Genomic DNA, 72,089 nt, shown 5'->3' on the forward strand with positions numbered 1-72,089 from the left:
TAAAATGACTCTGTATTTTGATTTTCTTTTCGGAATTTACAGTGTCAGGCCACAGGCCATGTACGCTGATTGTAGTAATTTGAGCCTTGGAAACAGAGATTGCTATGCCACCTCTGAATTTTAGACTGGGCAATGAACTTTATTTATATGCAATTTTCACTTCACCTATGTTAAGAAGACTTAGCCTATAATGCTACAATATAAGATGGTTAGAACTTATTTTTTGCATAGTGATTATAATTTCAGTTGTTTAAGGGTGGAAGAAAATATTACCTTCCAAGCAGGCTAGGACATTTTTATTCACACTTCTCTTCATGTCTGGGAAAGATCTGGATCAGAAACCTTATAAACCTCCCACCCCCAATTTAAATTTTGATTAGTCTCCTGGGGAAAGGAAATAGGCTAGCCCTAAATTTAAATTTTTTACAACCAGGTAGAAGTAGTGGCAGTATGTATTTATCACATCTCTTCTAACAATTCTAACGCCATAATATCAGTTTTTAATGGATCGTTTCCCTTATGCCTTTATGAACAGGAAAAGTGAAAGTGAAAGTCGCTCAGTAGTATCCAACCCTTTGCAACCCTATGGACTATACAGTCCATGGAATTCTCTAGGCCAGAATACTGGAGTGGGTAGCCTTTCCCTTCTCCAACCCAGGGATAGAACCCAGGTCTCCCTCATTGCAGGCGTATTCTTCACCAACTGAGCTATCAGGGAAGCCCCTTCTGCCTTTATATTATATTTAAAATTATACTTGAAAATGGTCTAATGTTAGTATACTTGTCCATGGATTCATACTGTTTTCTTTTGTACTCTACTGTTCTTTAAAGTTTTTTTTTTTCTTTTGAGAAGTCTATATAACACATGATGCAAATTTATCCCTTAGGGCCTCTTACATCAGTAAGTATGGTAAATAGCTTCATATATATGAGACTGTCTATAATGACTGATTAATACCTTGTGTGCTCAGTCAGTCAGTCATGTCTGACTCTTTGAGACCCCATGAACTGTAGCTAGCCAGGCTCCTCTGTCCATGTAATTTTCCAGGCAAGAATACTGGAGTAGGTTGCCACTTCCTTTTCCAGTGGGATTAATACTTTAACATATGTTTATTGTCGACTCTTTTTAAAGGATTTTCTCAGAAAGGTAAAAGGCACTCTCTTTTAGACTCCAGAAAGGCAGTGGAAAAATCACCTCCAAGTGGGGATAAGCAGAAAAATGACATATCACTGTTGTAGAAAACCTTTATCAATTGTGGAATCATCTTTGGATTTTCTCATTGTCATGGAATATGATAATTACCCCAGTGTGGTTTACTTTGATTAAGAGGATAGATACCACTTCCGTTAAGGGGACTTGATTGATTCTCAGAGTTGCATTTTATAGAACATTCCTGTCTTCTGTACAGATACAGTAAAATTGTCTAGAAAAGAAGGGTTCAGCTGCTACTGATCAGGAGGATACCTTCAGGAAGGGCACAGAGACCCATTTCAAGCAATTCTCTTAATTATTAAACAAGATCTACTTAGTAAGTTTGAGGGGAAAGACCACTGATTTGTGAGCCAGCCAACCAAGTGCTGGCTTTGCCTATGCTGCTAGTGCCCTCATAAAAGGAGGGGGGAAACCCCTCTTTCCTATAGACCTGCTTCTTTTCACAATAAATTGAAGCAGAGTATCAAAATGTCTCTAGAACCCTTTCCAATTTAACTATGTTCTAGTACACAAACGTCTTCTGGGAAGGCTGTGTACTTAGAGCTGTGGGAGATGTGATACTATATAAATGCTTTTCTAGCCTTTCAATAGCTAGCTCTCACTTCATCATTATGTGAAAATGATTGAGACAATTAAACTGAAATTTTGAGCCAATCCTATAATACTATGCAACTATGATATTATCTTCATGGTCTGCTTCTCGGGCATGCAGATTTCCAGATAAGAGTGAAATACCATTCACCACAGCAACCCAGGGTACTTCAACCTGATGCATATTCGATGCAGGTGACTTACCTAAATAATGTGTGGAAAGTTATGGACTAAGATTTTAACAATTAGAAGGAAGTCACAAGCTGATAAACTTTTAAAGAATTAAAAGGATGAACTCTAATCACTGCCTACAAAATGTTTGCCTAAATTCACAATGGAGAAGTTAAGCTACATTTTCTGTGATAAATTTGGGTCTCCCTGAAGGCAAGGGAACATTCTTATTCACGCTTTCAATAAGGTTAGACTATCAATGGACTCCCCTGGTGGCTCAGATGGTAAAAAACCTGTCTGCAATGCGGGAGACCTGGGTTTGATCCCTGGGTTGAAGATCTCCTGGAGGAGGGCGTGGTAACCCACTCCAGTATTCTTGCCTGGAGAATCCCATGGACAGAGAAGCCTGGCAGGTGACACTCCATGGGGTCACAAAGAGTCGGACATAACTGAGAGACTAAGCACAGAGTATCGATAAATATTTACTGAAGTGAATCTTATGAAATAGACGTTTTAGGAGGGTCAGTCAATAGTGCCTGTCCCAGCACATGCATGTAAACACACAATGAACAAATAGGCAAAATTCAATATACAAATTTAAGCACACTGCAATAAATTTCATGGGACATAGAGTCAGAATCAGAAGATTAAAAAGGACTTTGGAGATCAACCAATTGTTTTATGATAGTGAAATTTTGTTTTAATGAGAGAATATAACTAGGAATCACATTCTCATTCCATGGAAGCTGAGGATGAGAAATAATTTATATTTAACCTTTCTGAGGGAATTAATAAATTAAAATAAGTTTAAATTACAGAAGTATAAAAAGGGTAGTATCAGATCCTTCCCATCCCCACCCCTTTACACTTTAGGGCCATAGGAACTTCTTGTGTTCTATTGGGCTGTTTCAGTGTGGTTTGAGAGTATACGTAGGTGTGTGTTTTTTAGAAGAATTGATGGGATTTGGGGCTGGGAAATAGGAAGACTGAGAGTTAACATCTTTAATGAAAAAAGATATGATAATTACAACTCTTCATCTTCTATGGTTGTTAAGTACAAACTGAGCCTTATAAATTACTATCTTTAAAGGAAAGTCACACAAACAGAAATAGAATAAAATAAAAGTGATAATATCTAATGAGTATTGTACTTTAAAAATGTAATATTTTACACAAATTTAAAGCAACAAATTACCTTATTTTTATTTTCACAAAATTATACATTGAGAGAGAATTGATATATTTAAAAGACAGTAAAATTAACTTCCTTTTTTGTTATGATACCATATTTATGGCACACTAATTATTCTGCCAAGGCCTATGAGAAAGAAAAATGGATATCAGACATGGATTTTAAAATTGCTGTGAAAATAGTGCAAGATGGAAAATTTTACCAGAGAATTGGATCTTAAAAAATTGAGACAAAATTCACACATCTTAATATTCACTCTTCAAAGATATGATACAGTGGGTTTTTAGTATTTTCACAGATATGCACATCACTATTATATAATATTTTCATCGTTACTAAAAGAAATCCATTACCTATGGGCAATCACTTCCCAATTCTCTTAGCCTCAGCCTCTGACAACCACTAATCTATTTTCTCTCTCAATGGATTTGCCTATTCTGAGCATTTCATAAAAATGGAATCATGCTATATGTGGTCTTTTCTGTCTGCCTTCTTCCACTTAGCATAATGTTTTCAAGGTTCATCTGTACTGTAATATGTACTTCATTTTTTTCTATTGTTGAATGGCATTTCATTGTATATACCACATTTCACTGAAATATCACTGTTTAGCCATTCATCTGCTGATAAACATTCTTTTTTCAATTTTGGGCTATTATGTATAAGCTTTTCTGTAGATAGATGTTTTCATTTCTCTTGGGTATATACCTAGGAGTAAAATTGCTGGTTAATATGGCAACTTATATTTAACCATTTGAGAAACTGCCAAGTTGTTCTCCAAAGTGGCCATAACATTTTACATTCCCACCAGAAATGCATGAGAATATGTATTTCTCCAGATCCTCAACAACACTTGTTATTGTCTGCTTTTTGATTATTGCCATCCTTGTAGGTATGAAGTGGTATCACATTGTGGTTTTGATTCATATTTCCTTAATTACTAATGAGGCTGAGCATATTTTCATGTACTTATTAGCTTTTAATATATTTTCTTTGGAGAAATGCCTATTCAAATCCTTTGCTGATTTTTGAATGGGGTTATCTGTCCTTTTACTGAGTTGTAAAGGCTCTTTGTGTATTTTTCATATGAGTTCTTTGTATGTTTATGCAAATATTTTCTCTCATTCTGTAGTTAGTCTTTGTATTTTCTTGAAAGTGTCTTTTGGAGCAAAAAAAGTTTTTAATTTTATGATGTCTAGTTTATTTTTTTTCTTTTGTCATTTGTGCTTTTGGTGTCATGTCTAAGAAACTATTGTCTAATCCAAGCTCACTAAGTTTTATGCCTATGCTTTGGTGCAAAAGTTTTCCAGTCTAAACTCTTAAAAATGTAAGTTTTTGCTTAGTTTCTGAATTAATTTTTGTTTATTGGGAGCCAGGGTCCAGCTTAATTCTTCTGCATGTGGATATCCAGTTTGACCAATATTGAATTTCACTCGATGGTGAAATATTGCAAACTTTACAACACAGATAAGGATTAAGAATGCTCGTTACAGCCACTACTACTGAACATTGTATGAGATTTTTTTTGCTGGTGCAATAAATCAAGAAAGCAAAAGATAAAAAGATGAGAAACCAAGAAATAAACTCCCACTATTCATAGGTAACATGATACTTTACACAAAAAGCACAAAATAACCTAAATAAATTACTACAATTAACAAATGAATTTAGTAAGGTCACTAGTTACAAGGTCAGCTTACCAAAGTCGATTGCATTTCTATATACCAATAAAAGGAAAACTAGAAAATAAAAATGAAAAAATAGAAAATGAAACATTTAGAATGACAGTATATGCACTAGCACAGAAAATTAAATATAAACAAATGGATCTAGTAACACATATGAAAGAGCTCCTCACTGAAAACTACCAAGTATAATTGAGAGAAACTTTAAAAGGGCTAAAACCATAGGCCATACCATGACTGCAGACTGGAAATCTCAGTATTGCAAAAATGTCATTCCTTTTTAAAATCTATTCAAATAATCTATAGGCTCAATGCATGCCAAATAAAATCCTAGCAGAATTTGTTTTTTGTAGAAATGAACAAACTTATTGTAAAGTTTAAATGGGGTTGCAAAGAGTTGGACACTGTGGAGCAACCAAGCACATATAGAGAGAAAGAGCAATCTTTCCATAGTTTATGCTGCACACACTGGATGTTTTTATGCCACAAAAATAAATCTTGATTATCCTACCTCATATTATATCCATAAATCAATGCCAGATAGACTGTAGATTTAAATGTGGAAGATAAATCACAAAGAATTTACCTGAAGGACTAACAAATGAATTCTACTTCTTAAATTCCATTCATTGAAAGACACCATTAAGAGTAACAGGATAGGTCACATAATGGGAGAAATAATATACATATAGACATGCATACATGTATTTCTGGGAAAAACATTAATATTTATATGTCACTTTATTGATCGATCTATTTATCTGATTTGAACAGTCACTTCGCAAAATAAGACATGCATATGTTCAAAAGGTGAGAAGATGCTTAACTTTATTAGACATCAAGAAACAAAAGTAAGATACCATTTCATAATGACCAGTGTGACAAATAAAACTATTGACAGTACCATGGGCCTGCAGGAACTCAAAGTAACTCAGAGCCTCATATGTTGTTATTTGGAGTGTATATTTGTCCCACCACTTTGATAAACTGCTTGGTAGTACCTATTAGAGATGAATGTTTAGAATATACATATACAAGTTTAGAATATATGTTCCTAAACTGTCTTTAGGGTTCATGTATTAACAAACCAAAGGTCTTTTAACAGTAGAATGAATAATAAGTCATGACCTTTTCGTAAAATAGAAGAGGATACATCAAAGAGAATGGATGAATCTCACAAATATTATATTAAGCAAAAGAAACTAGATCAGAGTTTAGTTTCAGAAAAATTAAGCTTAAAAACAAGAAAAACTAATCAGCGGTGATGGAAGTCAAGATAGTGGTTACCTTTAAATACAGCTTTTGAGGTTGGGTATGAGGATTTCTTACTGGAGTTGGTAATCCATTTTTCGAAGTAGTTGGTTAAATGGCTAAGATCACTTTGGGAAAAATTCAGTGAGCTGTACATTAATGATTTGTGAAATTTTAGTATAAATGTAATAGTTTAAAAGTTTTGCTTCAGTTGAAACAAAAGACTTTGGTTAAGGCAGTAAGTTCTTATAAACACAAAAACTAATGTAAATTAAACTATAGCACAAAATAATAGAGCTTTTATTAATTTTTTCAAGTGGAATGTGATGCCTCAGGAAGCAGTGAGTTTGCTGTCACTGGATTTATACAAGGTAAAGACAGAAGCATTCCTATTTAAAAATCTTAAAAGGGCTTTTCAAAGGGTGGGCCTTGGATAAAATGATCTCCAAGGAGCTTTCCAATTCTAAGACAAAATAATGTCAACCTTCCAGTGAAGAAACACAACCTCCCAAGTGGGTAATACCAGACAATTTACCAAACAACTGTTTATCAGTGAGAAAATCATTTAATCAGTGAGAAAATCATTTAAACTATCAAGCTGACTTCACTTAAAAAATATATTTCTCACTTCCTTATAAGTTTAACAATATTTTGTTATATAATTTAATATATATGTATATATATATATATTATTAAGATACTGAGTTAAACCATAGATAATGCTTAGATTTATTTTTTTTTATGTTTTAAGAAAAACCTAAAATAATCCAGTGACAGTTGACTACTCTATTGGTAAAAGATGATTTGCCATGGGAAAATTTAGAATGATGTCAACTATATTCACTGTACCAAGAATGCCTGATGAAAAATTAAGCAAGTTCTATTTATTCCTCACCTAAATAGTCAGATGAGATACACATAATGTGTGTATGTTTTGATATAAACATCATCATGTATTTTTCATATTCCATAACAAAGAGATTTCTTATAAAGGATTTTGATTCAGTTTTGGATGAACTTCAGGTGTATGAGAAAGAGACTTTCAATTATTCTACTTCTAATTCACAGGACCAACTCCTCTTGGTTGTCAAATAATTATTCACAGGTATCAAAAATTCTTAAATTTTTTGGTTCAGGACTTGCAATAACAATTGTATATAGTCAACACAATAAAATTCAGACATGAATAAATTTAACATATAATTTTAGAGAATTTTCGGATCCTTTGCCTTCCACCTACCTATCCAGTAGTGTAACATGTATCACAGGTCCTGGCCTGGTTAAGTAAAATAATGTATAGTTGAGACAAATACTGGCAGTGTTGTTGGCTTTGTTACAATATTAAACAATAGTAGGTATCCTACTCTGCATGATACTTTCAGTTTGAGATTCTTTAAGTTGTTGAAGAAGCATTATTTATCATCACCCAAAATTGTGCCAAACATTGCATAAAGTATATACCTCTTTGAAACTTTGAGAGAAACCCATAGTTAATGCTGAATTTTCGCCTATAGTAACTCAAATGACATAAGACATAAAAAAGTAAGTCACATATATTACAACTGTACACTGTAAGTAGATTGGAAAAAACTGTAGTACCTGCATGCTTATTTATGTAGGATCTCATGGTAAAATCTCAGAAACTCTTAATTTTCCAAAACTGAATTTTATATCTTTCCATGTATTATGTTGTTTCATTCTATCTTAAACAATTTATTTAATTCTGTAACAATAAGGAAGGACTAGTATGAAGTGGAGGAGAAGGCAAAAGTCTTCTAGTGGTCTGAACCTATGGTGACTCAATGCAAAGAAAATATGTTTATGCCTCTAAAATAATGAAGTAGGAAGTGAATCTGAAACTAATACAATTCTTTCTTATGTTTTCCCAACAGCATGCATTGATCTTTACATTTTCTTTACTATGGAAAACATTTAGCCTGAACAAAGAATAGAGTATTCTGCTTAACAAATTATTTTGGCAGATGGAGAAGTGCCACATATTCCACATATGAATAATTACTTTTTAAAATAATTTAAAAGTTACTTCAGGATTTTACATTATACTTATTGACTTTACTATATTGCAGAAGTACAGAATTAGCAATAAAAAGGATATTTGAATTCCAGGAAGATGATGGCTTATGTCCAAGTCCTTCATTCTGCTTACCACTCATCCACCCATCCACCCATCTATCCATCTATCTATCCATCCATGCACACACCCATTTTGTATATGATGGGACATATGGAAATACAATGTTACACAAGATGAATAATTCTTCCTATGAAGAATTATTCTTTCATGAAGAAAATTGCACAGTGACTATACTAGATGATTGAATTTTAAAAAATTAGAGCAATATAATTGACATATAATATTGCCCCAGTTTGGGGCTTCCCAGGTGCCTCAGTGGTAAAGAATTCACCTTCAAATGCAGGAGACTCAGGAGATGTGGTTTGACCCCTGGGTTGGGAAGATCCCCTGGAGAAGGAAATGGTAAGCCCCGCCAGTATTCTTGCCTGAGATATTCCATGTACAGAGGAGCCTGGCGGGCTGCAGTCCACGGGATCACAAATAGTCGGACCCAATGGAGTGACTGCACGCACCCTTAAGATTATTAGATAATTGTTCCAGTTTAAAGTGTACAACATGTTGAGTTCATAAATTTATATTTTGAAATATGATTACCACCAAAGTGTTAGCTAACGCTTCTATCATGTCACATAATTTGGTGGTGGTGGTTTAGTCACTAAGTCCTGTCCAACTCTTGTGATCCCATGGACCATAGCCCACCAGGCTCCTCTGTCCATAGGATTTTCCAGGCAAGAATACTGGAGTAGGTTGCCATTTCCTCTCCAGGGGATCTTTCTGACCCAGGGGTCGAACCCAGGTATCCTGCACTGCAGGAGCTACCGACTGAGCTACCAGGGAAGCCCCTGTTACCTAATTTAGATGACGAAATTTCAAGTGATCTTTTTCCTTGTGAATTTTAAAATCACCATAATTGTTTTTATTTCTTCATAAGCTTTCCATTTATTAACTCATTTGATCCTTGTAACAATCTTGGAGGTAGGAACTACTAGTATTGCTATTGTACAGCTGCAGAAATAAAAGCACAGAAAGGCTAAGTAATTACCTAAGGCCCCTCAGCTAATAAATAGAAGCAGGCTGTAAGCATATATAGTGTGTCTCTAGACACTGTTCTCAAATCCCACAGTTGTATTATCTGTCAAATAGAGGTATGTTAATATGATCAACAATACTGCAATATTATCATCACCAAGAATAACAATTATAATATATATCATTTTTATTCTTTATATAGACTTGCCACTAGGCTTCCCAGGTGGTGGTAGTGTTGAAGAACCCATCTGCCAATGCAGGAGACATAAGAGATGCAGATTTGATTCCCGGGTCAGAAAGATCCCCCGGAGGAGGGCATGGCTTAATCCTTAAAGTATGTTTGAAGTAGGACCCTTTAACAGTCCTTTAAAATAATAAATACCCATATTAGCTCTAAAGAGATTATATAATTCATTTTTATAACAGAGACCAGTAATTCCCAAATAGGAGTATAACAAAGTCTGAGGGAGAGAAATAAAACAGTGTAAGTTATTATATTTACCAAAGGAACATGGGTTAAAAAAGGTTGAGAGACTGTCACAAAGAAAAATTATTTGGACATCTTGGGAGATCTTTCATCAAATGGAAAAAGGAAAGTTCACAAAAGTTAATTGATTAAAAAAGTAAACTAAGTCTAGAACAAATGAATTTTAATGACTATCTTTCAAAGAATGATCAATTTGTTAATTATGCATTATAAAACTAAAAGTTGGTGTATGGATGGTATGCTATGGAGAATACTGCACTGAAAGCAGAGACATCTGAGTTTAAGTCCCAGCACTGTTACCAAATGTTGGGGTCCTTCATTGTTCTTGATTTCAGTTTTCTTATGTGAAAATGAAGGGATAGCCCAGAAGACTGTTAAGTGCCTTAGCGTCCTGCTTCTCTATAACTCACCTAAACTTTTGCCATTTTTTGTAAAAGTATTTTGTAGCCTCCGCATAAGAAAAAAAAAAAAAAAGATGTGATAATTGCGGGATGATAGCTACAACTCTTAGCAGCAGCAGCAGCTACAACTGTAACTAGAACCTAAGTCCTTGACCCTAAGGCCAACAAACTGGTAGATTATTCATTATAACCATTCTGCAAACCAGAACCACTTGTGGGGCACCAGCAACCTGGAAGCTATTATTCAGTAGATCTGACAGTGCACCTGAGCCTATGTAGTTTGAGCATCTCACTCAGTGATTTTTGCTATTTATCAATCCGCTTCCCTTGTGGCTCAGCTGGTAAAGAATCCGCCTGCAATAGAGGAGACCTGGGTTTGGTCCCTGGGTTGGGAAGATCCCCTGGAGAAGGGAAGTGCTATCCACTCCAGTATTCTGGCCTGGAGAATTCCATGGACTATATAGTCCATGGGGTCGCAAAGAGTCAGAAACAACTGTGTGACCTTTACTTTCACTCACTTTCACTTGTGAATAATCATTGTTCCAGATTCTCTGACAAAATGTTACTTAAGTTTAAGTTGCAGACAAAGACTTATGCTAACAAGGGAAACAAATGCAACATTATAATTAATCTCAAAAAAGACTATTTCTTTTTTAGTCATCTGTGGATAAGATCAGTATTTCTTATGTGACTTGCACTGTATCAGAGCCTACAGATATTAGATACTTGAACTTATTTTTTGCTGTGATAATAGAAGATCAAATAATAGAAACTCAGTTGGCATTGAGATGGAATATTCAGAAAATATACACACACACACATATGCTTAAACATAGTGCATAAGCTCATAAAGATAAGTAAATACAAAACTTTTAATCTCCATTATCTTTTGTTTGCTCTTCCAAATTCATGCACCACTTTTTTTCACCCTTTTCCATCCTGCTCTGTGCTCTGGGAGACTGACCTGAATGAACTGTAATAGTACCCACAGCCTTTGGCCAACGGGTAACCGGTAGGATACTGTATGAAAGGATAAAAGTGAATTCAGTGTGTTTTTGCCCATGGATCACTCCTGCTCATCTTCAGCTGACTGTGTCCCTTGACTAAAGGTCACTGATCCCCTTCAGCCTGGTGAATAGTTTATGGCACTCTGTGCTTTAAAGTTTTGATACTTGGCTCCTTTCCTCATTCCTTGAAAAACTGTAGCAGTTCTGATTCAATTGGCCCCAGTTTAGTGCACAAACTCTTGTGGATTTTCTGCATTTACACTTTTAAATAGATGCTTGTAAATAAGCCCTCCTGGAATTATCAAATTTTGTGCATGACATCTATATTTCCTATTTATAGGGGTCCTGATTGAAACAGTCTTTTATGTTAAAGGTACCTATGAATATCTCAGTTAAGACAAAAGAAGTAAGATGTATGGAAACTTGAACTGTAATTTGATTAAATAAATAAATAGTCATAGCTGATAAAAGCAGTATACTTAAGAAATTGAGGAAAAATATAAAATTCACATTATTAAAATTGAGGTAGCAGTGAATATAAGAAAATGAGATGTTGGCCTGATATGGAAAAAAAGTAAGGAGATGTGAATTTTAACTGATACAAACACCAAATCATAAGGCTGAAACTGATAGAGCTTTCTCTATGCCCCAGAGACACTTGATCTGTGCTACTACATTCATCTAGGGGCAGCTCATTACCAGAATAATATAGGCAAGCTGGAAGGATTCATAGAAGAGTAACAAAATGATAAAAAGCGCTGGGGATTGACCTATAAGAAGAGATTAAAAAGAGGAAATCACTTCGCTTTATCTAAGCAGTGACTAAGGGGAACAGGTCAACCATCTATAATTATGTGAAGGTTATAAACTCCAAAAGATAGGCAGCAATTACTACAAATCTAGGGTGTAGTGCTCTGTGGAAAGAGAAGTTAAGAAAAGGAGATTTTAACTCAAAAAACAGGACCATTTCCTAATGTATACCTATTTTATGTTCTAAAGCTAAGTGTTCTATAAGATAGCCTTTGAAAAAGACAAAAATAAAACAAATTACAAACCATTACTTATTATATATGTAGATTCTTTGCAATCTATCTATTTCTATCTATCCTATCCACCTAACTAGCTGATTTAACTATTGGTGTATCTCAGAAATCAACCTTTCACAAACATATATAGCTATTTATTTAGCAATATATTAAATAAATATTTATTTAGTAAGCATCTCATTTAATTGTTAACATTACATTTTAGCAATCAGAGAAACTTAGGGTAAGAAAATTTAAGCAATGTTCTGAAGGTTACCCAGCTAGTAAGTATCACAGTCAGAGTACAAACCCAGGGGTTTTATCTCCATGTCTCTGCTTATCATCCCTGAATAATTAAACTACTTCAGTACATTATTATATCATTTCCACAATTCTCCATTCTTGAACAATCCATGTGGTCATCACCCATTCTAGCTATGTGATAAAGCCTAAAGTAGTTTTCATTTCCTTATCCTAGACAACACTTATTTTTAATCTTGCAAAATAATTCCTTAATTCCCTACTGTACACAATTCAAGTTATTCAGCAAGTCATAATTATTTATAAAGTTTAAATTTAAGAAAGTATGTTATTGAGTTCTCTTAAAAAATAATCACCTCTCACAAATTATTTGAGTTGAAAATACGTTGAAAGAAAACCTTGGTCATGGCTAATATTTCAAATAGTACAGACACCATAAAGTGAAATGAATGAGTCCTTTTCACTTAAAACCTTTAACCTCTGTGGTTAGAGATAACTGCTACTAGTAGTTTCTTTTGTGTCTTTCCAGGAATTTTCTATGTACATATTTGTGCACACTTTCTTTTCTTCACTTAGAAGTTATTTTGGTTGTTTTTCCACATCAACACATAAATTGGTACTTTATCCTTTTTAACAACTGTAAAATATTCTATTGAATGGGTGTAACATTATTTGTCAATTTCCCTGTTGATGGATATTTATATAGCCTCTAAAATAATCAGTCCTATTATGAACATACATTTACATTCATCTTTGCAGACTTATCCCTTACTGATAGAGCAAATTTGTAGCTGGAGCATTTTCTAGGTCAAAGCATATGTATGTTTACATTTTTATAGGTTTATCTACAAAATAGATTTTACAGTAATACAAAAATATGAGAGTCTAAACAGGCTGCTCACACTCTAAAATTCACATAGAATCCCAAAATATCATGGTATTAACTTCTGCTTTGTGAGCATAAATGGTATTTTTCCAAACATTTTATTTTACATAAATATTTTATTCCTGGACCAGGTTTATCATTGCCTACTTATATTTCAAGTCATTAATATATTACTTGTTTATATTTTTCCGTGACTTAATTAAAAGAAACTTGCTAATGTTTAAAATAACAGATTTGACTAATTATTTGTCTTATACCTTCACTTACACTATTTCTTCCATCTGGAAAATCTACCTCATCTAACCCTACATGTCTATGTCCTACCTACCCTTCATGATTTCTTTCAAATGATACCTTCTCCATCTAAATCTTGTTTCTTTCCTCAGAACTCCCAGCATCTTATTTAACCATTTAGAGTTCACATTATATATAAGTCCACAATCAATGGTGGCTATCATTATTATTAAACACTGGATCTTTCCAGTTCTATAAATGTTCTTATTCTCTCCTGCCTTCCTTTGCCTTCTTCAGTGGATGGATCGAACTCAAACTACATATTTAGTATTGTGATAATATTCTTATTCTCTTTTAAAATAAATGGTTCAATTTTTAACTTTTAATATCAACAGGTTAAAGTAATATTTTTATTCTAAAGTTTCAGATTTTCAAACACAGCAGAAAATGATTTAAGATGTCTCTTTAGAACTCATAAACACACGCAATTTTAAAAATTAAGAGTTAAATCTGAAACATGCTGCTGAGAGTTAATGTGGATGCTATCATATTAAAGGCCTTTGGAGGCAAGCAAGCATAGTTTACACGCCATCGGACCTATTTATAGAGCTGACTCCTTTTTGCAATGTCAACTGTAACCTTATACTTATTTTAAGCCTCAGTGTCTCAAATATCAGCCTCTACTAGTTGTACAGTTCTCCCTTATTTGATATCAGAGAGCCCAATGGAGCCTTCTGAAGAACCTAGTCAGATTAGCAAAGATAACTTTTTAGAAGTTCCTAGTTTATCTGATTCTCTTTCTGAAGATGAAGAAGTTAAAGCTACCTTCAGACCTGGCTTCTCCCCACAACCTAGCAGACGAGGTTCTGATTCATCTGAAGACATTTACCTGGACTCTCCACCATCAGGTGCAAGAAGAGTTTCATTTGCTGACACCTTTGGATTCAATCTTGTGTCTGTTAAAGAGTTTGATTCCTGGGAATTACCGAGTGGTTCAATTGATTTTGACTTAAGGAAGGACGTTTTCCACACAGAAGAATATGTTTTATCTCCACAATTTGTCTTGCCTTCTTCAAAAGAAGAGCTTATGCAACAACTTCAAGTACAGAAAGCGATACTGGAATCAACCGAGTATCCTCCTGGATCTACAAGTATGAAGGGCATTATTCGAGTTTTGAATATTTCTTTTGAGAAGTTAGTATATGTGAGAATGTCCTTAGATGACTGGCAGACATATTATGATATATTAGCAGAATATATTCCAAATTCATGTGATGGTGAAACTGACCAGTTCTCCTTTAAGATATCATTGGTTCCTCCTTATCAAAAAGATGGCAGTAAAGTTGAGTTTTGTATACGTTATGAAACTTCTGTTGGTACATTTTGGTCAAATAATAATGGCACAAATTATGTATTGGTTTGTCAAAAGAAAGAACAAGAGCCGGAGCCTGAAAAACTACAGGAAGACGTTCCTAATAGACAAATAAAAGGCTGCTTAAAGGTAAAATCAAGGTGAGGATATATCTTACATCATTACTTTTCATAATTTTAAAGTTTTTAAAAGTCATTCTTTATTTCACTACTAAGAAATAGCCATGCTGTTTAAAAATATAGTCTTGTTATGTATAAAGCAATGGTGTTAGGCTTTAACAAGGTCAGTGATATTTGAATAATAGCACTGTGTCATCTCTCCTCCAGATGTAAGGAAAATATGGGTATAATGTAACTGATAGCAGGGGGAGTGAAATATGTATATTTCCTACCTAATGAGCTATAAATTGCTAAAATTTAAACCATGAAATCTAGATTCTTAACATGTAAAACTGTTTATTTTGCCATTTAAAGTATATTTATGTTTAGTGTTTTAAATTCTTTTGCTGTACTTAAAAACATTTCTGATGAGCATAAAACTGTGTTTCAATATGTACCTAGTGCTCAGAAATTCATAGACTTCCCCTCAAACTTTTCAATGACATTTAGTTGTATAGGGATGTCTGGAGTGATACATATTTAGTTATATTTTAAGAGCTATGATGACTTTAGTGATAAGCTAAGATAAAGTAGTATATGAGTGGTATATGAATTATCTATAAAAATTATAATTATAACCAAATGTAACATTATAGAACACAAAGTAGTATAATTTAGTAAAAGTAAATGGAGCAGAATAAAAAAAATGACCCAAGTAGAAATAAGGATATTAGCTTTATAGATTAGAGATTTGGGATATGACCCTTCATTAGTAACCTTGCTCTCTTATTAATGTAAAAAAATAAAATAAAAATAAATGGGTATTCAGTTCTGTCTGTTGTAGAGTTGGCTCATTTCCATGACAGTAGGTGAGCAGATAAAACATCCAGGAGAAGATGGATGTCTCCTGCTCCTCAGAGTCCCAAAGGAAAATCACATTGCTGTACCAGCCACAGGCAAAAGCTTGATTATTTTCTGGATGGTCCATCCTAACTGTCATTAGACCCAAAGATTCTAGTAACTGCACCAGAAATAGTGTAATATGACGAAAAGGGAACTGTATTAGGAATCAAGACATCCAGATTCTAAGTGGACTTAAATAAAAACATAAAGAATTACATTGGAAAATTTTTAATCTCTCATGCTTTAACGCCTTAATCTATTATATGATAATAAATAATAACCACTAAATGTGCTATTCTAATGCATTAATGAACTAAATATAATGTAAGTGAAGCAATTCAATCATATAAAATATTTCTGTTTTCATTATCCTTTAAAGTAATTTAAAGATTGGTTTAACCGACTTTGTGAGTTATGCTGTCTTTCTTAGTCCAAATAAACTTTCTTAGGTTTTAACTGATGCTATTGAGAAATAATAAAATCATAATCTGTGTGCTAAAATAATTTATGTTTACTAGATTACTCAGCAAAGTTTTAGCTATGTAGACAAAATATGTTCAACACGACTTAATAAACTAATTTGTCATAAACATACACATATTAAATACTTTACAAATAAGATCATCATCAGTGAATAATGTACAGGCTGCAACTTGGTCTATATATTAGAGAAAAGCAAAATTTAAAAAAGGCAAAGCCATATTGTCAAAGATCTCATAAAAGAAGGAGTATTTAACTCTGGATTTTTCTGCAAGTTAGAAACACAGTTTAAAATTATAAGCATTACAAGCTGAACTATGGTAAAGATAGAGGATTCCTTTGATAGACCAAACTTGACTTGAAAATAAGAACAAAAATGGATAACTGCTAGACCTAATCTATCCCAGTCTTGATATTATTGAAACTTCTCCTAGTCTAAGATAAGTATAACTGGATATATATCCATACCCACATTTATATTCAGAACAGTAATTGTTAGGTTCATAGCGGACACCATTCAAGTTTTAATATTGCTTTGGGGAAAAACTTGAGAAGAACTAAACCACAAAATGGTCTAAAGGCCTGTAAAGTTTCCTAATGAGTTATAAAAATGGAAAAAATCTCTCTCCTTCAAAACCACAAATACATTTTCTGCACTTCTATAACTTAAAAATGACCAACATAATTCAAACCACATTTTGAAAAAAAAAATGCATTTGCCTCTGGAGAAGGCCTTTTGTGCTAAGTTTCAGTCCAACATGAATTTTTACATCTGATTTATATACCACTCAAAATGGAGTGTATAAAGGAAATCCTGACAGATCCTTAGAACAGCATGTGCCATAATAGAATATTTATACAGCTTTTCCATGATATAATTTATATGCATTGGGGTTTCAAATATTCCTAAAACTCACACAAGAGAGCATTATCAAATTTCTAAATGAATATTGCAGTTGGATTTCATTGTGAAGAATTTGGTTAGGGAAAAATAGCACATCTTATTAGTGTTCCTTTACGAAATATGTACTCGGCTAAAGCAAAAATTCACTAACACTGATTTGATCAAAAAAGTTACAGCTTCTAAAATATCTTCCTTCCTTCAAAAGTTACAGAATTTTGTAATTTAATTTAGAGGTCACTTCTTTAGGAAGATAAATGCAGAAGAGAAATATATGTGAATTTTTACTTCATATATACAGGTAGATTAATAATAGTATGTAATATAAGTCAGAGTTAGACTGAAAATAAGTCTGTCTTAACGTAGAGAGTAGCAACTAACGTGAATTCCTCTTGATTTCAAAGTTAATTTGCTATCAGGGTCTCAGAGATTGTATCTTCTAAAAGCATCAAGAATCCCTTCTAACAGGTACAGAATGAACTGTGGGAATACATTTAGTGTGGTAAGATTTCTGTTATGTTAGTCACCCTAGGCATGATGTTTTCTCTATGGAAGATTTTTTCAGGTCAGAGTTTGCAAACCTCCACATTGATGTGGTTGTCTGATTTTTTGTTTTTGGTTTTTCTTTGTTCTTATTAATCTATCCCCTTTGGATACAAAGAAATATCTAGTTGGGGGGTGGAGAGAATTTGTAACTCATAGGCATGTGACCGAGAGTGACCCAGAGGTATTTAATTGCACTGAAAGGCATGCATCATGAGATACTTGATAAGTGTCACCACAGATGTAGTACTGGAGTATGTGTTAGCAAACAAACTAAGCAGACTGCTGATCTATGTCCCATGGAGATTATTTCAAAATAAGTGACCAAAAGAATTAAATAACATTGACAGAAGTAATATTAGGTAAATAAACTAAAAATAACACGCAGAAGCAATATACCTTCAAAGTTAAAATTTGGGTTTCATAGATAAACATATCTGGGTTTGAGTCTAAGCTGCACCGCATGCTGGCTGTGTGACCTTCTGCAAGTTAAACCCAGACTCCTTCTGTTAATTGTGAATAACAATGGTACAATCTCATAAAGATTGTTAGAGATTTCCATAAAATAATACATATAAAGTTTTGGCCTAGTGTATGGCACATAGTAAGTTATCAGAAAATAATAACTCCTGTAAAAAGCCAAGGCTAACTCTAGCTTTAGGTGGATCTGAAAAACCCTAGAGAGGCCCAAATTGTCCAAAAGTTTCTCTTTTCTTTCTTTTCAGAGTTTCTGAAATTTCCATTTTGGAGAGCAATTTTCTTTGTTTTTTTCAGGATTTTAATCAACAAGGGAAACCCACTGAATTGTCAGTTTTCTTGAGATGTGTGTTACCTGATATCTGGAACATCTTAAAGTTGGAAAAGATCTTAATGACTATTAAAATTTTCCTGTTTAATAAATTAAAAAATTGAGGACTAGATCAAAAGGGTTAAAAAAGGCTTGATTGTGGTATTGAACAGACACACATATTTATCCCAGTTAATATTCACTTAATAACTATGTGGCTACGGACATATTATTTTACTTCTCAAAGCCGCTATTTATTTATATGTAAAATAGGGGCAATGGTGCTTGTCCAGTCTTGCGATGATTAAGTTAACATAAAATGAGATTATATTTTTAAAGCTTCTAGTAAAGTGTTGGGCACATATATAGCCATCAAAACTCAAATATAATTGCCATCATTATTATCAAATTGTGTTCAGCTCATTTCTTGGTTCTTGGACTTGTGTTATTTCTTCTGACATCATAGTCTTCTTGTTAGGGTTTCAAAATTCATTCCATAAGTGTTTATTAAGGGCCTGTGTGTCAGGTACTGTGTTGTTAGGTACAAGGTTGGAAACATGACTCAGTGAAGACCAGAGGCCCCAAGGAAACAGTCCTCACACGGGCTGAGAGTAGAGGGGGTGAGGGGAGAGAACATTAAAGCCAAGCTCAGATTCTTTTTTTTTTTTTTCAAGCTCAGATTCTTTTTTTTTTTTTTCAAGCTCAGATTCTTTTTTTTTTTTTTTCAAGCTCAGATTCTTCAGGTAAAACAAGGGAAGCCACAGATGAAAAATAAGAACCACTTACATGACATTTTGAGTTTTCTCAAATCTGTGATCAATAGCTGATCTTGAGTACTGGCCAGGGGACTGACCTTTTCAGCATATCCTTTTCCCTACCAACAGCTGCTAAATGTTCCCAACTGTTGGGTACACAGACTGACTTCATATGGTCTTGTATTTTATTAAGTGAAACCAATTTATTATTTTAAGTAATGAAATGGCATGATATAGGTGTTGGATGGTATTTATAACTTGGCCAGGTGAATGCAAATAAATTCCTGAAAGATTTCAATGCCAAAGGAAAAAAAAAGATCACTCTTCAGTTTCTGTACATGAGGAATAATAGAAACAGGCACATTCAAGAATGGGAATGAGAGAGAGGCTTTCTAAAGTATGACTTGAAGATTACAGAGAGTTTATCTTTCAGGGTGGTAAATTGTTAAAATGAAGCCAAGAAAAACATTGGAAAATGGTGCCTAATATATGCCCACATTGCATGCTCCAGTCAGAGCTACAGCATTGTGAGACTTCCTTAATTTACACTTACAGTATAATCTGGAGCCCTGGAAATAGTCCAAAGAAGTGTAAATAGCCCCATGAAGCCTTTAGGACTTAATATATTCCATAACTAACCTGTTTTGAGTCCTGACTAATTGTGGAAGCCTGGTCTGTTTAAGGGAGGGACCTCTGGCAAGGCCACATGGAAACATAAAACACAGCTGCATAGGACCCGTCAAGAGGACTGTTTGGAAACTGCCAGCTGGTTGACAACAAGGAGCCAACTAGCTTAGAGTTTCCTTGGAGATCTACCAGGGCTTTGTGGCTTCCTGGTCTTTTGGGAAATCCATACTCCTATAAGCCTTGACTTTCCCTAGAGTAGTTTTGAACCTTTTCTGAGAGAAGAGGGTCTCATCATTCAAGAGTTTCTCTCAAACCCTAGCTGAAGGGAATCACTATAGATGCCAGGCCTCAAATGGATCCTCTGAGATCTCTAGGAGCTTAACTTCCCACCTGAAGCCCATCTGCAGCCTGTAAAAATGGAGCGGGGGCCAAGAACACAGGGCCAATAAAGCTCCAGGCGAAAGATGATTGTGAAGTGGGACACAGATTTTTCACCTTCTTCCACTTCTGCTGACTGTGACTCCTGTCTTTGTTCCAAGGTTTCACCTCAACAGGCCAACAGGAATAGTGTAAGGGCAGTTACCCCAAGGGCAGACACCTGAAGTGGGCCTGATTGCCCACTACGTTGTCAGACTTAAAAGATCATACAGATATAGGTGTATGTGTGTTTATATGTGTATGCACACATTTACACAATACAGACACACAAAACTCCTCTTCTTAAATGCAGACACCTCCAGGACAGAAGGGACTATACCTACCTTATAGCAAATTAAAGTCAACTGCACAAATGGGCTTTGAGTTTGGATTAAGACAATGGAAATGGATAATTTTAGAGCAGAGAGCACTATGGGGTACAGGCAGATTTGAGTACAGAGTTGTGGTAAGAGCTCCACAGAAGCAGGCGGACCCAGGGGGTCTAGAGTATGTGTGTATATTTGGGAGGGAAGGAGGATTCCAAAAACATTAAGGCATACTGGAAACAGTGTAAGCAGTAAAGTAGGGCATATTTGGGCTTTCATTCTTACTAATTAGTAGCTGTATGAACTTGGATAAATTATACTTTGTATCCATTTTATTCAGATATAAAATAGGGATATAATTTCTACTTGGCAGAGTTGCTATGAAAAATTCATTAGCTAACATATATAAACATCTATCCCAGTTGCTGACACTTTGTAGATACTCAAAATGATATTGGTGATAAATTCCATATTTTAAAATCTTGTATATGGCTAGCCCTATGACCAAAATTAATGGAGAAATGTTTTTTCCCCCTCAGTATCATTCCTGCTACCTAGACCCAGGTTAGTACAAATCCATAGTTTTGTAGCTCAGTTGGTAAAGAATCTGCCTGCAGTGCAGGAGACTCAGGTTCAATCCCTGGGTGGGAAAGTTCCCCTGGAGAAGGAAATGGCTACCCACTCCAGTAATCTTGCCAGGAGAACCTCATTGACAGAGGAGCCTGGTGGGCTACAGTTCATGGGGTCACAAAGAGTCAGGAATTACAGAGTAACTAACACACACACACAGTTTTAGAATTATGGATTTTTCAATAAGTTTTGGGGCACTAGCTAGGGAAACTAATATTTTATAGCATTGCCACTATGGGGGGAAAATGATTCCCAAATTCCAGAAACTTCTGGGCTACAAAAAATTTTTGGAACATCAACCAGAAACTAGGTATTTTTTTTTAATGAACTACAACATGTTTTTTCCTTAAGGTAGTTCTTCTTAAGATGGTTCTTTTGGACTAAAAACTGAATTGGCTATACACAGTTTCATCTTATCATCTCTGAATATATACATGAATAGAGAGTGAAATTTAATTTGATATAATTTTTTCCTCTAAGAAGATATATTATACACCTTTGAATATTAATCATTCCTCTGCTTTTAAAGCATTTTCTGTACCCCACCACTGTATAAAAAGAAAAGGGTCCTCAGGACATAACTCTCAAATCTTTTCAGGTTTTTATTCTGCTTCTTTAATAACTTTTCTTGGGTAACTGGCATGGTAGTATTATTATCTATTATATAAATAATACTGAAATTTCCTGTTAGTATGGTGGTGAGTATCCCCACCTGTCACGCTGGAGACCAGGGTTCGATTCCACAGTGGGAAGGCACTGGAAACCTTTTGGACTTCCCTGGTGGCTCAGACACTTAAGAGCCTGCCTGCAATTGGGAGACTCAGTTTCAATCCCTGGGTTGGGAAGATCCTGTGAAGAAGGACATGGCAACCCACTCCAGTATTCTTCCCTGGAGAATTCCATGAATAGAGGGATCTGGAGGGCTATGGTTCATGGGGTCACAAAGAGTCGGACATGACTGAACAACTAACACTTTCACTCTCATATAAATAATAACTGGTTCTGAAACCTTAATCAGACCATCCTCCTGTTTAAAGATTTTATGACAAATAGAAATAAATTGGCACATTGGACTGTTACACAGCACTGTTTAGTAACAGAGACCAACTGTTCATTAAAAAAACCTGTCTTAAGAAATTTCACTGTTCCCTCCCCTTATAGTTACTCTGAAAACTGTCTGTCTGTGTTGCATAGCAGTGCTATTCAAGTTACAACTAGAAATGCAATTCAAACATCGTAAGACAATGATTTGTCCTGTGTGCAGCTGTGGATTTGGATTTCATTCACCCCTTTTGAAATTTGCGAAGTAAAAAAGATCAAAATATCCCCAAGCTTTAAGTCTACAAAGCATGCCAAACTGTAGATGCTTTTACTAATTATGTGAAACAGAGTTTATAACCCATTTAACACTGATGGTACTCTGCTTATTTTACAGAATTAAAGCATGATACAAAGCTAACCTATTGATGATGAAGTTATAAGAAAAACCCCAAACTGATTTTCACTTTTAAAAATTATGATAGATGTCTTCACACAATTACAAATTACATAGAACTGCTTGGGTAACTTTCAGATTCATAAGCCATATAGGAAATAAAACAGTAGTTTTGCTTTTTAATAAGATCTCCTCTGGGTGATTAATCTTAAAATAATATATTGTTACTACTTAAATATCTTGAGTATTTTACCAATAGAAAAATCTCACCAGATTTTAAAATTACATTCAGGCACAAGCAGAAAAAAAAAATATGATCCTCAGATATAATCTTGAGTATGTATATAAGACTATTGTGTTTTAGTATAAATGAAATTATAATCGTTTTTCCCAATGCTAATACAACACTTGATCTGAACAGTCTTCCTTGAATTGTATTGTAGGAGAGGCCATCTAATTCTATCCTTTGCTTTCAGGTAAAATTATTCTGAAAACTACCCAAGCATAATGCTTATAATATTCTCTTCTTAAACATCTCCCGGAGAGATTGTATTCTTTAGTAAAGTATTCTATCAGGAAATTCTATATCTTTCATGTAGTCATTCCTGTTGTTCTATGTCTTTAATCTTGTCATTTTTAATGCTGATTCTCAATTGAAATTGAAATTGAAATTCTCAATTCAAATAAATGTTGGAATTCCTATCCTTATACTTAAAGTTAGAATTACACTGTTTATGTGACTGATTTCTATTTGCTATGTCAAATAAGCTCAATAAATTTAGATCTCCCCTCGAGTTCCTAATTATTAAACTAATAAGCTAGTTTGTAGTGTTTCAATGCAAAAGTCAGAGAAGAAAAAGATCATCACCAAGCAGTGAATGATTGGACTATTATAAAGACTGTGAACTGCCAGAACCACGGTTATCAGGGGAAGCTGAATGGATTAGTAGGATAGCTAAGAAGCACTCTCAATCCTACCCTCTTTACCTCTGAGTCCTGATTATTGAACTCTTGTTGAAGTCAGAGAAGGAAATAGACTTCATTTTACTAAATTACAAAATTAAAAGTACTTCAGAAGATCATTCCATTTATTCCTCAATCCTGCATATAAAGTTAGCTGTATTAGATTTGTTGAAGCTCTCTTAGACAAATAGTGAATAATTTCGAATAATCGTTACTATTTTCTAGAAATCTAATTTTTAATACAATTTCATTCAAAATATAATTTTATGAGTACATTGAAAAGAAAGTTTGAATAGATTTATAAAAATCAAATGTAATACTGATCAACTGAAATTTAAGCTATCTTAAATATCAATGATAAAATTTAAATGATTAAATTTAAGTATCATTTTGTAGAAAGGTTAATACTGTGTCTACAAACAGAAGTCATTTGAATATATGTTAAAATTATTGATTCTGTGTCTGTATGTGTGTACAGTTTTTCCCCATATATGATTTTTAATTGAAGGGTAACTGCTCTACAGTGTTGTGTTGGTTTCTGCCATACATCACCATGAGTCAGCTATAGGTGTACATATGTCCCCTCTGCCTTGAACTTTGCTCTCACCTCCCACCACATTCCACCCCCCTAGTTGTCACAGAGCTCCAGTTTGAGTTCCCTGATGTATACAGCAAATTCCCACTGGTTATCTACTTTACATATGGTAGTGTATATGTTTCCACGCTACTCTCTCCAAGAGTGTGTTACAATTTTAACTAAAAGGTATTGTTTGAAGGAATTAATATGTACAGAGTATTGGTATAGTCAATCTAGTCGATAATGTATTTGTTAAGTTAAACATGTGTGTGCGAAGTCGTTTCAGTCATGTCAGACTCTTTGTGATCCTGTGGACTGTAACCCCTCAGGCTCCTCTGTCCCTAGGATTCTCCAGGCAAGAATACTGGAGTCGGTTGTCATGCCTTCCTCCAGGGGATCTTCCCAACCCAAGGATTGAACCTGCATCTCTTATGTCTCCTGCATTGGCAGGAGGATTCTTTACCACTAGCACCACCTGGGTTTCAAAAATTCTAAACAAGTCAATATATACATAAAATGAATGAATAAAATGATCACTTCAGCATGAAATTCTTGAGCTTCCTTCATATTTGTCTTCAATATCTGTGCTGAACTTCTAACATGGAGAAAGAATAAGTAATTTTGCCCACCTGCGTTCAAGTCATCCTTGATGCATTGCTTTTTTGGTGGAAAGTACACATATATGTACACATGAGCTTTTCACTTTTCACAAAGATAGTAATTTTCCAGTATTTTATACTGTTTGTATTAGTAATAATACCTCATTCAAAGCTAACTTTGGCAAACCAAGTTAAGTTTGAGATCATGCCAGTTATACAAATATTCAAGGCATTTATTTACAAGTATCGTAAAACTCATGTAGTTCAGGGCTACTCCTATGGCGATTTATTCATGCTAGGCAACTTGCTTTTGCTCTTTCATGGCTTTGACAAGCTTCCTTAAAACTACCTGCATTTCTGGTAATATTTTCCCATAGAGTAGCTACTCCCATGATGCAAAATAAAACAACTCCTTAAATAAAAGGGTTGATGTTTGCCATGTTTGCATCTGAGGCAATTTATAGGCAAAGAAATTAACATTCAGTGAAACTTTACTGTTTATCAGATATTTTTATTTTAAGGAAGAGGACTTTTGTCATATACTCCTTTCTATATGTTTAGTCAGTGTTGTCAAGACTACCTTACAGCAGTGGGCTCTCCCTGCACTTTCACAAGTTTCAGAAACGTTTATGTGTGTACCATCTTCCCGATTGGACTGCAAGGTCCTTGAGGTCAGTGATGATATATTAGTTTAAGCATTACTCCCCACTGTGACTAACAAAGGGTTTCATGTGGAAAAGCTCTAAGAAAAATATTGATTAAACCTGATAACCATAAAGTCTGGTAAAATCCTAAAGTATTCATTCTGAATAATGAAGGAATAATTAAGGAATGAATTATGCTTATTATAACATTAATGATGAGTGGTTTTATTGGTTTCACAATCTTTAAAACTCAGGGGCCTTCTGGTCATCTCCATCTGGATACCCAGGTGGCAAATTAATTCCCTTATGTCCAAAATCAAAGTTACATTTCTCCTTCAATCCTAATCCCTCTTCCTTTATTCTATATTTTGTTTAAAATCATAGACATCATTCTAGTCATGCAAATAAGAATCGTCAACATAAGAAGTGATGAAGTGATTTCTCTTTTGCCAACTATTAATTCTGCACTCATATTCTATCCCATTGCCACATAAGTAATGATTGTGCATTTGATTAAAAATAAACATTATTTTTAAAATAAAGAATAAAGTATACAAAAACCATATTTACATATTATAAAAACAACAGATAAGAGGGAAATTTATCTCTGAATATTTGCATATTTGTTGCCTAAATTGACTCAAAATTGAATTTAGAATTGAACATATCACCCACATTAACATCTTGTAGTCAGTCTAAATTTACTTTCAAGTACCAGGATATCAAAGAAAGATCAAATTGAAAAATAAGTTAATATAGTCTACTATAGGATACTAAAGGATCATTCAGTCTTCCCTTCTTTCTTGTCTTCTAAAGAGCTGACTCATTTTCTTTGGGACCCTTTGGACTGTAGTCTGCCTGGAGCCTCAGTCCACGGGATTCTCCAGGCAAGATCGCTGAAGTGGGTTGCCATGCCCTCCTCTAAGGGATCTTCCTGACACAGGGATCAAACCTGTCTCCTGTGCCTCCTGCAATGCAGGCAGATTCTTTACCCGCGGAGTCACCGGGGAAGCCCACTGAGTCACTACAGTGTTACTATTCTGTAATGTCAAGTAATCTTAATATCCCAAGTAAATATCCATTGGTCAGCTTTTGGCCTCCTTCATACCATAGGGTTGCAAAAACTCAGACATGACTGAAGCAACTTAAATCACAGACACACATGCCACAATCCAGACCAGTGGGAAAATAGAAAAATCCAACTGGCTGAGTAACAAAAGACCAAAAACAGATACTGTATGTCCACTGATCAGAACTGAGTCATTCATTCTTTCTTTTTGCCAGGACCATGGCCAATACTGATTATTCATGTTAGTTCTACCGCTGCTGCTTGCTGCACTCACTGATTCTGACAACTGTGGAATCCGATCTGGCTGTTGTTCTGTCTCCTTTTCTTTACCTGAATGACTTTCTTTGACTGGGCCTTTTGCCTCTACCAGATTCCTCCTGTGTACCTAAACCTAAACACCTAAACCATGTCCTCCCTGTCCTGAGACTGCAGATTCTTCGTCTTTGTTTATACGAAACCACAAAAACAAAAGCAATTAAAGAGAAATAATGCAGTGTATGTAAATGGTTAACCTTAAAACCCACCTAAAGGTAGAATAATGAATCTGCTACATTCTGTTGAGTACTTTAAAAAATTACTTTATATATTTTACACTTAAAGAAAAGTTATAGGAATAATATGAAGATTTCCCATGTTTTTGTAAATTATATAATAGTCCAGTTGCATTGATTCTTGTAGGCAAAAGGATCTATCATTGAAAACCATAAGCAATTATAACTTTCTGATGTGTAGCTAATTATTGGTTTTTGCACAATATAAAGTACATTTAAAATTTTTTGTGAAAATAACAAGCTCAGATGGAAATAGTAGTTATCACTATATTATAATGCTTTCAATTTTTAATTATAGTATTTTTCTCTTTATGATATAAGAATTAGCAAACATATTTTTAGGAAATTAGCATAAATAATTATATATTTTATATGGAAAAATAATAATAAACCCCATGTATAATAATATATTAATGATCTCTGACATCACTATCCTCAACTGTCATCTCATAGTTTTCCTAAGAGTCTTACTATAATTTTCCTAATATTCTAAAGAGCTTTACTGTATTAAACCTGAAGTTTCCATCCGAAGTATAAGTGTATTATTGAAGTAGGTAATGCATGGTATTTGTAAGTAGTTATATTTCATTTTCTCATAAGAAGTGTTTTAATGAAATGCTGAAAATTAAAGTTTTATTATTTACATTTGTTGTCCAATTAACTTTCAGTATGCAAGTGTGGATGGGTTCCTACTGAAAATGACATTTGTGAGACTGAATTGAACAATTCTGGGGGATAGCTTAGCTATTGATTGAGCAGTCTGGAGGGGTATTCTTTCTCAGTAAACAGAATATACTTGTCTGTGACTAATTGTAAACTCTGAGGAAATTAATTTTTCAAAAACCCTCAAAATTATGTTGGTGTGATTATAAGAGTCTTTTTTTTTCTGTGTTATTTTTCAATTTCTGGAGAATCTCTTGACCACTTATGGTAATTTTGGACCAATTTGCTTTCATTCTTTCAGTTTTTATCTGAGCATCTATAACACTTATTAGAACTTGTCTACAAAACTAAGTGGGACTCTCATCTTATTCATGGACTGTAGCCCATCAACAGCTTTAAATTTATGATATTTTACTACTTTAACATGTTAGCTTGTTCTTTTATTCAGAAATATCTAATTATATAAACTTAAGGAATGCATGCTTTAAATGTCTCTCTTATTATTTCTTAAGTGATATAAAATTATCTCCCACTAGATCACTCTTATACATTGTAATCAATAAGGCCCGCTCCATTTACATAAGAAGAAATTTAGGCAACAGGGATTTGTTTGATCAAGTTTAGGAAATACATAAGATGAAAAGTTGTTTTGTGATTTAAGTTGTTTTGTGATTAAGGTCTCTAACTCCCTGTGCTCCAATAAGCTAATTAATCACAAAGAAATTATGGAGCCCTTGTTTTCTTCTAGTTAGCTTCTATTTTCAAGCATTAATTTGGTTAACAGATAATATTTATGAGCATGAGAAGTTAGCTATCAACACCGTATGTGCCGAATGGAATGACACAGACAGAGGAGATCATAGGAGATATGAACATAAGCATTAGAGAAATGATATACTGCTGGCTGCACTGATTAGAAACAGTATCACAGAGGAATTGAACTTGAATGGTAAGACGTGGGTAGGTAGAGAAGAGTTAGGAGACTGTTTACAGAGAGTAAAAAATACTTGTGGACACAGCAGCAAATAGATAAGTAGGTGGTTTTGTTAGTCAATTTGACTGCCTGGAATGGAAAGAACTGTGAGAGTCAAACTTGAAGAACAAGATTGAGAAAGAATTGCACAGTCTTGTTAAGACCAACGATTTTGAATTTAGTTCCTGTGCTCAGGGACAAAGTATTATTTTAGCTATATCAATTCGGAAAGCGCATGCAGAATAAATCAGAGAAAAGTGGAGAGAAAAGCATGAACTAGGTCACTGTCCATAAGAAGGGACATAGATTTTCTACATTCATAACTGTTTATTACTGTTTTATATGTATGGAATGTTTAAAACATAGGTTTTATCCTTTCTCATTTTTAATATCAATAATCGAATTATGCTATATATCATCTTTAATGTAAATAAACATGTACATATTATGCTACTAATTATTAGACATTTCTACACTATTTCATGCCTGATTTATTTTACTATTCTGGTGATACTTAGGGGAAAATTACTGCTATAGGGGAAATTTACCACTATAATTGTTTTTTCACCCAAATTCTTCCTTCAAAATCTAACATTTATGTTTTAATTTCATGAAAAAGGTTAGTCCAGGTATTTCAGTCTTTATCCTCTGGATGGATACATGGAAATTACACCAACATGGTTTTTCTATAATATCAAGATTGAGAGGGTATTGATCTTGGTTCAGATGAAAAAAAGATCAAAGTATTACTAGCAAAGTTCTAACTTTGCTTTTCAGCTTGTATATTAAAAGGGAGTAAAAAAAAGATTAGTAACTAGAATAAATGATCTTCATACATTCGACAAATATTTATTGAATACCTACTATGTGCCAGGTACTGTTCTGAGTACTAGAGATACATCAATGGAAAAAAAAATGACAATCCCTGTCCTCATGTAGCTTACATTCTAATGGGAGGAAAACTAATATGTAATAAACATAAATATTAATAATCTTGAAAGACGATATATGCAATTGAGAATATAAAGAGCAGAGCAGAACAAGAAGAATAAGAAATAAAGACTACTTCATTGAGAAGATGATAAGCGATCAGATAAGCCTAACGTATTCCTGTTGTCAGCCTCAGACCGCACAACTGGTTAATGGGCAGTTCTCTAGTCGCCACAACAGAGGCCAACTCAGATGAGAGAGGAGAGGACAGACTTGACCAGGAAGCCTTCTCCCACTAGTACGATGACTCAGGGTGCTGGAGCAGTTGACCGGGGAAGATAGTGTTCTTCAAGAATATGTCTTCCACATTTCAGTGACCGGCGTTTTGAATGTTGTTACTGAATTCACTGATTTAGTTTCTTCAGCACTTCTCCACGTACCCCTTGTGAATTGGGAAGGTGTCCTATGTCTAACTGTCTATATCTGTTATCATAATATTACTCTGGATTAGGGTGTTGACTTCTGGCATGAATAAATCTGGGGGGAGAGAGCTCCATGCTGAACAAAGCAGCCACTGCAAATATTCTAAGGAAGTTCAAGATCTCCCCTTCTGTTTGCATTAGGTTTTCATGCTCCTCAGGTCCCCGGTACATTCTTGGGCTTGTTTCCCACAGGATCCGTCACTACTCACAAGGTCTCTGAGAGAAGGAGGGAGTACAGAATAGGTACAGATGAAAACACATTATTGGCAGTTTATCTTTGGCATCAACTCTTTTAGGGGCCCTTCCTGCTTTCTCTGGCTGTCCAAATCTCTGTATCCTATCTTTTAGATCCATCTTTGCTACTGAAGGACTGAGTTGCAATTTTGTCTTGGTGAAGGTGCAGTTGTGTTATTGTACCTATCATGATTTTATTTTCAAAATGTTCCAATTATCCTAACAATTGACTGTGCTGTGCTGTGTTTAATCACTCAGTCATGTCCAACTCTTTGCAACCCCAGGGACTGTAGCCCGCCAGGCTTCTCTAGGCAAGAATACTGGAGTGGGTTGCCATGCCCTCCTCCAGGGGATCTTCTCAACCTAGGGATCGAACCCCAGGTCTCCCACATTGCAGGCAGATTTTTTACCTCCTGAGCTACCAGGGAAGCCCAAGAATACTGGAGTGGGTAGGCTATCCCTTCTCCACGGAAACTTCCTGACCCAGGAATTGAATCAGGGTCTCCTGCATTGCAGGTGGATTCTTTACCAGCTGAGCTACCAGGGAAGCCCCAACAATAGATTATGAGTATTGTAATATTGAATAAGTTTATGTAAATTGATATCTGTGAGAAGAAAATATTCTTCATAAAATCAATGCCATATGCATATAAATTAAGCAAACCATTTTACATTGATGATTTGGAAAGACAGTAAATGTAATCTTTCAGGTTACTTCACTTTTGTTGCAAATAAGGAAAAAAGAAGACCTGAATGTATACAGTTTTGATCTTTCATATAAAACATTATTTTACATATTATAAACTCCAAACACATTAAACTATCAGTATTGTCCACAGATATATTTAAGTCATTACATTGCATACTCTGTTTTTTTTCATAACTGTCACCTCATCACTACCATTTTCATCTCAAGACTAATTGTCTCTTTTATGGGATCTAACCAACTAGTGTCCTTGGCAATGCAGTTTATTGTCCTTGCATTTACAATAATTGTTGGGGCAATTTGCCACATAGTGCAATTGGAAGACATTTTACCATCCCGGGTTTAAGTCTTAATAAACACCATCAATTTTATAATCAACAATATAGTTGTTAGGGTAGAGAAGATTAATGTCTCTTACCCTAAATAGCATCTAGATTCCCTTTCTAAAAAAAAAATCAGTAAATTTAAATTCATTGATTTATGAATTGGTAATCCCCGTGATGAATATAAATTAATTGTTTTATAGACCTAACAGGAGCAGAAGTAAAATCTCTATAAAATTTACATTAATGCTAGCCTGCTTGGTTATGTATACCTTCTCCTCCTCCCACCCCAAAGAAAATCTTCAGTTCAGTTCAGTTGCTCAGTCGTGTCTGACTCTTTGTGACCCCATGGGCTGCAGCATGCCAGGTCTCCCTGTCCATCTTAATAGCAGAGTATTGTTACTGAAGCATATATTTTCTCACTATCCATACTTTGATATAGTAAAAACCAGTGTAGAACAGTAGTGTAAAGCAGTGTTTCTTAAGCTTGGGTGCACATCGGAAGGGGAAAATTAAGGCACTCCCACCCAGATCCTCCTATAAGACCACAATTTCATTGGTTGGGGTTGGGTTGCAGTCACAGATTTTTAAAAAGCTCCTCAGCTGATTCTGACTTGCAACGAGTTGTGAATAGTATGAACAAAAGATGAAACACAGGTATTTTGAGCTGTAACTTTTAAAAATTTTTTGAAAATCACGTAGTCTCAATATCCACCAAAAGAGTAACACTATTAAACAAAGAAAAAATTAGCAAATAAAATAATTCTGTTGCAAATATGGCATGGGGGAATTTTTAAGCATTAACAGCAACATTAAGGACTGTGGGAATTAAGATACCAAAGGTAAGATTTACAAATAGGGCGTTTATTAAAGAAATTTTGCCCTATCATTCATGAGGACTTGGGAAAGAGAAAAAAAGACTCATTAAATTGCATGGTAAAGTTAATTTCCATTTAGAATGAAATAAGCTTTCAGAAAGTATTTACTTTTTGAAAAGTATATATTTTACAATTTGGAAAAATCAAACTTTTAAATATGGTATGTAATTAAAGGATATGATCTTATTAAAGGATATGATCTTTCAGTCTGATCTCTTTGCAAGCCCATGCACATGCACAGTTGCTATTGTCTTCCCTGGGTTTGAGTTATGGATCTTATTACAGTTGACCCTGTATGGATCCTGTATGAACCCTGTTATGGATCTTAATACAATGACAATATCAGGGGTGCTGACCCTCTTTGTAGTTGAAAATCTGAGTATAACTTATAGTTGGCCCTACATACACTCAGTTCCTCTGTATCCATAGTTCTGCATCATCAGAGTTAACTAACTGCAGTTCAGGCAGTACTATAGTATTTACTATTGAAAAAAAAGTTGGCATATAAATGGACTCATGCAGTTCAAACCTGTGTTGTTCAATGGTTAACTGTATTTTCTTCTATAGGATTCCATACTTCCCCAATCCTGAAAGGTATGGCTGTGATTTTAAATGGCCAGTTTTAATTTATCATTCTTCAGACAGTAAGCTCTGTGAAGGCAGAGTTGATTTAATCTGTTTGTGCTAGTGGTTTAATTTCTAGCATGATCTAGCATGATGCCTAGCACAAGTTAACTATCTGTTGAATGAATAAACATTAAATTTTGTCCAACATTATTCTAACTTAGCCTGATTTCCAATCTAAGTTATAATAATGTAGAAGGACAGAATTCTTTTAAAGCCACTCGATAGCTGTATTCTTCAGAATGTCAAGTGTAAAGTCTTGTGCCATCATGTTAAAAGTGTGGCAGAGATCCCCATCTTTGGCAGCATAACTGCATCCCTGCAGGATTTAGCTCTTTGTCTGACACCTTCATCAATCCCAGCCTGTGTCCCAACTTCTTCAGTCATCTGTTCCTTGTCTTTTAGTTCATATAGGCTCTCATGTTGTCCTTCCCAAACATCATACTGCTCTTCTAATTACAAACTATCTCAGTGAGCCCTTCACACTTCATCTTCTCAGGACTCCCTGGTAATGTATATCGCTTTACTTAATCAGGGATCCAAAAGCTTTCAACTGGGAGAGCCATCTTGGCACAGATGAGCTCCTCCTGCCTACTCCATCTCCTCCAGTGAAAGGCACCAGAGGAATAATACAGTGTTTGTACTCTAAGCTTCTTAAATCAGTTGGATTTCTTTTCTTGAATCTGTAGGTTTGTTTGCATCATCTCTGAATCTGCTTACAGCTACTCCAGTCTAGAAATTAGCTAGGACCAATAACTGGTGTATATTTTCTAGCATCACAGTATTGAAATTAACATGAACAAGAATATGAGATGTAGATAATTGCATGTGATAACTACATTTATAGAGATTATTTATTTTAAAAATAATATCACTTCCTATTTAAAGAATTTTAATCAAATAGATTCTATGTAGCGTATTGGCAAGTTAGCAAAGATCTTAAAGCTAATTTAAAAACTCTACTGCTTGGACATTATCCAAGTTAAGCACTCTGCACTCCAAAGGACACAGTCAGGACAGTGAAAACAGGAGAAAACACTTACAAATCATGTATCTAATAAGTGTCTTACTCAAAAGAACTCTTACAGATCAATACTAAAAAGACAGTCTAATCTGAAAATTAGCAAAGGATTTAAATAGGTATTTCTCTGGAGAAGATATATTAATGATCAATAAGCTGCAGTCTATGGCATAGCAAAAGAGTTGAACACAACTTAGCAATTGAACAACAACAACAAAGAGCATGAAAAAGAACTCAATATCATTAGCTACTGTGAAGTAAGTGAAGTGAAAGTCACTCAGTCATGTCCTGCTCTTTGCGACCCTATGGACTGTAGTCCATGGAATTCTCCAGGCCAGAATACTGGAGTGGGTAACCTTTCTCTTCTCCAGGGAATCTTCCCAACCCAGGGATCAAACCCAGGTCTCCCACATTGTAGGTGGATTCTTTACCAGCTGAGCAACAGGGGAAACCCAGTTACTATGAAAATGCAAATCAAAACCACAATGAGATGCCACTTTACACCCACTATAATGACAACAATCAATAAGAGAGATAATAGTAAGTGTTGGTGAGAATGTGGAGAAACTGAAATTATAGGATTATCATAAACCCAGCCATTTCACTTCTAGGTATCTAACCAGGGGAAATGAAGACACATGTCCATCCAAACACTACGTAAATATTCACAGAAGCACTGTCTACAAGAGCCAAAAGGTGGAAACAACTCAAATACCCATCAGCTGGTGAATGCATAAATAAAGTCAGTGTATCTATACAATGGAATACTATTCACCAATAAAAATGAAGTATTGATACATTCTGTAATGCTGATGAACCTCAAAAACATTTTCCTCCATAAAACAGGGAAGACGCAAAAAACACATACTGCATGATTCTCTTTAGTATGAAAAGTACAAAACAGGCAAATATATTAAGACAGAAATAAGATTAGTGGTTGCCTAGGACAAGGAAAGAGTGATTCTAACAGTCACATCCTTTTGGGGGGTTCTGGAAATGTTCTAAAATTAGATTAGGGTGGTAACTGCACAATTCTGTAAATTGAGCAGATCTGAATTAAACATTCAAAATGGGTGGATTTTGTGGTATGTAAATTTTATTTCAATAAAGCTGTTACCTTAAAAAATATATTACTAATTTTGTGTAGAGATACAAATATTTTATGATAAACAGATCTTGATTTCTGAGCTGCACTGCAGAATTTAGGGTTTATAAGTTTAGAAATAAGGGTCTATTTCTCCTAAAATTTAGTGGAGAAATAATAGTAAAAGCTTGTTTTGTTTTTTAGATAAGTCTAGAATAAAATGGAGAAGGAAATGGCAACCCACTCCAGTGTTCTTGCCTGGAGAATCCCAGGGACGGGGGAGTCTGGTGGGCTTCCGTCTATGGGGTCTCACAGAGTCGGACATGACTGAAGCGACTTAGCAGCAGCAGCAGCAGAATAAAACGAGAAGAAAATGAATATAGACTAGCATATAAAGTCCCAGAAGAAAAACTGTATTTCCCATACATGGTATGTGTATAAGCTTTAAAATATACTTGAATACCTTTCCATGACTTCTATAGCTAATTCTGTTGTGGGAATAAAGAATATAAGTTTAATTCCCTTCTTCATAGTATGTTTATTCAAGAACTGAACAGCTTTCACTTTATAACATTTTTCTTATTGTTTCAACAGGGAATGCAGACATTAATTTTGTCTTTTTGCAAAGTGTAAAGTGTTGATGTAATAATAATAGCTAATACTTACTGATTGCTTGCTGTATGCCAGACACTGAGCAGTTCAAATCCATTTCCTCACTCATGTGTTACACTGGCACAAACACTTACTCGGCTTACTTAATTGCACTCTTCTTTCTTGTGTCCTCTTTCATGGCCTTTCTCTGCTCTCTTTTTCTTTTTTCTACTCCACTACTCTTTCCCCACCCACCTTTAGAGCAAATTATTCAACTGTTGGCTACACTATTTGTTTCAGAGTTTTACTTTTTAAAAGCAAGTGTTTTGTTCACATTGTTCTGCCTTTGGCCAAAGACCAATTTGATATTACAGAAAAATATCAAATCAGATTTTGTGTTGAATTTTGAAATGTTCAACTGGTTTGTTTATATAGACCTGCCTTAAATCAAAGAAATGTGGGCTGAAGGGGAGGAGGTCTTTGAAAGTGAAGTGGTAGATTCCACAGGAGAGTAGAATCTTTTGTGAAAAAATCTGCAACAGAGGACAAAAGAAAGAAAATACTAGTTCACAAAAGGTGTGGGTGAAGGACTGGCAAAGCAAACCTATAACAGAAGATGTGGACATTTGTGAGTATGCCTCAGTGCATTGCATTAATAATTTGCGTATTAAGAAGTCACGAGTCTTCATGTTAATGAATCCCTAACTAGTCTCTGACACAATAGACTGAGCGTCCCTGGAGGAGTCATTATGGCCCATCATGTCAATGATCCGCATATTAATGACTCCCTTACAGGTTCATCAACAGGTAGCCTCATAGGCTTCCATTGAGTTCTTCTTCATTTGCTTTTTAAATGTACCTTCTCCTCCCTTCCTTTTGTAATACTATTGTGAAGAATTGACAAAAAGGTGCATTAAGATGATTTTAATGTGATGTAAGTTCACAAAAGCATTAAATTTAGAAATAATACGTTAAGACTTTCTGAGTGTGCCTATAAAACTTTTCAAAAGCAGTTACATACAAATCCAGTTTGATAATAGCATTATTATTTGGATTTTAACACAAACCATCCAATCTAATTTATCATATTTCTCTTTTCACTGATATATCAATTTATGCTATGATTAGCATAAGTAGAATAGCTAGTTTAAAAATGTTTGTGAAACTGAATTTCTTGAAAATGGAAATGAATTTCAATGGATTTCATACTATAAAGATTACTAAACACTTACTAAAACCATAAAACTAAAAAGCAGAAACTGCTAAGATATAGAATTTAAAAATACAAATGAATTTTAAACTAAGAGAAAAAGCAAGACAATAAACAAATGGTCCTAGGATTTAAAAAAAATAATTTCATAACTTTTAAATTTAACATTTAGTTAAAAGCAATCATGGGAAGGCAGTACTTTAATATTTCTAACTTGATTTGGCTTGCCCTGGCTTTTGTTGGTCCTAATTGTTATATTATTATATATGAAATGCCGGGCCGGATGAAGCACAAGCTGGAATCAAGACTGCCAGGAAAAATATCAATAACCTCAGATATGCAGATGACACCACCCTTATGGCAGAATGTGAAGAAGAACTAAAGAGCCTCTTGATGAAAGTGAAAGAGGAGAGTGAAAAAGTTGGCTTAAAGCTCAAGATTCAGAACACTAAAATCATGGCATTTGGTCCCATCACTTCACAGCAAACAGATGGAGAAACAATGGAAACAGTGACAGAAACAATGGAAACAGTGACAGAACAATGGAAACGGTGACACCAAAATCACCGCAGATGGTGACTGCAGCCATGAAATTAAAAGACACTTGCTCCTTGGAAGAAAAGCTATGACCAACCTAGACAGTATATTAAAAAGGAGAGACATTAGTTTGCTGACAAAAGTCTGTCTAGTTAAAGCTATGGTTTTTCCAGTGGTCATGTATGGATGCGAGAGTTGGACCATAAATAAAGCTGAATGCTGAAGAATTGATGCTTTTGAACTGTGGTGTTAGAGAAGACTCTCGAGAGTCCCTTGGACTGCAAGGAGATCCAACCAGTCAATTCTAAAGGAAATCAGTCCTGAATATTCATTGGAAGGATTGATACTGAAGCTGAAGCTCCAATACTTTGGCCACCTGATGCGAAGAACTGACTCATTGGAAAAGACCCTCATGCTGGGAAAGATTGAAGGCAGGAGGAGAAGGGGACGACAGAGGATGAGATGGTTGATTGGCATCAGCGACTCAATGGACATGAGTTTCAGCATGCTCTGGGAGTTGGTAAACAGGGGAGCCTGGCATGCTGCAGTCTATGGAGTTGCAAAGAGTCATATGTGACTGAGTGACTGAACTGAACTGAATTATTTAAGATATCTGGTGAATTTTTTACAAACATAAAAGGTATAATCTCCTATATGAAATACTGTAGAACTGCTCTACTAGTACTTATATTGAATGTGTACATCATTTCACTTGATTTACTCTATAGATAAAGGGAAAGGTATTGATATATGCTTGAAACTCTCAAGAGGCAGGACTGGGACAAAGGCTGGGGGAGAGTTGTAGAAGCTTGGCACTCTGCCCCCCATTAAAAAGAAAAGAACAACCACATGCAAACAATACTATCTTGGAAAACAATATGGGGCACAGATGCTCAGGGGAGTGGCTGCCACCCTAAGTTCAGCAACAGATCCTTTTTGGAGGTGAGGTGTCACTTCCGAAAGATTTGATTTCATAGTTTGGAAGTCTCATGCTCCTTTGCTTTCCTTCCTGCTCGCAGCCCTTCCAAATACAATCTTTCCACATACACACCGGGAATATCAATTTACATTTTAAATTGTCTTTTTCTTAAAACAGTTTTCAAAACAATATGTAACACAAGTTCTGTAGAGCTTGGATGTCAAAGCTCAGTACTGAACAAACCAAGTATCTTAGTGATACTTACATGTAGCTTTCACAGAGAAAACAGGTTTAATCAGGATTTCCTTAATTGCAATTAGTTGGCTCACAGTCATGACTCTGTGATAATGACTTTTTACACAACCACAAACAAATCAGTAATAAATAAAGCCTGAGAATTAGTATCCTTAGGAAAAAGCAGATAGTAATAATTCTCTGATAATATTTGAAAGGTGGATGAAGTATAAAGTTCTTAGAAATCACTTTGTAGGGGAACGTGGAGAATCAGAATGTCAGAATTCTAAAGTAGGAAGAGTCTCAGCTGGACAATCACTAACTTTTTGTCATCCATGGATGACAATTGCTTCCATTAAGAGCAGAGGTAAAACAAGGACTTTAGACCCAAGAAAGTTAAAATTTTTTTCTGATATCTCTCTGATGTACATTCTTTAGTTTTTTCTCCATCACTTAAAAACATTTATATTTCTCTCTTGCTAGAATATAATTGGCAGACTGTGGCAGAATAGTCCCTTGGGCCAGGTTTACCTATAATTTTTTTTTTTCCATTTAAAATTCATGGATTCTTGTTGTAATTGCATTGCTCCCAAAGCAACCTACAATATTTTTGTTGTTCACATGTGAACTTTCAAGATTTGACTTAAATACAGACTAGATTCTCACATTTTGGTATTCCTTTTGAAGACTCTCTAAGGAGATCTCATCTCTACAAAATTGCACATGATGCCCAGATTCGATCACAGAATTAAATCCAAATAATTTTTTTCTCTCTAATCCCTGTGGGATGGGGTGAGCAAGAAAAAAATAGTACCCACCACTTTGACATGACAAAGCAGATTTGAAAATAGCAATCCTTGGGCAGAAGACAGAATTAGGAAATGAAGCAACTTTGGAAAAGAAACTTACCAAAGAATTCTTCAACAGGTTATGTTTTTCAGTTGCTTCTTTCTCTGCTATTGAAATTTCTTGCATCAAGAAGGCATGGCACCATCATTGTCAGTATGTTTTCAAGATCATGGACTGAGGCAATAGGCAGTGTACTGAATTTAGTAAAAGAAATACAGAAGATTTTTGGGAACACAGCAATTCAGCTTTATAGAAAACAGGAAAGTGACTCAATAAAACCATCTGGTCACTAATGTGGTAGTATATACTTAGTTACCTGAATACTTAAGCAATTCACTAGAGTTTACTCAAGGGTCTTATGGTTTACCATGGTTTATGGTTACATTTTAAAAGTAATAAATTAACTTATATCATATGTGTTATCCAATATATTTGCTCATCCCCATCACTTGTAGATATTGGTAATGTTTTCTCATTATTTGTGAAGTTTTATCTGGACAAAGTAAAATAATGGGGGAACAAATTATTGTATAATCTTCATTATAAATAATACAAGACTAGTTGACAAGTTGTAGTGGTAGGATTTCTGTAGGTATTAAATTTGAAATGCTCACTATAAGATTTAATTGAGAATTTATCTTTGTATTGCAATGTCAATAGTTATTTCTATTGATCCTTCTAGCATTTATATGTCTTTTGACAACAAATTTAAAAAATTTCCAAATCATATTTCAAAACCATATTTATGGGATAGTATTAGTTATATAAATATGCAATCTTAAAGCAGAAGGCATCCTACTTAATATCAAAACTGAGAAAGGCAAATTTTCTCTATTTTGAACAATAAAGGAGTTGATAGGTAGTGGCTGCCAGGATGCATAGAGAACGGTCACTAGGCTCAATCTGGACTCAGCAAGGAAACCCCTTGATCTGTTATCAGTGTTTGCCATGGATGCTAGAGAGGGAGGCCAGCATGAGAGTATTGTATTTGATATCCCTAATCTAATCCGGAGCTTTCACTTTGAAGATAAGGAATGTGATGCCCACAAAAACCATGTTCTTCAGCATATTAATTATTAGTCCCCAAGTTCAGCATCTTAAGGAAATACAAAGTCACTTAAAAATGTTTATGTTTTCTCTTGGAGATTATTTTTGCTTCATTCAATCCTTTATTGATGCAGAACTGTCTTCACTTTGTTTTCCTTTCCAGCGTTATCGTCAAGGAACTGAATTTAATGCATGTTTTCATCCTGAACTCCTTCTGGCATTGTGCCTTTAACCTTTTTTTCCTTAGACACTTTTGTTCACAATTAGACATTTATTGCTCTAATTGTCTTTCCTTTGATCAAATATTTCTTTTCTGTTTTCAGTTTTATTCCTGATCTAAAGAAGACTACTGGTGTTGTAACACCAAAGGATTAGATACTGAGCCCTTGTAGTTGGTTAATGTATTATTAACTTCACCTCTCATTAAGTACAAGTTTCTGCTCTCCTCCCTCCTCCAAATCATAAATGGCTGTAAATGTCAGAACACAAGAAAGTCCATTTTTAGAGAAATATCACAATAAGATTATGAAAATAAACAACATATAATGCGTAATTATTTATTTCAGGAAAACCTTTTCAATTTAAGTATCCACTTAGCAATGCCAATTCTAATACTAAAACATTCTTCTTAAGTGTCTTTTAAAAACTCTTAAATGTAATGGCACATATTATTTCTAACTTAAAAGCTCTCCATTCATTTATTTTCCTTTCTTCCTTTAGGGAAGGAAGGTAAAGGAAATCAAATGAGAGCAGCAGCTTTGAACAAAGAGGCAGACTTAACATACTTTTTGAGGAGTTCAATATTGACTTTTTAGCTGCTTATCAGAACAAGAGGTGATGCCTAAGAATTCCAAGTTGGTTATCTTTAGTCAGTGCTGAGTACTTTCAAGAAGAGTTGTTAAAGAGACACAAATGCAACATTCATGATTCATTTTGGAAATGATCCTTTTTTTATGCCAACTTTTTGATTCCTCTTGGAACAGAGTTACACTTCTACTACCTACAACCTAATCCTGACATTTACCCTGACTGGTTGGATAATTCCATCACATTAGACAGATTGTGTGGAACAGGTTTCACTCATATTTTAAGAGATATATGAGCTTTTAGCACAATAGCATTACAGAAACTCAGGAAAAATGATATTACTACTTATCCTAAAACTACTACATTTTGGCAGTGTTAAAATTAACCATAACTCTAAAAGCCTAGGTGCCACATACCTAGAAACTGCAGGAATATTAACAGGGTGCATAGATTCTGACACTGAATAAATCAATTGGGTAATAACAGAAAGTGTGAATTAGCATTCCCATGCAAACTGTATTTGGTGGAGACATTTTTAAATAGAAAGGTACTTTCACTGATGATCTAGTGATCTTTCTTTGGAGGGTGGCCCTCTGATAGTAAAGGTGTATTTTTTAAAAAACTAAGCAAGTATGTTATCATGGGCTGCCAGTTTTACACTTGAAAGTAACTTGTGGGAAAAAAGGTATCTTGTGGATTAAAGACATGAGAGAATGGAGTAAACCTTAAAAAATGTATAGATAATTGCAAGTAAAAGGAGAAGCATGGGAATTGGTTACTGCAGCAGTGGAGAACTAATGATCAGCATGGTGTTTACTACATGTCACTAATAATGATAATAACAATAGTGATAATAATAATAATACATTTATTAGACTTTTCCACATATTGAGAATTATGTTAAATAATTGCCCTGTGTATAAGGACTAGGCAACAATTGGAGCAAGATGAGACACAGAGAGGTTAAGTGTTGCATTGAGGTTAAGGCTTGTTGGAGGTTGCATGGCTAGTAAGTGACTTAGTAATTGGTAAGTAACAGGAAAGACAGATTTGAATCCAGGTCTTTCTGCTCTTTTTCACTATGAACTGACTAAAATAAAAGCCAGGAAACTAGGCATAATCTACTGATGCACTGTTCAGGCACGCATACCCAAGAGTAGAAAGGAAGGCTGAAAAGTGTTTACATGAGCACCCGAGGAGCTGATTACCCAGCCCGGAAGACATCAGAAATCAGCCAGCTGACTAATTAGAACTTATGGCATAGAGTGGGTGCTCAACAATGACCTGTCTTATGATTAAATAATACTAATGACTGACTATAGTATATACTTAAGGTACGCTAGTAATGAAGTATCCCTCCACAAATGACATATCTTTTTGACTTTTTAATTTCTAAATTTATACTAGATTTAATTTTTTTTGTTTAATTATTTAAGCCCATAGTTAAAAACTTTGCCTTTTAACTTTGGAGGCGGAGGTACTTCAAACATTAAAAGACACAAAAATACACATGCTTTATTAGAATTTTTATGACACTACTTTTAATGAGGAAAGAAAAGAAGAACAATGTTATGATAATGCTGATAAGAGGTAGACAGAAAGGAAGCCTAGAAAGGACACTGTGCATTTATTCAGCACAATGTCAGACACTGTTAACCACGAGGAAGAGCAGTTAGAAACTCCCCTGCTCAAAACGGACTCAGGGAAAAGAAAATCTCTTTAACAAGTGGTGCTGGGAAAACTGGTCAACCATGTGTAAAAGATTGAAACTATAACATTTTCTAGCACCATACACAAAAATAAACTCAAAATGGATTAAAGATCTAAAAATGTAAGACCAGAAACTATAAAACTCGTATAGGAAAACATAGGCAGAACACTCTCTGACATAAATCACAGCAAGATCCTCTATGACTCATTTCCCAAAGTAATGAAAATAAAAACAACAATAAACAAATGGGACCTAATTAAACTTAAAATCTCTTGCACAATGAAGGAAACTATAAGCAAGGTGAAAAGGCAGCCTTCAGAACAGAAAAAAAATAATAGCAAATGAAACTACTGATGAAGAATTAATCTCCAAAATATACAAGCAGCTCATGCAGTTCAATACCAGAAAAATGAACAATCCACTCAAAAGTGGGTCAAAGAACTAAAAGACATTTCTCCAAAGAAGACATACAGATGGCTAATAAACACATGAAAAGATGCTCAACATCTCTCATTATTAGAGAAGTGCAAATCAAAACCACAATGAGGTATCATCTCATGCTGGTCAGAATGGCCGCCTTCAAAAAGTCTACAAACAATAGATGCTGGAGAGGGTGTGGAGAAAAGGGAACCCTCTTACACTGTTTGTTGGAATGCAAACTGGTTCAGCCACTTGGAGAACAGTGCAGAGATTTCTTAAAAAATTAAATAGAACTGCCATATGATTCAGCAGTCCCACTGCTGGGCATACACACCAAGGAAACTAGAATTGAAAGAGACACATGTACCCCAGTGTTCACTGCACCTCTGTTTACAACAGCTAGGACATGGAAGCAATCTAGACATCCATTGGCAGACAAATGGATAAGGAAGTTGTGGTACATATACATAATGGAATATTAGTCAGCTATAAAAAGGAACGCTTTTGAGTCCGCTCTAATGAGGGGGATGAAACTGGAGTCTATTAAACAGAATGAAGTAAGTCAGAAAGAGAAACAGCAATACAGTACATTAATGCATATATATGGAATTTAGAAAGATGGTAATGACGATCCTATATGCAAGGCAGCAAAAGAGACACAGATGTAAAGAACAGACTTTTGGACTCTGTGGGAGAAGGTGAGGGTGAGATGATTTGAGAGAATAGCATTAAAACATGTATGCCACCACATGTAAAATAGATAACCAGTGTAAGTTCAATGCATGAAGTAGGTCACTCAAAGCCGGTGCTCTGGGACAACCCAGAGGGATGGGGTGGGGTGGGAGGTGGAAGGAGTGTCCAGGATGGGGGGACATATGTGCATCCGTGGCTGATTCAAGGCGACGTATGGCAAAAACCACCACAATACTGTAAAGTAATTATCCTCCAAGTAAAATAAATAAATTACTTAAAAAGTACTCAGAATATAAAGGGGAGACTAGAAATTTTCTCTAACATATTTCATTTCTACCATGAATGTATATAGTTCTGGGGCCTATCATCATCATCAACCATAAAGTTCTTTGCCGTTATTTTCAAATTTTCTAAAGTTGTTTTAGTTAAACCCTTTAAATGTAATTGGTCATAAAACAGATATTTTGGGTTTTGGAGTGGGATTTTATCTATACACACCCTGTAATTTAGACCAGAGAGCAAACCATTTGTCTGAATATATTACCTGAAACTAGAATTTAACAATTTAGATATTTTAAATGATACAATAAACATCTGTAAAACAAAACAACTTATCATTTCCTCATTCTTTTCCTCTGACTCACCCCACTTTTATGTAATCATAATCTTGAAAATCAAGCTTTCTTGTATAAGAATTATATCCTATGTATTCCTTGATAAATGTATTTAGATTATTTCAATAGCTTTTAGCACAATAAAAAAGAAACTACTCTGATGCAATGTTTTAGCACTGTTCATTTAATATTATATGTTGCTAAGATTTATCCATATTACTGTATGTCTCTGTGTATTTTAAATCAATTTTGAGTGCTATATATATTTCTCTTGTTGTAATACCAAGTTTTACGTCTACTCTTCCATTGATAAACATTGGGATTGGTTCAATTTTATGTAGTTGATGGCGATCAACTATCAACTGATAAAACTGACAGTCAATTTTATCAATTGAATAAGTAAAAAATTAAGTAAGTATAAAATAGCATCCCCTTGTGGTCTTGATTTGCATTTCTCTGTTTTTTAACAATGCTGACCATCCTTTATATGCTTATTGACTATGTGCATTTTCTCTCCTGTGAAATGTCTGCCCCTCTCTCCTGATTCTATTGAAATGTTTGTGCTTTCTTATTGAATTGTAGAAGTTCTTTATATTTCTTGACATTTATTTTGTGTTGATGTTGTATAATGTAAACATCTTCTTCCAGTTTAGTTATATTTTTCTGTTATAAAGAGGTCTTTCAATGAACAGAAGTTTTAAATTTTAGTAGAGCTAAACTGATAATCTGTTTTTATATAGTTTTTTTTTTCCTTCTTTAAGAAAACATTTTCTACTCTGAGGTCTGAAAAATATTCATATATTCTACTAAGAATCTCAAGGTTTTTGACATGTAAAGTCCTAATGCACCTGGAATTGATTATTGAATATTTGTTGTGCTAAATTCACTTTTTTCCCATGAGGGTAGGCATTTTCCCTATCTCCGTTTACTGAGAAGTCCCTTATTTCACTGATGTCTGACATGCTACTTTTATCAAATACCAAAGTTCTAGATATGTGCGGATCTGTTTCTAAGCTCTCAACACCTTCCTGTCTCAGTGCCAATATAATTGTCTTAATAACTATATCCTCATAAGAAGTATTGAAACTACATAGAGGTGCTTCCTCTACTATCTCTCAGAAGTAGACCAGCTATTTTTAGTCCTTTATTCTTCTCTTTAGAATCACATATTCAAATTTTGTGAAAACATGTTTTGAAATGTTGATTAGAAGTGAATTTGTAGATCAAATTTGGAGATACTATCTTCGTAATTTTCCTATCTATGAACCTGGTATATCTCTCAATATTTTTTAGGTCTTTAATACATATTGATGCAATTCTATTCTTTTCCTTGTAGGAGTTTTACACATTTTGTATTAGTTTTTTAAACAAATATTTGATATAATACTTAACTTTCATCTATTTTGGATTCTTTTTCTTGTATTTACCCCTAAATCTAAGATTTCCCTCCTATATTTCTGTCTTTACATGTTTTTGTAAGATATCAAAATAGTAATATCCATTTTGATACCTATTTATCCTCACAGTGAGTTAAAAGCAAGTTCCTTTCCTTTTGATGAAATTACTTTAAAAATTTAAGCATTCTAAAGAATTTAATAAGAAAAATGATTAATAACATTTTGTTTAGGCAAAAACATAAAACTTTAATGATATTTTCCTCTACAAAGGAGATTTTCAATATTGTTATCAGATGAAAGATAAAGAAAGAATACTTAAATGCTGTTTAATGGTTTATGTATTTTTAAGAGTACATAGATTTTCTGGACATGGAGAAAGAAAAATGTGTCAACTTGCAGTTGGATTTCACAAAAATGAATCTTAGTATAATTATAGACCTGATTAAACAATATATATTATAGATTAAAACAGTATTACTTATGGTAATATAATATTTTCTAATGAAATTGTCCATGTAAAAACACTATTTTCATTTCTGGGCCCACTGCAAGGTAGCAAATAGTTTTGGCAAAGCTAAAACTGAGCATCATAAATGTATACAAAGCTGCATTACTTCTTACATGGTCAAGACAGAAGAATTTGTCATTTTCTTGTGATTTGTCAAAACAAGATTAGCCCTCTGGGGATTTGGATCAACACTGTTCATGCAATGAAAACTAGGTTCTATTACACAAATTCATCAGTCATTGTGAACTCTCTGGATTTCTTTTACTGCAGAAAAATCATTGAGAAAAGCCAGTAGGAGAAAATTCCGCTGAGACAGTACAAGAAAATGTGAATATTGGTTCAATCATTTCTGACAGGCTGACTTGTGACATAACTATACATAAAGTGAGCTTTTCACTAACTATTTTCTTGCTATTGTGGACAAATCTAAATTCTTATGATTCCACAAATACACCTATAAACAGATTACACTTGAAAGAAAAAAGTCTTTCTCAATAAGTATGCAGAATATGAGAGAAAAGCAAGTATAATCTGAATTATTTTAAAGAAAAAAAAATATATGTTTCCATATGAATGACCAAAATCTTGACTGTGAAACGGGCTTTTGGCGATACACACATGAAGTCTTTAAACTGGGTATAAATTTAGCTGCCTTTTAATTTCTATCTAGTTTGTTTGTTTTCTCCTTTTCTGGAGAGAGAGAGTTAACATTATGTCAGTTCAACTGGAAGAGTTTTGAGTAAAATGGAAAACAAAAAAATTAATAATTGGAACATTAGAAAGTAATTTCAATGACCATAATGGACTGTCAGTTCATAAAACTTCATCATTTAAAACAAGAGAGAAATATTTGGACTTTCAAAGTGACAATTATGGGATAATCTATATTTATATATATTTTTCCTTTGTATGTTTTAATATGAGTAAAATAATTTTATTTGAATTATGGTATTGTGTAAATAATTTTTACATTTTTTACAACTAATATACATTATTGCATCATTCTAAGAGATCATTTTAATGAAAAAACATACAAAGTAATGCAAGAAAATGTGAAAAGTTATATAATATTTGTTTAGCTTGTAACTGGTTTGAATTTCCTATAATAAAAATGCTATACATTTTTAGTCCCTGAAAAAGCATAACATTTTGTTGTAAATTTAACAGTAAAGAAGAATCATCGGTAACATCAGATGAGAATAACTTTGAGAATTCAAAGGTTACAGGTAATACTTCTTTAATTTTTAAACAGAATATATTTCTTTTGTTGAAGCCTACAACTAGAACAATCTTACATAGGTACAATTATCTTAACTTTTCAGATACCTATATCCCAACAATTGTTTGTTCTCATGAGGACAAGGAAGACTTGGAAACCAGTAATCAAAATGTAAAAGATGTAAACAGGGAACAGGATGAACGTAATGAAAAAGAATTAGAGCCGATGGTGAGTATTCTGGTTGCCAAGGTATTAGAGAAGATGAATCCATTTATGCTTCAAAGATGCTGCAATGTCTGCTTTTCAACAGCTTCAACTAATATAATTTGCAAATGTGAAAGCATAGACCATTCTGTCCTTGCGTCTCTGGCTTCATCAACAAGGCTAGTGATTTGATTTCAGTATGTTAGTTACTTCAGGTCTCTGCAGTGGCAAATTAATGACATTCATTTCTTATCTCTTTACCAGCGGCTCTGAGTAACAGTTTGTAGGAATTACAGAAGAGGTAGCGCTATCCTGATGTGCATTTCTAATCTTTGTGACAAGTGTACAGTTATCATAAACTCGTCTGTAAAATGAGAGGGCTGGACTGGATGATTGTTAGGGTTCTGTCCAGCTCTACAAGTCTGATTCTTGCATTTAGCAGCTTTTTTTTTTTTTTTAACTTACTTCCATTTTTGTGAGAATCTCTAAGTTCCATATCATTGGAAAGTATTAAATTACCAAATGAGGATAAAATAGCTTGTGCCATAATTTTTAAACAGGAAACAAATTCAGAACTGTACAATTTAGTATTAAATTTGTTATCATAAATTTCACACTTCATGAACATTCAATCTATTTGGGATTTTTAGGGGGATGGTTTAGATAGCATTTTTATCACAAAGGAAGAAATAGGAGTAAATGAGTCACATAATGCAATTTATCCTTTACTGTATTTGGTTGGAGCTCATATCATTAGGATACATGGATTCATAATCATCGAAGATTAAAATGACATTTGCCTCTTCAAGTGTCAGTGCTGAAACAGAAAAGAAATAGAGCTCATCTCTTTCCCCACACATTCTACCCTTTCTGTAGTGATATGGAAGCTGCATCACTAAAGTATGCAATTTACTTTGCTCCAACTTTAAGAAACTACAAAGTTGTCACCCACTGTGAGAATTCTCACCAGCTGAAAGTTAACACAGCCATTTTTTTCAAACCACAGAATATAATGAAAGGACTCTGAAAAATCACATACTTCACCAATACACCTCATTACAATGAGCAGGCGCAAATATAAAGTTTGTTTAGAAGTTACTGAGATTGTACGTCCAATAAATGAACAGGGAGCTGTAATTTAGATGCTAATTTGCTCCATGCTGACGTTAATGCATAAAACAATGAAGCTCTATAATAGATGGAAATACAACCAAATCTGTGGAACCCACAGGCGTTGGCTTACAAGACAGCTGTGCAGTTGACAAGTAACATGAGCCTTATGTGAGAAGAAGGGGAAAACGTAAGATTTGCATATAATTATTGAGATCATGCAAATGTCAGTTATGAGGAGAAAAAAAAAACACAGGCATCTCACTGTTAAATCCTGACAGTTGGCATCACTGAAGAGCTCAAATACATTTGAGTACCAGTTGGCAGAGGGTCATTAAAACAGAATTTGCAGAGACATTAACTCCCTCACTTTTCTTTGAGTGACGTTTTGCTATTAATAGTTTGCAGAGGCTTTGCAGAAAACATATTAATAAGAGATACTATAATAGGGGCACCTACAGCAAGTGTAAAATGCAGCAAGGGGCATCCAGGAAGCTGCTCTCTAATTGATTAGCATGGAGCTATCAATGTGTATATCCTAAGTGAGGAGAAAGTGCCATGACAAGCAAGAATAGTTGAATAATACAATGTGATATTTGGAAGCTGGGAAGGAGAATTATTAATTTTGGCCCCTTTTCTTATTAAACTCATTCCTAAGTCATAGCCTACAAGAATCTCCCCCAAACATTCCTCTTTCAGAATTTGTGCAAAATCTACAAATGAAATGAATCAAGGAAATCTATCAGATAATCACTAGCCAAATTAATGAAAACTATCTAACTTGCTTTGTATGTTTAAACACAATAAAAAGCATTATTTTTGTTGTTTTTATCCCTTAAGATAAACCAACACTTGCTAAGAAGTACTGCTTCTGGAGATGAAAAGAATACAGTCAATTTTCCAAATAAAGCTGAGAGGTTAGAGAAGAAGCAAATCCATGGTGATGTATACACTGAGTTGTTTAAAAGGCCTTTGTCTTCAAGTTCATCAGCAGAAAGATCCTTAAAGGGAGATTTTTACCACAAGGAAAAATATTTCTCAGGAAATGAGCATACTTATCAACCTTCAGAGGAATTTACTTCAGATACAGGAGAAATCAAGCCATCACTGGGAAATACTAGTAGTGATGAAGTAGTACAATTACATGTTAGCAGCAAAGAAGTACTGGACAATAATGCTAATCCAGCCAAAGGGAGAGGCAGAGTGCAAATGTCTTGTCCCTCTGCAGACCAACTAATGGCAGACAACCTTAACAAAAAACTTGAAGGAGAAGCTAAAGAAATTGAAGTAAAAGATTGGGAATGTTTAAGAGATGACTTTCGCTTGGATTTCCACTCAGGAAAATTGATAGAAAAAGGATCTTCCAAGAAAGATTATGGCAATAGAAAGAATGAGGAGGAGGAGCAAAGAATATATTTAGGTGTTAATGAAAAACAAAGCAAAAGTTTTCAATCAGTCTTACATGACCAAGAAAGAAAGATGAGCCACTCTGAAATAAGTGTGGAAGGGATGGGAGCCAGTAACAGAGACCTAACTGCTCTGCCGAGTAAAGACACCACAATTCACGACCAGTCAATCAGAGCAGATACGTTTCATTCACCAAGGACAAATCTAAGCCTGGAGGAAACTGTGTCAGCGACCTCAGACTGTGATCTCTCGGCTAGCAAAGGCACTAGTCTAGGAGGGATGCCTGGTCAAGCTGGTTCACCAAGAAATGGAAATGTTTTGAGGAATAAGTACCTTTTCCAAGCTGAAGAAGAAAAATCAGTTTGGATTAATCCTGAAGATCAGAATAAGAACACACAGCATAAACAAAGTTGGAATGTTCTGGAAAGTCAGGAAAGAGCAAGAGGGAGTAAGACAACTATAACAGAGCAGTCCAAAGAACAAGCAGATTATGAAGACATGTGGGGAAAAAGAGATGATACAAGGAGCTTGAAAGTTAATCCTACACAAGAATTGTTTACCTGCCAAGAAACAGCAAGCTGTGAACTGTCTTCTCTAGCTGATCATGGTATTACTGAGAAAGCAGAAGCAGGTACAGCTTATATGATTAAGACAACATCAGAAAGTACTCTAGAATGCATGTCTGCTAGAGAAAAAGCAATAATTGCTACGCTACCTCAAGAGACAGCACGAAGTGACAGGCCCATCGAGGTAAAGGAAACAGCGTTTGATCCACATGAAGGGAGAAATGATGATTCACATGATACCCTTTGTCAACGAGATACAGTAGGTGTAATCTATGACAATGATTTTGAAAAGGAGTCATGTTCAGGTATTTGTAATGTACATGTAGATGAAAAGGAGAAGGAAGAAACCATAGCTATATACAATCCTGGGAAGACACATGACAAGAAGAAATGTGTCATTGGGAATACAACATCTGTAGAAGAATCCTCACAGGTCATTACAGACAATCAAAAAGCAGCCTCAAAACTAGATATACATTTGGGAATGTTACCAACAGACAAAAAAATACTTCCAGAAAATAGAGATCATGAGCAGGTCCAAGAATTATCAAAGAGAACAAATATAGACGTCATTATTCATTCTTCTTTAAACTCAGACACTAATAGAACTTCTCAGAATGGCTCTCAGGTTTCCAATCACCATGCTAAAAGTTCGGTGTCATCTCACGAACAGGCCACTACTATAGAGCATGCAACTACTACCATGACGCTCCAATCTACTTCTAAGTCAGAATATAATTGTAATCCAACAAGTGAAATCCAGGGTACTGAAAAGCACTCTCATCCTGTATCTCCACTGGAAGAAGTTTCTAAAAGTTCAGGAATAGTGACATCAGGTAGTACAAAGGAAAGATGTATAGGCCAGATTGTCAAACAAGGAGAATGCAGTGTGGAGAAACCTCTAGGGCCAACGATTTTAATCAGTGAAGCTTCTGAGAACATAGAAGGGGTAAGGCATGAAAATGAAGGATTAATAAACTCTGGACAATCACTGTACTCTTCAGGCGACAAGGAATCTGACAGCCCTGCTTCTGATAGTCTCCCTGCCCAGGAAAGTCAATCTCAAAGTGAATCTCTGCTTTCAAAATACATCAACTCTAAAGTACCTTACTTCCTTTTGTTTCTGATATTTCTTGTAACCATCTATCAGTATGACTTAATGATTGGCTTGGCATTCTAACTTTTTTCATTGTACTGGCTATGCTGGGAAGGGGGAAGACAAAAAGAGTCTGTCAAAAAGAAGTAACCTCAGCACTATTATTACTCTCTTAAAAGATAAGCTATTTAGCCCCAAACATTTGGATTCGTGAAAGAGACTATTCATTGTTCAAAGAGCCAGTGCAGTTTTTCTCTTGAAGGATCATTTAAAAAGGAATGCGTATGAAGTTTGCTCCTTCATATAAGTAATTATTCTATATAGGACCATTATATTTGGATCATTAAATACCTATATGAATATGAGATCTGAAGCACGTCAAGTTGAAATTAGGTACAGCTGTTGCTCCTTAGCAGGCTATGAAGTTTCAATGCTTCATGTCTCTTCACTACTTAAAGTGCCATTTCTTGTATTCATTTCTTTTGCAGTAAAGCTTCATTTTTTTCCCTGAGCGTATTTTTCCCTCTGTGATTTTTAAAAATAGATAAAACACGGACAATGACAGAGGACTTTTTTTGGTCTTTGAATATTGACCATGAAATTTGCATTTACCACTGTATCATTTATCAGCACATTTTGATAAATCAAATCTTTCAACTTTAAGTTCATATTTTTAAGAACAACATCCAAGCGTATATTTAAGTTGAAGAAACACATTGTGTACCTGAACAACAATACACATATATATGTTTTATCTCCTGCATACCTACAAAGTCAGGGCATTTGTAAGCCAAATTTGCCAAAGACCGAAACAATTAAAAGATGATCTTTCAGTTTTACAAAATTTGGGGGATGGCCTTTCTTTAAGCAATATTTTTTCTCTTTTAAAGGAAGATTGTATAACACAGTTGAACAACTTTGACGTCAACTATTATTCAGAGTTGGAAATTTAAATTAAAAGTTCTACAAGCATTGCTTCAGAATGAATTTGTACCTATAAAGCATAAAGCATTAAGTGATAATAATTAAAAAAAGATTTACAAATGAACTACTCGGTATTTTTTTTTGTCTTCAAGCAAATTTTTAACTTTTCTCACTATAAAACAATAAATTATTCCTCAAGGTGCTTTAAGAGAATAAACTAATCATTGGTGATAGTCATTATATAGTTACCAAGTTGTTAAATGATAACTCAAATTTTAAAAAGTCAAATAGGCAGGCAAGATCTTCTGATAGAGAAATGAATATCCAATATACCAGTGACTTTGGTTGCTGCTATTAGCTATGGCTAAGTATGTGAAATAATGGAACTAATCATTTTAGTCACATAGGTATAATGAAATTATTACTATACAATCAATTTTCAACAACTATTTACTAAATGACTAAAATGTGCAAAATCTTGTGCTTTGTTCTACAGTAGAGAACTTCCTTTGATACCCCAAACAGCTAATCCTCAGGGAGGAGGCATCAATAAGCAATCTGATGCTTTTGCCTTGGTCAGAAATATGGGAGAGAGTCACACTCAGGGAGCACATTTGGGTGATTTCTTTTTAACAGGAACTTCTTTCATAGAGAATGTAACATTGATCTTCAGAGAGAAAAGGTAATCTGTTTATGGACCTATAAAAGTGAATTCAACGACTAACACTTGTACACAGCATCCCACACCCCTAAGAAACAGGCCTGTGTGGGAGGACAACACGAGAAGGAAGCATTTAAACTGACTTTCATGTGGTAGGAGATAGTTTCCTTAATTTTCTTAGGTTTAAGATAACTTTCTTAATTTCTTAATTAGGTACACAACTATTTCCAAATCCCCTAATTGCATGCTTGACTCAAGTCCCATTGAAACTGAATGCTTGACTTTAACTTTTTAGTGGAACAAATACAAACATCCTGAAGTAGAAGTGAGGGCAAATATTTGATTGTTTGAGGAAGCATATTTTCATTAAATACAAGTGGGATACTGTAGGCTGTACTTGGAATATTATCTCTAAAACTGCCATCTTGATAATTTTGTTGACAGGTCTACATTACAACAAAGTTAAGGTTAGCATTTCTTCAGTTCTGAATGACTTGGCTTTTTCGTTCTACTTTTAAGAGTTTCAGTCAATATGCAATATCTTATTAATGCAAAGAACACTATATTACTTTATGAACACAGGTGTCTGAACGGTAATTATTTTCTTATACATAAAAGAATGTAACGTCTTTAATCTCTTTTATTTGACTTTAACATTAACTTACTAAACCTTCTCATGCATACTTGCAATACTACAAAGAAGTTTCAAAGGACTTAAAATACATCATGTGTACTTCTCTGCAGGCAAAAAAGAAATAATCGGTGGTTTAACTGATTTTCCAATGACCACTTCTGAAGAATTGGAAATAAAATCATAAGAACTATGAACCTACTGCTAGGTGGAGGGGAGGTAGATTTTTGCAACCCATTTTGGTCACATCACTATGTTGAAGAAGAAAAGTGGATCTCAGGAAGAACTGGCAGCCCCTGGGTAATAAAGATTTGACTCTGAACCATCATAACAAGGGTCACCTTTATAAGCTTAGCTGCCTTCATCATGTCCCCTCAAGTATTGGTTAAGAGCCAAAAGAGGATGTGGCATGAGAATAAACAAAAAGAAGTGTATTATTGCATATCTGTTTCTATAGTGGGTAAGAAACATGATATAATAACCATCACCTTTTATCTTGCTGGGCTTCTGACTATTAGAAACAAACTTCTAAAAATTAATTGATGAATCAAGCAGGTGTAGGTAGTACAATCAAGTATCTTTAAAAAATCACATCTACATAAGCCACCAACATCTCAACAAACTTTTCAATGTAAGAATAAATGAGTCAATGAGATGACATTCATCTCTCAACCTTCAAGAATATTGGCTTAATGTCATATATATATATATAAAATCATCATTTTGTAAGAGAGATAGGATCATCTTTTATATGTCATCATAAACCAATCTTCTGGTTAAACGGAAAACTTAAAAATATCCAGTGTAGATACTGGGAAATAAGTAAATTTTTTCCCAAATAGCATTCATGATACTTTCTTGGTAATTTTTTAGTCATGGAATATTATTTTATATTGCCAGGCCTGCTGTCTCCTTTATTAGGCTCAATTTTTGCATATAAATTTTGGCAAAAAAGCAAACAAAGCAAAACAAAAAACTAGCAGGAGAACTAGTGAAGATGCAGGCGGGAGAACAGCCACCCCCAGAGTCAATTCATCTACTGAACTCTGAAACCTTTAAAATTTTCAGAGTGAATACAGAAATTGATCTAGGCAATAAAGATTGCGGTTTGCTAATTAAGTTCTGTCTTAGCTGATTCCGTGGAACTGAGGAATAGGATCTACTGTGATTCTGCAACAAGGTAAGAAAAGAATAGGGCAGGACATGCTCTTCCAACATTTACGCAGTTGCACTCCTACATGAAGAGAACAGCTTAAAAAGTTACTTTTATTTATTTAATTAATTTGCTTAATTTTTTTCTGTTTCAGAAATAATTCATAATAAAACTCACAGAAATGTAAGTTACTTTTCATCTTTTAAAAATGGATTCAGTCACTAATAAAATATATTTCCATAATTTTACCCAAACCTCTTTAAACAGCTAATCAAATTTTCACTAGCTTTGAACATGTTTTATAAGGAATGTCATTACTATACTGTGCTAAAACTTGATTAAGCAAACAACTCTTTAAAAAGTTTAGTATTTTTATTTTGTGTCAATTCTATATTTGTTAGATACCTACATACTACCTTCATTTGTCAGATATGAAACAATGTTTTATATGAAAATTTAAGAAAAAATGAGCTAAGTTTTTTCCTAATATATTCAATTCTTTTATTCAAGATAATAAAGAGTAGCATGGGTAAGTCAAAAATGGATTACAGAGAAGTCATTTTTCTTTGGCTGAGATGATGCCAAGACCCGATTTTGCAGTCTTGGTTGGAATCAGTTCATCATCCTTATTACCTCATCTGAACCATGCAGCCCTAATTTCCATTGCTTTGCTTCAAGTCTTCTGTCAGTCAAGCAACTCACACTGTCCCAAGAACACGCCATGTTCATCTGTTCCTCTGTGTCTGCTCATGTACACCTCTTTGTCTAGAAGATTTCAGTTATCTTTCCTCCTCTCCTCCTTCCCAACTCTGTACATTTTTCTGTCTTACTACTTTAATCCTTTTGAAGTCTTCTACTATTTCAATTGGTGGTATCTCTTCATTTTCAGGTCTCTTATGACACTAACTGTTGTGCATGCACTAGGAATTTGACTAATTATCCTAACTGGACTGCCTGTTTATTTAGGACAGGAACGTGACTTCTTCCATCCTATCATTTCACAAGGTCTAGCTTGTAGGAATCCATAGTCAATACTTGTGAATATAATAGAATTGTAGCAATGTCTTTTTCCTATCCTATCCCTGAAATGTGGACGTGATATTCTGAGATCTGATTAGCAAAGCTAAAATGTTTTTGTATTAATAAGCCACCAAATACAATGTAGAAAAAGGCAAAGAAAATGTATCTACAAGACAGAGTGGTGCAGTGGATTTGGGATGTGGGAAAGGGGAAAAAAATCTTTTCTCGCATACCTCTTAGCAATTAAATTGTTTTTTATATTAATTCTTCCTGGCACAGGAAACAGTCCCTTCATTCTATTTCATGGGAAATATTATATAGATTATTTGTTAAAAGAATAATAATGAATACCTAATTCACTGGCTAATGTGAAAACTAATAAAACAAGACATGTCTTCAAATAAAGAAGCTTAGTAGATTAAAAACCAACAGACATCACAAGGTATAAAGTGTAAGAAACTCAATCTTCCCAACTGCTGCCATGCCCTTCAAAAATGGCTGATCTCTCAATTTCACACCTGTTCTGCATGTCAACTTTTAGGATACACAAACAGAACAACTAGCAAAGATAGTAAGTGGATTTTTTAAATGGAAACATTTGCCTGATTAACACCTCAAACACACACACATATGCATGCACACATACACACACATAAATGCACGTATTCTAAGATCTAATAAATGACAGTAATGATAGTAAACTAGTAAACAGTCTACTAATATCATATGGAGTGATATCATAGTGAATATAATATAATATGTAAAAGGTTTATCTTTTCTTTGAACAGATTCATTCTATTATATTTAGATATGAAATTAATTTTATTTATTTATTTTTGGCCATAGTACACAGTATATAAAATCTTAATTTCCCAAACAGGGGTTGAACCTGTACCCCTTGTATTGAAGTGTGGAGTCTTAACACTAGACCATCAGGGAAATTCCTAAATATGAAGTTAAAATAACACAAAGCTATGCCTGTTTAGCAGGTAGAGTCTAAAGGAAAGCAGTATAAGGCCTAGAAATGTAGTAGCAAGGCATTTAGCAGCTTAAGACCATTAGACGATTGTTTAAACTCAAGATTTTTTTTAAAAAGCCAAATACATGTCTAGTTTACTGTAGAATTCATCAATATATACATCAGTTGACTTGGTTCTGAGTGGAAGCATATTTAAAATTCCCTAAAGATACACTTTATAAAACATATCGAACAACAGAGACAGCGGGTTTTAAAAAATCACTACACAAGGTTATAAATTCTCTTTGTAAACACTTAACCCATAACCCACTTTTAATAATTCTATGTAGGTAGCTTTTATGTACAGTTAATAAAAATTTTTAGTGTAGGGTATTTATGAATATATCTTACATCTAAACCATTTTTATACATACAGTCTACAAATGATATATGCTACTACATAGTAAGTAATTCTTTACAGTTAATCCATAAATCTTTGGGAAAATTCAGTTGTCATTTTTCATTATGCACCTGAACTTTCTGTGTTTAATGAAACAATTCTAAGCCCTACCTAAGAAAAAGAATAAAAGCTAAAGAAAAGATAATTTATTTCCTATCTTCACAGATATAAGCAGGTATATTTTAAATACATCTTTACTCTTTGAAAATTGGAAAGAAAAATAAGATAAGAGATTATAAATGTCATTCATATTTATTTCATAGTCTTTAGTATTTGAGATCAGGCATATTTTAAGCCTTTTTTCCTCCCATTTGAATTCTGTGGCCTACATGATCTTACTCCCATGTTTAAATTAGTATTTAAGTGCAGCATGTTAATGTTTTATTACATGAATAAGTAAAGAAATCAGTTGTAGCCTGAATCTTTGAGTATAACATCTATATCTGTATCTTTATTGACCTATGCATGTGAGGTTCAACTTTTAACAATAATAGATAGTAATAGTTATAATGACTATTTTTATTACACTATAATAGCCAACTCTTGAGTGTTAAATATAATTGGGCACTGATTTAAGTTCTTTATGTGAAAAACTCATTCATGTTTTACAACTTCATGAGAGAAGTACTATTACTTTTCCATTTTATAGATAGAAATAGATGCAAAGGCTAGTTTTCCCAAGGTCATATCCTGGCATAGATTAAGACTCCAACAGTCTTTCCCCAGAGTTGATCCTCTTGAACATTGCACCATGTTTTTCCTTCAATTTAGATATGCCAAGTTATCTTAGAAACTGTAGTTATATGTTACCATGCTGCATGGTGCTATACTAGCATAGTAAATAAATATATTACATACTGCGAGATATGAGTATACCATATCTCTCCCACAGATGATCATATCTTTGTAATGCTCTTATAAAGAAAGTTCCTAAAAATAGTCTCTTCTCATCAATTTATTCAAATGACTTAAAAAAAATACACATTGACCTCCTTCCAAGCCACAAGCTTTGTGCTGGTCCCAAATCTTGCCTAGTTTGAGTATAGTGAAGATAGAGTTCAATAATTGCAATATCTTGTTGCCAGTTCAACAGTAGAGGTAAGATCTGGGAACAGAAGTCAAACAAAGGAAGGACTATATTGTCCTGTGAGGACTTTGCTTCTTATATTAAATATTTCATAAATGTGTTATATTTTCACCACTATAATTTTTGGTATCAAGGAAATGACAATAAAACCTTCCAAATGTCCCACTGTAACTGGTGTATTACATAACAACTACAATGAGGATACATATTGACGTGACTGCTATAGTGCTTATTTATGATTGATGTCTCAGTGTAATTATTACCAGCATTCCTTTCACTTTCAAAAGCAATGTGATTTGGATGAAAAATGAGGTCAGCCGAAAAGTCCAAGAAAATGTCCTACTAATAGGTGTATTTCACTCTGTGTCATGAGAATAAAGGGGGAACTTCCCATATGAATGTCATCTATAACCTACTGGCAGAATTCCTGTCCTTAGGTTTGTATAATATAATTCAGATATACTATTCCCTGGTCAGCCTAGGTAAAGAACAACAACATTTCTGCAGATTCAGTATTGCAGAGGGCAATTTAAAAAAAAAAAAATGTAGGGATGTTTTGTAAAGAATGTGCTGGTCAAAATCCATTAAAAATAAGTCATTTATATTACTGACATTGGATAATCATAGCATTTTGGAATCTGATACTATAGCCTAAAGCCTACTGAGATGGCTCAGGATATGATAATTCCATCATTCAGTTTAGTAAAAGTAAAACAAGATGATAGAGACTTATGCCAAAGCTGTGGAAGCCATTGTATATTACTCAAAATTATAATGGCATATGTTGCTCGAAAGTGTATTATGAGTATATGTGCTGTTCATAATTTGTAAGAGGAACAAAATTTTTGTACATAAACTACATATTACTGACATTTAATAATCATGAGGCAAGACAGTAGTATTTTAACAGCAAAATAATTAAAATATAAACAAATAATCACAAATGGCCAATAAGAGACAAAGACATTTTAAAGCAGAATGAGTGTCACTCCCTCTAGTTTTGGCCTTTACAATAACCTTCACTTTTAGCCTCACTTCACACAGGTGTGCTGTGCTAACATTGTGAATGATATTAGGTCAGTATTTCTTTCAGTCTGCTTAGAGGGTATGCATTGGAACCTTATCCAAAGAACAACTATCATAAGTTAAGACAGCAAAATATATTCATAATTAATGAATGGCAAAAAGCTAGCATAGTTGTCCTTGCTGCTATTTACTCACTAAGTTGTGTCCAACTCTTTGCAATCCCATGGACTGGAGCCCGCCAGGTTCTCTGTTCATGAGATTTCCCAGACAAGAATACTGAAGTGGGTTGTCATTTCCTCCTGTAGGGGATCTTCCTGACCCAGGGATTGAACCCACATCTCCTGTGTCCCCTGCATTGGCAGGTGGATTCTTTATCACCAAGACAGCTAGCAAGATGTATGGTCCCTAAAATAGAATTCTCCAATGGTAGTCTTGCATCCTCAATATATATACCCAAAAGTTAGCTGTTAAGAGTTCCCTGGATCTCAGTTCTTAACTCCAAGATGAGAGAAGTTTATTCAGATGTTTGTTCTAGATGCAATCCATTGTTTCCCAGTAACTGGAGGCAGAGGGTGATAGAGGGACTCACTGTAAAGGAAATGTTTGTAGGTTCTTGAAGGGTAGGTGGGAATACGGAATTTGTAATGTGTGTCTCTAAAGTGCCAATTTTTATATTTTATAGATATATTTCTGCCTCTTTTTTCATTTTGTAGATTTAAATGGCCCAAATTTCTCTTTTTTATTTTATTTTATTTTTTTTCAGTGGGTTTTGTCATACATTGATATGAATCAGCCATGGATTTACACGTATTCCCCATCCCGATCCCCGCTCCCACCTCCCTCGCCACCCGATTCCCCCGAGTCCTCCCAGTGCACCAGGCTGGAGCAGTTGTCTCATGCATCCCACCTGGGCTGGTGATCTGTTTCACCATAGATAGTATACATGCTGTTCTTTTGAAATATCCCACCCTCACATTCTCCCACAGAGTTCAAAAATCTGTTCTGTATTTCTGTGTCTCTTTTTCTGTTTTGCATATAGGGTTATCATTACCATCTTTCTAAATTCCATATATATGTGATAGTATGCTGTAATGTTCTTTATCTTTCTGGCTTACTTCACTCTGTTTAAGGGGCTCCAGCTTCATCCATCTCATTAGGACTGGTTCAAATGAATTCTTTTTAACGGCTGAGTAATATTCCATGGTGTATATGTACCACAGCTTCCTTATCCATTCATCTGCTGATGGGCATCTAGGTTGCTTCCATGTCCTGGCTATTATAAACAGTGCTGCGATGAACATTGGGGTGCACGTGTCTCTTTCAGATCTGGTTTCCTCAGTGTGTATGCCCAGAAGTGGGATTGCTGGGTCATATGGCAGTTCTATGTCCAGTTTTTTAAGAAATCTCCACACTGTTTTCCATAGCGGCTGTGCTAGTTTGCATTCCCACCAACAGTGTAAGAGGGTTCCCTTTTCTCCACACCCTCTCCAGCATTTATTGCTTGTAGACTTTTGGATAGCAGCCATCCTGACTGGCGTGTAATGGTACCTCATTGTGGTTTTGATTTGCATTTCTCTAATAATGAGTGATGTTGAGCATCTTTTCATGTGTTTGTTAGCCATCTGTATGTCTTCTTTGGAGAAATGTCTGTTTAGTTCTTTGGCCCATTTTTTGATTGGGTCATTTATTTTTCTGGAATTGAGCTGCAGGAGTTGCTTGTATATTTTTGAGATTAATCCTTTGTCTGTTTCTTCATTTGCTATTATTTTCTCCCAATCTGAGGGCTGTCTTTTCACCTTACTTATAGTTTCCTTTGTAGTGCAAAAGCTTTTAAGTTTCATTAGGTCCCATTTGTTTAGTTTTGCTTTTATTTCCAATATTCTGGGAGGTGGGTCATAGAGGATCTTGCTGTGGTTTATGTCGGAGAGTGTTTTGCCTATGTTCTCCTCTAGGAGTTTTATAGTTTCTGGTCTTACATTTAGATCTTTAATCCATTTTGAGTTTATTTTTGTGTATGGTGTTAGAAAGTGTTCTAGTTTCATTCTTTTACAAGTGGTTGACCAGTTTTCCCAGCACCACTTGTTAAAGAGGTTGTCTTTTTTCCATTGTATATCCTTGCCTCCTTTGTCAAAGATAAGGTGTCCATAGGTTCGTGGATTTATCTCTGGGCTTTCTGTTCTGTTCCATTGATCTATATTTCTGTCTTTGTGCCAGTACCATACTGTCTTGATGACTGTGGCTTTGTAGTAGAGTCTGAAGTCAGGCAGGTTGATTCCTCCAGTTCCATTCTTCTTTCTCAAGATTACTTTGGCTATTCGAGGTTTTTTGTATTTCCATACAAATTGTGAAATTCTTTGGTCTAGTTCTGTGAAAAATACCGTTGGTAGCTTGATAGGGATTGCATTGAATCTATAGACAGCTTTGGGTAGAATAGCCATTTTGACAATATTGATTCTTCCAATCCATGAACACGGTATGTTTCTCCATCTGTTTGTGTCCTCTTTGATTTCTTTCATCAGTGTTTTATAGTTTTCTATGTATAGGTCTTTTGTTTCTTTAGGTAGATATACTCCTAAGTATTTTATTCTTTTTGTTGCAATGGTGAATGGTATTGTTTCCTTAATTTCTCTTTCTGTTTTTTCATTGTTAGTATATAGGAATGCAAGGGATTTCTGTGTGTTAATTTTATATCCTGCAACTTTACTATATTCATTGATTAGCTCTAGTAATTTTCTGGTAGAGTCTTTAGGGTTTTCTATGTAGATGGCCCAAATTTCTATAGATTTATCGTAGATACTGATACCGGGTAAGGCAAGTTCCTCTACATTGTTCTTTAAAACTCTGTAACTCTTGCCCTTTGCTGTTCTTCCACATAAATTATAGTATCAACTTATCAAAGTTTCATGAAAAACTTAATTTTTAATGGAATTTTACTGAATGCACACATTAATTTGGGCTCCCTGATGACTCAGATAGTAAAGAATCTGCCTGCCATGTGGGAGACCTGGGTTCGATCCCTGGGTTGGGAAGATCCCCTGGAGGAGGGCATGGCAACCCACTCCAGTATTCTTGCAGTGTTCTTCCAGTATTCAGTATACTCCAGTACCCACAGAGACAGAGGAGCCTGGTGGACTACAGTCCATGGGGTCACAAAGAGTTGGACATGACTGAGCGACTAAGCACAGCACATACATTAATTTGAGGAGAATTGATATTTTAAAATATTTTTAAAATGAAAATATTGTTTTTCCATCCAAAAGAATAATATATTTCTTATTCATTTCTGTTCCTTCAATTATGATTTCAAAATATTCTCCATAAATACATTGCACATTTACTATTAAATATACTCCTAAATCTTGGAGGAAGAAATGGCAACCCATTCCAATATTCTTTTTTTTTTTTTTTTTAATTATTATTATTTTTTTTCCAGTGGGTTTTGTCATACATTGATATGAATCAGCCATGGATTTACATGTATTCCCAATCCCGATCCCCCCTCCCACCTCCCTCTCCACCCGATTCCTCTGGGTCTTCCCAGTGCACCAGGCCGGAGGACTTCTCTCATGCATCCCACCTGGGCTGGTGATCTGTTTCACCATAGATAATATACATGCTGTTCTTTCGAAATATCCCACCCTCACCTTCTCCCACAGAGTTCAAAAGTCTGTTCTGTATTTCTGTGTCTCTTTTTCTGTTTTGCATATAGGGTTATCGTTATCACCTTTCTAAATTCCATATATATGTGTTAGTATGCTGTAATGTTCTTTATCTTTCTGGCTTACTTCACTCTGTATAAGGGGCTCCAGCTTCATCCATCTCATTAGGACTGGTTCAAATGAATTCTTTTTAATGGCTGAGTAATATTCCATGGTGTATATGTACCACAGCTTCCTTATCCATTCATCTGCTGATGGGCATCTAGGTTGCTTCCATGTCCTGGCTATTATAAACAGTGCTGCGATGAACATTGGGGTGCACGTGTCTCTTTCAGATCTGGTTTCCTCAGTGTGTATGCCCAGAAGTGGGATTGCTGGGTCATATGGCAGTTCTATTTCCAGTTTTTTAAGAAATCTCCACACTGTTTTCCATAGCGGCTGTACTAGTTTGCATTCCCACCAACAGTGTAAGAGGGTTCCCTTTTCTTGCATTCCTATATACTAACAATGAAAAAACAGAAAGAGAAATTAAGGAAACAATACCATTCACCATTGCAACAAAAAGAATAAAATACTTAGGAGTATATCTACCTAAAGAAACAAAAGACCTATACATAGAAAACTATAAAACACTGATGAAAGAAATCAAAGAGGACACAAACAGATGGAGAAACATACCGTGTTCATGGATTGGAAGAATCAATATTGTCAAAATGGCTATTCTACCCAAAGCTGTCTATAGATTCAATGCAATCCCTATCAAGCTACCAACGGTATTTTTCACAGAACTAGACCAAAGAATTTCACAATTTGTATGGAAATACAAAAAACCTCGAATAGCCAAAGTAATCTTGAGAAAGAAGAATGGAACTGGAGGAATCAACCTGCCTGACTTCAGACTCTACTACAAAGCCACAGTCATCAAGACAGTATGGTACTGGCACAAAGACAGAAATATAGATCAATGGAACAGAACAGAAAGCCCAGAGATAAATCCACGAACCTATGGACACCTTATCTTTGACAAAGGAGGCAAGGATATACAATGGAAAAAAGACAACCTCTTTAACAAGTGGTGCTGGGAAAACTGGTCAACCACTTGTAAAAGAATGAAACTAGAACACTTTCTAACTCCAATATTCTTGTCTAGAAAATTCCATGGACAGAGAAGTCTGATGGGCTACAGTCCATAGAGTCACAAAGAGTCAGACCACGACTGAGTGACTAACCACCACACTCCATAAATACCTTATGGATTTTTTTTTTACGATTTTGAATGAACCATTTTTCCTCTTATATCTTCCTTGGTGAAATCATTGATGTTTTGTAACTATTGATTTTTATTTGTCACTTATTCAACAATCTTGCCAAAGTTTCTCACTAGTTCCGCTGCTACGTCACTTCAGTCATGTCCGACTTTGTGTGACGCCATCCCTGGGATTCTCCAGGCAAGAACACTGGAGTGGGTTGCCATTTCCTTCTCCAATGCATTAAAAGTGAAAAGTGAAAGTGAAGTCTCTCAATCATGTCTGACTCTTCGCGACCCCAGGGACTGCAGCCTACCAGGCTCCTACATCCATGGCATTTTCCAGGCAAGAGTATTGGAGTGGCGTGCCATTGCCTTCTCACTAGTTCTACTAGTTATTAGTTTAATATTTTGGTCATTATGTCAATAATGCATAAAACACTATTTAGTTTTATATGTCCTTTTATGTTATGCATCTTGCCAAATTCTGTCATTAGTACAATTAGTTTGTGTTATTTTTAACTCACTTACTTCTGTTTTCTTTTTCTTGTTTTCTTGAGATAAATGTATATCCTATTTATTTTTAATTCTTTCTCTTAAAAAAAGTTCATATAACCCAAATATTTTTAACCATGTTCAGCTGATTTTGAGATAATTACCTATATCTTAAAAACATATGTGTGTTTAAAACATATGTATATACATATATACAATATTTAAACATTTTAATTACCTTTTATTTCCTGTTTCCCATAATTTCCATTGTAATTTAACACCTGAGTTATTTAACAAGACATTTAATTTTTTATGACCTTTTATAATTGATACAAATTACATTACACTACTGTCATAGAATGTGGTTGACAGCCATTGTTTGAAGTGATAATATTTCATTTGTGATCTACTACATTGTCAGTGTAATTAATCTATGTACACATTCTTTTCTGGGTAGAGTTCTCTATGTATTTATTAGGTCATGTTTCATAAATCTGTTGTTCAAAATATATTCAAAGTCCAGAAAATATCTCATGCACCTATGGTCAACTAATTTATGGCACAGGAGGCAAGAATATAAAATAGAAAAAAGACAGTCTCCTCAATAAGTGGTGCTGGGTAAATTGGACAGCTACATGCAAAAGAATGAAATCAGAACATTCTCTGATACTATACAGAAAAATAAACTCAAAATGGATTAAAGACCTAAATGCAAGATGGGATACTATAAACTCTTACAGGTAAGCAGAACACTGTGACATACATGGCAGCAAGATCTTTTTTGGCCCATCTCCTAGAGTAATGAAAATAAAAACAGAAATAAACAAATGGGATTTAATTAAAATTAAAAGCTTTTGCACAGCAAAGAAAGCCATAAACAAAATGAAAAGACAACCCACAGAAAGAGAAAATATTTGCAAAGAAAGTGGCTGACAAGGGAATAATTTCCAATATATACAAACAGCTCATGCAGTTCAACATCAGAAATGCAAACAACCCAATCAAAAAAAAAAAAGGCCAGAAGATCTAAACAGATATCTATATGTACGTGACTTTAAGAAAATTAAATGTGCATTAATTTTTTAAAACACCATCCTTGTAGAGAAGGGGGACAAAAAGAAGCAAATGTAGAAAAATATGGGAAATCTATTGAAAATGTGTTCATTTCCCCAGTACCCCTCGACTCCCCCATCCTGCAATACAAAATTAGTGCAGCTCACCTTTTCATCAAAATTCCACTGTAACTCAAAAAGCGATATGGCTGGAAGTCTCCTGGTCCCTACATAGGAGTGTAGTTTTTATAGATATTAAACAAAAATCTCTAAATTAAGTTTGCCTTTATATATTCTTTTAAAATATAGAAGCCACTGGCCCCAGGCAGCCGCCCTCCAAGGCCTCCAGTGTCAGTAATATGACAGTCTACTTTTGGATCAAGTTTTAACAAAAATAAAACTCTAGTTCCATGGTTAATTACACTTTGTAATTTAAAACAAATCAAATTTAAAAAAACCTGGGAACTTACTTTAATTTAAAACTGTATATGGTATTCTCTATTTGCTTGGAATTTGATATTTGGAAAGAAGAAAATACAGTCAGCCCTTCATATCTGCATATCCATGGATTCAACCGAAGGATGGAAAATAATTGAAAAAAATTCCATGAAATTCCAAAAAACAAAACTTGTATTTGCCACCCATCTTCAACTATTTACATAGCACTTACATTATATTTGAGCTTTCCTGGTGGCTCGGACAGTAAAGAATCTGTCTGCAGTGCAGGAAGCCTGGGTTCGATCCCTGGGTCAAGAAGATCCCCTGGAGTAGGAAATGGCAACCCAGTCCAGTATTCTTGCCTGGAGAATTCCATGGACAGAGGAACCTTGTGGGCAACAGTCCTTGGGGTCACAAAGAGTTGGTAGTGACTGAGTGGCTAACACTACACTATGTATATATAGACATCTTCCAAAAAAGACATACAGATGGCTGAGAGCATTGAAAGATGCTCAACATCACTAATTATTAGAAAAATTCAAGCCAGAAAAACTATGAGATATTACCTCAGACCAGTCAGGAAACATCATCAAAATATCTACAAACAATAAATACTGGAGAGGGAGTGCAGAAAAGGGAACCCTCCTACACCGTTGGTGGAAATATAAATCCGTACAGTCAGTATGGAGAACAGTATGGAGGTTCCTTAAAAAACTAAAAGCAGAGCTACCACATGACCCAGTAATTCGACTCCTGGGCATATATCCGAAGAAAGCCATAATTCGAAAAGATACATGCTCATGCAACTCTATTTACCATAGCTAAGACATGGAAGCTATCTAAATGTCTATCGACAGAGGAATGAATGAAGAAGATGTGGGGGCTTCCCTAGTGGCTCAGCAGTAAAGAATCCACCTGCCAATGCAGGAGACACAGGATTGAACCCTCTGGGAAGACCCCAAATGCTGCAGAGCAACGAAGCTCATGAGCCACATCTGTTGAGCCTGTGCTCTAGAGTCCAGGAGCCACAACTACTGAGCCTACATGCTGCAACCACTGAAGCCCATGTGCCCCAGAGCTCATGTTCTGCAACAAGAGAAGCCATCACAGTGAGAAGCCCAAGCACCACAAGTAGAGAGTAGCCCCTGCTTGCTGCAACTAGAGAAAAGCCTACACAACAACAAAGACCCAGCACAGCCAAAAATAAATAAATAAATAGAAATTATTAAAAAAAAAAAAGAAAGTGTGGTACATATACACAATGGAACATAGCCATTAAAGAACAAAATGATGTCATTTGCAATGATATGGGTGCACCTAGAGAATGTCATACCGAGTGAAGTAAGTCAGACAGAGAGAGACAAATATCATACAATATAGCTTATATGCGGAATCTAGAAAAATGGTACAAATAAGCCTACTTAGAAAACAAAAATAGAGTCACACATGTATAAACCAAACCTACAGTTACCAAGGGGTAAGGCGGGAGGAATACATTGGGAAATTGGGATTGAGGTATACACACCTATATATAAAATAGGAAGTAATGAGAACTTGTTATACAACACAGGTAACTCTATTCAAGACTTTATAATGACCTATATGGTAATAGAATCTAAACCAAATGGTCACATGTTTATGTCTGTTTCATCGTGTTGTACAGCAGAATCTAACACAACACTGTAAATCAACTATACTTCAATAACAGTATAGTTGAATTCTAATATTTAGCCTGCTTTGACAATCATTACTTAAAATTCCCTAATACTATGAAATTATCCATTTCTTCTTGTAATTGTGCTAGTTTTGCTTTAAATATTTAAGACTCTTAGCTTTCAGTTGCAAATAAAATGCAAATTTTACCATCTCTTAGTGACTTTTTCCTGTATTATTGTACATGACATTCTTATTAATAATTGCCTTAAATTATATGCCATCAGATATTAATATTGATGTACTGGATTTCTTATGATTAGTGCAGTTTTTCTCATCACTTTATATTTCTTACAGTTATACTTAAAAAATACAAGCTATAATCTGTCTTTTAACACAGCAGTTTGAGCCATTCATGGTATTTTGATTAGGTAATACATTTGAACTTATCTTTACCGTTATTTTGAGTTTCTGTTTTAAGTTTTTCTTTTCCCTCTGTCCTGTATTCTTAATGAATTTCTTCAATTACCCATCTAATTCAGTAGTCGTGTCTTCTACTTTGTCTAATAGGAGTTATTTTTCATTTTAATAACCATGATTTTTATTTAAATATATAGAATTTGTTCTTTTTCATACTTAGCCATTTTCATTTTTTTTTCTTCAAAAAATAATTCTGTATACCTGAAACTAACTCAAAATTGTAAATTAGAAAATATTGTTAAAGAAAGTTCAAACTACCACACAATTGCACTCATCTCACATGCTAGCAAAGTAATGCTCAAAATTCTCCAAGACAGGCTTCAGTGGTACATGAACCGTGAACTTCCAGATGTTCAAGCTGGATTTAGAAAAGGCAGAGAAACCAGAGATCAAATTGCCAATGTCCACTGGATCATCGAAAAAGCAACAGAGTTCCAGAGAAAATCTGCTTTATTGATTACACCAAAGTCTTTGACTGTGTAGATCACAACAAACTGTGGAAAATTCTTCAAGAGATGGGAATACTAGACCATCTTACCTGCCTCCTGAGAAGTCTGTATGCAGGTCAAGAAGCAACAGTTAGAACTGGATATGGAACAACAGACTGGTTCAAATTGGGAAAGGAGTACGTCAAGCCTGTATATTGTCATCCTGCTTATTTAACTTATATGCAGAGTATATCATGTAAAATGCCAGGCAGGATGAAGCACAAGCTAGAATCGAGATTGCTGGGAGAAATATCAATAACCTCATAATCACAGATGACACCACTCTTTTGGCAGAAAGTAAAGAGGAAATGAAGAGCCCCTTGATGAAAGTGAAAGAGGAGAGTGAAACAGCTGGCTTAAAACTCAACATTCAGAAAACTATGCTCATGGCATCCGGTCCTATCACCTCATGGTAAATAGATGGAGAAACAATGGAAACAGTGAAAACTTTATATTTTGGGACTCCAAAATCACTGCAGATGGTGAGTGCGGCCATGAAATTAAAAGATGCTTGCTCCTTGGAAGAAAAGCTGTGACTAACCTAGACAGCATATTAAAAAGCAGAGACATTACTTTGCCAAAAAAAGCCCTGTTTAGTCAAAGCCATGGTTTTTCCAGTGGTCATGTATGGATGTGAGAGTTGAACTATGAGGAAAACTGAGCACTGAAGAATTGATGCTTTTGAACTGTGGTGTTGGAGAAGACTCTTGAGAGTCCCTTAGACTGCAAGGAGATCAAACCAGTCAATCCTAAAGGAAATCAGTCCTGAATATCCATTTGGAAGGACTAATGCTGAAGCTGAAATTCCAGTAATTTGGCCACCTGATGGGAAGAACTGACTCACTGGAAAAGACCCTGATGCTGGGAAAGGTTGAAGGCAGGAGGAGAAGGGGATGACAGAGGATGAGATGGTAGTATGGCATCACCAATTCAATGGACATGATTGAGCAAGCCCCGGGAGTTGGTGATGGACAGGGAAGCCTGGTGTGCTGCAGTCCATGGGGTCTTATATAGTCAGACATGACTGAGTGACTGAACTGAACTAATTGTAAATCAAGTATACTTTAATAAAAATATAATTCCTTGCTATTTGAAAATAAAAGTTATTCCTTTTATCACTTTGACTATCTTAAATGGTGATATTTAAAATCTTCAGTGGAATACTTGATTTGTTTGAAGTGATTGTAACAGGTGTTGATTTGCTGCTGCTCTGCTGTGCTCACTCATGTCCAACTCCTGGTGGCCTCATGGACTATAGCCTGCCAGATTCCCCTGTCCATGGAATTTTCCAGGCAAGAACACTGGAGTGGGGTTCCATTATCTACTCCAAGTGGGGTATCATCCCGACCCAAGGATTGAATACATTTCTCTTGCATCTTCTGCATTGGCAGGTGGATTTTTTTTACCGCTAGAACTGCCTGGGAAGCCCATTGTTGATTTGCTTTTAGCTATATTTGGTATTTGATTTCTTCATGTGTTTTAGAATTTTGGTTTAATAAATTCATTGTCTCTCTCCTTCTCAGAGTTCACTTCTCCCTATCTCAACACTGTTTGCCATTGTCTTCACCTGGCTTCTTGATCCTCACATATGGAGCATAATAATACCACCAGAATTGGGGACGTCCATACTGTGGAGAAAATAGAAATATTGCAGATTCTGTCAACTTCAAAGTTCCTTGGTTGCTCTGTGCTATTCTTAGTAGGGAGAATACATCTGTATTCTCCTTAGAGCTGGAACTTTTTAAAGTTACATTTTAGGTATAGTCTGTGTTTTCATGAAAAGGAGAGACAATTTCAATCTGTGGTTTCTAATTGAACATGTCTTTAGCCATCATTATCAAATGTTGTTTTCAGTTATTCCAATTTTATATGTGTCATATCCAGGGATATTGCAGGAGTGGGAGTTAGGAAGGATAAAAATTCAGCCCTGCATATTAGCTAAAATTGATGTTAAAGCGAGAGGGAAGATATATATATTGGCTGTATCTGTTTCAATATTATATATTTAGGATTACCATATAGCCAAGTTTACTCCAAAGAAATAATTTATTTAGAAGGCTTAATTGATCAATGCCAATTTTAACATTAGTAAGAGAGAGTTATTGAGTGTATTGTCTTTTATTCTCTTTGATGGGTACTAAGAATATCCTGAAAGTCATGAGAATTTAGATTTAGACAAGACATGATACATGAAATTTACCTTGATTCATGAACATAACATTCCAGGTTCCTATGCAAAATTGTTCTTTACAGCATCAGACTTTACTTCGATCACCAGACACATCTACAACTGGGTGCTGTTTTTACTTTGATTCCATTTCTTCATTCTTTCTGGAGTTATTTTCCCAGTCTTCTCCAGTAGCACGTTGGGCACTTACTGATCTGGGGAGTTCATC

At 34.8% G+C, this 72,089-nt stretch overlaps 1 protein-coding gene across 1 annotated transcript; it reads left to right on the forward strand.

Moving 5' to 3' along the window:
• The first annotated feature begins 14,252 nt into the window (after positions 1-14,252).
• On the forward strand, positions 14,253-52,346 carry PPP1R3A (protein phosphatase 1 regulatory subunit 3A). The gene is made up of 4 exons (XM_061166346.1): positions 14,253-15,040; positions 47,828-47,886; positions 47,983-48,107; positions 50,034-52,346. The coding sequence occupies exons 1-4, from the start codon at positions 14,253-14,255 to the stop codon at positions 52,344-52,346; spliced, it is 3,285 nt and encodes a 1,094-aa protein (XP_061022329.1).
• Positions 52,347-72,089: the final 19,743 nt, after the last annotated feature.

The sequence above is a fragment of the Dama dama genome, chromosome 18 (assembly GCF_033118175.1).
Source record: "Dama dama isolate Ldn47 chromosome 18, ASM3311817v1, whole genome shotgun sequence".
Taxonomy (NCBI): Eukaryota; Metazoa; Chordata; class Mammalia; order Artiodactyla; family Cervidae; genus Dama; species Dama dama.

Coding starts and splice junctions, on each gene's coding strand:
- PPP1R3A (XM_061166346.1), top strand. CDS start 14,253: ATGGAGCCTTCTGAAGAACCTAGTCAGATTAGCAAAGATAACTTTTTA. Junction 15,041..47,827: donor TGCTTAAAGGTAAAATCAAG/GTGAGGATATAT, acceptor TAAATTTAACAG/TAAAGAAGAATCATCGGTAA. Junction 48,108..50,033: donor AAAAAGAATTAGAGCCGATG/GTGAGTATTCTG, acceptor TTATCCCTTAAG/ATAAACCAACACTTGCTAAG.